This window comes from Triticum aestivum, chromosome 3D (genome assembly GCF_018294505.1).
Source record: "Triticum aestivum cultivar Chinese Spring chromosome 3D, IWGSC CS RefSeq v2.1, whole genome shotgun sequence".
Taxonomy (NCBI): Eukaryota; Viridiplantae; Streptophyta; class Magnoliopsida; order Poales; family Poaceae; genus Triticum; species Triticum aestivum.
The window spans coordinates 135,311,529-135,383,617 of NC_057802.1; the positions used below are offsets into that span (position 1 = coordinate 135,311,529).

The 72,089-nt window shown below is 46.8% G+C and overlaps 1 protein-coding gene across 1 annotated transcript; it reads left to right on the top strand.

Moving 5' to 3' along the window:
- The first annotated feature begins 29,522 nt into the window (after nucleotides 1-29,522).
- Nucleotides 29,523-31,563, top strand: LOC123074360 (probable aquaporin TIP4-2). Its single transcript, XM_044497226.1, has 3 exons — nucleotides 29,523-29,762; nucleotides 30,491-30,741; nucleotides 30,864-31,563. The coding sequence occupies exons 1-3, from the start codon at nucleotides 29,636-29,638 to the stop codon at nucleotides 31,230-31,232; spliced, it is 747 nt and encodes a 248-aa protein (XP_044353161.1). The 5' UTR covers nucleotides 29,523-29,635; the 3' UTR covers nucleotides 31,233-31,563.
- The last annotated feature ends 40,526 nt before the right edge of the window (nucleotides 31,564-72,089 follow it).

A 72,089-nucleotide genomic window follows, 5' to 3' on the forward strand; every position in this document is an offset into this window, starting at 1 on the left:
TCCGGCTAAAGTATATAGTCCGGCCATCCGAGGACCCCCTAATCCAGGACTCCCTCAGTAACCCCTAAACCAGGCTTCAATGACGATGAGTCCGGCGCGCAGATTGTCTTCGGCATTGCAAGGCGGGTTCCTCCTCCGAATTCTGAATACCTGTTGAGTAGTGTCCGGGTTCCCATAAATGTTGCACTCCTTGGCTCCGCGCCTAATAATTGATATCCTCCACGCGTCGAGCGAATGTGAGAAGTCGGGGCATTTTTACAATTGCCACCCTAGCCATGTGGGTAAATTGTCTATTAAAGAGACGGGGATTCTCATATCCAGATCACACCATCCTCCCACAGCGAGTATCCATCGGAGCGCCCCCAAAAAAAATCCATTCCAACATGGCCGGTCATCGCAGCTCCTCCTCTCGCTCCCGTAGCCCTAAGCCCGGCAATTGGAAGAAGTGTTTTGTCCCCCATTGCCAATTAGTAGAGTTACAGACCCAGGGGTTTCTCCCTCCAGCGTATATGGTCCCCGTTCGAGCCGGGCTCACCACCTATAACGGCGGGGAGCAAGCGGAGATCTTTCCCAGCCCATCCATGGGGGAGCGGGTATGCCTTATCCCTTACTTATTAAGAGGGCTTAGATTTCCAATTCATCCATTCCTCCACGGGCTCCTGGAGTTCTATGGCCTCCAGCTGCATAATTTCACTCCCGCCTCCATATTACACATTGCTGGCTATGTCGCCCTTTGTGAGCTGTTTCTGGGCTGCGAAGCTCATTTCGAGCTATGGAAGAGGCTATTCTGCCTCATACCCCGTACACAGGAGGGGTCACTCTACCAAGTGGGCGGAGCCGAAATATGGCGCATCGCCGGGACCGGATACCTGTCCGGTACTCCGAACAAGACATCCGAGGACTGTTCTTCGGAGTGGTTTTATATGGAGGACGTCCCCCTTCCGGACCCTATTCGGATGGGCCTCCCTGAGTTCGACAACGCTCCCCTGAAGAAACGCCGCAGCTGGCGCCCTCGGAGCCCTCAGGAGGAAGATAACAGAGAAGTCCTTTACCTGATGGGCCAGATAAAAATGCTGGGTCAATCAGGACTGACAATAATCGAGGTTATGTCAATATGTATAATGCGGGGGGTACAACCACTTCAATATCGAGGGCATCCCATGTGGCACTTTAACGGAGAAGATGATGCCACCCGCTGCGGTCGTAAGGGACCGAACTCAGTTGCTGCTCTAGCAAAAATCTTGTCCGATTTGTACAAGGGAGAGGAAGAGGAGTTCATCCGCATTAAGCCACGGGATGGATTCTCCATGTACAACCCTCCAAGCTGGGTGAGCTGTCACTTTTTACTCCCATCCTTCCCGCATTCTTCGTCATAAGTACTTACCCTGCCGTTTCATGGCAGGAACTGCGAAAAGCTGTAAGGGAGGTCCACAGCCCGCCTCCACAATTGGAGGACCCTGACCGGGCCCTCGATCCCGGACTCGAAGAGGATCCGGACATATTTGTGGAGCTGATCGACAGGACATTCTATCAATTGAGCTGCGATGATGCCATGGTGGCCATCATAGCCGACTATCCTGGGCTACTCCCTGCATCGCATGTAAGTAAAACCGGAGTCCCAACTTCCGAGAAGGATCCCCTTTTCTGCACTTCACCTACCGTACACATATGGTGTCTTACAGGGAGGCCCTCATGACGCCATGCCGAACCCGCAGTGACTCGCCAACAAGGGGCACCGAAGCCGGGTAGGCTAAAAAGGAAGGCAGTCAGGACTGAGACGCCGTCGCAGAGGTATGATACAGAACCTCGCTCCGTCGTTGTCGTCTTTTAAAATATAATAACGTCCATGTTTCCTAGTAGGAAAAACGCTCATCGGACTATATCCGGAGAGGTTGCCGATCACGCCTCCACCAGTCGGGCTCCAGGGCCGGACATAGAGACGGAAGCTAACACGGGGCGAACGCCGGATGTTCCTCCTACAGAGGATGCGGATAGGCTATCCGCTACAAATTCCGAAGTGGAGAGCGCTATGAATCACAGGCGTCTCCGGGCCGTACTCCGTGACGCTTGTTTCTCCCAAGAGGCGTTTGATGCCTTCAACTCAGGAGACGCGTACATCCATGCTGATCAAAATGGTCTTGCCAGAGCCACGGACCAGTATGTAAAGGATATACGGGTAAGAAAATCTGATAATTATATATATCAGTAGCCCCTGAGACTTGAAACAGTTGACACAACTGATTTAAGGATCATTATTTGTGCAGGTTCTGACGGAGAAGAATACCCAGTTGTCTCAAGAGCTGAAGGAGTGCAAAGCCCAACTTCAGGCCGCAATTTCCGCAATGAAAGAGTCCGAGAAGGCCCCCTCAGGTAACACTTTATTCCATTGCAAAGAATGTCATGTACCAGGTAGTGTGCGGCATGCGTGCAGATCTAACAATAGATGCTGCAGATGACTCCGGAGTGAATCCGGAGGCCGTGCCAGGGGATGCACAACGTGCTAATCGACAGCTAAATGCTGGCGAGCGCGTGCTTACGCGGGTTAGGCAGGAGAAAAATGATCTCCAAGACGCCAATATCCAGCTGGGCGTGGAACTGAAAGATGTTCGAGCCCAGCTTATGGACTCCGTAAAGGAGAATAAGCGGCTTCGACGCGGCATTTTCAGTAAGTGCTTGAACGAACTTTTAAAGAGTTCGGCGAAGAAGCCGGCTAACAGAGTTATATCTGTAGGTATGCTGACGGGTCGTCCCGCCGAGGAAATGCCCGGGTCTGCAGGTGATTTTCTGCCAGAGCTCTCACAACTGCACGAACAAGTTCAGCAGGTGATGCAGGGCATTGCCCAAGCCTTGTGGCCATCTGCCTCCTTGCCAGGAGGCATGGGGGAGCTCGTAGAGAAGCTCAAGGGAGCGCGGCGGCGCTTCCGATTATGGAAGATATCAGCCTGCGGACAAGGTGCAAGGGAAGCCTGGGCCATGGTGAAGACGCGATATACCAAGGCTGACCCAAACCACATGGCCGAGGTCGGACCTGTGGGGCCTGATGGGAAAGAGATCCCCGTCAGTTTGGTGTATGACCAAGTAGAATTAGCTGCAAAGTATACCCAACAGGATTGTAGGCTAGACAGCCTGTTGGATGGTATAGAAGAAGAATTTAGTCAGTCTAAGTGACTATGTACTTCAAGTGACATGTATTGTCCCTAGCCGGATTGTAAATCATTTGTCATGGCGGGCCTTTCCGCTTCAACCTCTGGACCCGACAGTCCGGAGTGTATCCGAAACCCGCTCAGTTATGTAAAAACCGGGGTATGCGTGGAAACCAGGCGTAGGGGTCATAAGTGCTTGAACAGACAAGTACCCAACTAGCTATGTTATATTACATGGATGGTAAGAAACATCTTCCAGGGAGAATAGTTCCGTTAAGGGTTCCTTTCCCTGGGTACGCATGCCCTAATGTGCATGTCCAAACTGCGAAAAGAGACGCAGGCTATAAACATCTGGGGGCATGTATTAAAATAAATAAAAGTCATCTTTTGTTCACCGACCGAGTATTCCCTTAAGAACGCTAGCTTTCGGCTTCACCCAGTCTGAGGTACACATCCGGCTGACCCGGCAGTAACAATCGCAGAGGTGCTCCTCTTATGCCCTAGCCGAATTAACGGGAACGTAGGGCATAAACACAAGAGCCAGGCAACCCAGCTTGGCCAAAACTTAAGTCATATCGATGCATATAATAGCGAAAAAAGGTACATGTGGAAGAATAACACATGTGTGGGGCATAGAGCCCGGAAAATAGTTATATTAAGCTTCTGTATACGAAGCCCCCAGGTATAATGAGTGCGGTTAGCGCATCAAGATTGTGTAGTCAAGACATAATTTAGCCTTTTAAGGCCTTGAAGAAAAGGAAAAAAGAAAGAGATAAAAGACAGATAACGGATATTTAAAAAATTGACGGAGGTAAGGAGACGAACATAGAGTCCGGCACTAGGCGTAGAACCTTCGGAGTCTGGCTGCATTCCATGGGTTTGGCTTGAGTCGATTATCCGATGCATCCCGCAGACGGTACGCTCCACCGGTCAGAACTTGGTCAAAATGAAGGGACCTTCCCATTTGGGCTTGAGCTTGTTCTTTTTATTCTCCGGTCGGCATAGAACGAGTTCGCCAAAGTTATAGGTTTTGGCCCGTACTTCTCTGCTTTGATACATTCGAGCCGGTTGCTGATAGAATGCAGAACGGGATTTTGCCACGTCACGCTCCTCCTCCAGGGCGTCCAAACTGTCCTGCCGATCAAGCTCGGCTTCTTTCTCTTCATACATGCGCACTCGAGGTGAGTCATGGATTATGTCGCAGGGAAGTACCGCCTCTGCGCCGTACACCATAAAAACGGTGTGTATCCGGTAGTGCGATTCGGCGTGGTCTGCAGCCCCCATAGTACGGAGTCGAGCTCCTCTACCCAGTGCGTGTTTGATTCCTTTAAGGACTGCACTAATCTGGGTTTAATGCCGCTCATGATAAGACCATTTGCTCGCTCGACTTGACCATTAGTTTGCGGGTGATAGACAGAAGCATAATCGAGCTTGATGCCCATGTTGATGCACCAAAGTTTTACCTCGTCGGCTGTAAAGTTCGAGCCGTTGTCGGTGGTGATGCTGTGGGGGACGCCATAACGGTGTACAACCCCAGATATCAAGTCTATCACTGGTCCGGATTCGGCCGTTTTAACTGGTTTGGCTTCTATCCATTTGGTGAATTTATCCACCATGACCAATAAGTATTTTTTCTTATGGCTTCCCCCTTTGAGGGGACCCACCATATCAAGCCCCCAGACCGCAAAGGGCCAAGTAATGGGGATTGTTTGGAGAGCGGTAGGCAGCATATGGCTTTGGTTTGCAAAGAGCTGGCAACCGATGCAACGTTGGACAAGGTCCCGTGCGTCTACTCGGGCCGTCGGCCAGTAGAAACATGTACGGAAGGCCTTGCTTACAAGGGCCCGAGCTGCGGCGTGGTGGCCGCCAAGTCCAGCATGAATTTCTGCCAAAAGTTTCCGCCCTTCCTCTTCGGAGATGCACCTTTGAAGGACTCCGGTGGCACTTTTCTTATAAAGCTCTCCCTCGTGGACCTTGTAGGCTTTAGACCGCTACACAATGCAACGTGCCTATTTTGGGTCCTCCGGTAGTTCCTGCCTAGTTAGGTAGGCCAGGAAGGGTTCTGTCCACGGGGCGATGACAGCCATAATCACGTGGGCGGAAGGTGTTATTTGGTGGCGGAGCCTCCGATTACGTCAGAGTGTTCGGTATCTAGTGTTGTGGCCAAGTCCGGACTGTTGTTGTCGGTCTCTCCTTCCCATACCATGGATGGCTTAAACAGCCTTTCCAAGAAGATATTGGGTGGGACAGGGTCGCGCTTACCGCCGATGCGGGAAAGGATGTCCGCCGCTTGATTGTTTTCTTGGACCACATGGTGGAATTCGAGCCCCTCGAACCGAGCTGACATTTTGAGGACGGCGTTGCGGTAAGCCGCCATTTTTGGATCCTTGGCGTCAAAGTCTCCATTTATCTGAGATATTGCGAGGTTCGAGTCCCCCCGCACCTCTAGGCGTTGAATGCCCATGGAGACTGCCATCCGGAGACCGTGTAACAGGGCCTCATATTCTGCCGCATTGTTGGAGTCTGTGTATAGTATTTGGAGTACGTACTGGACTGTATCTCCGGTGGGGGATGTCAGGACGACACCAGCCCCCAGACCCGCCAGCATTTTAGAGCCGTCGAAGTGCATGATCCAATTGGAGTACGCGCCGTATTCTTTAGGGAGTTCGGCTTCTGTCCACTCGGCGACAAAATCGGCCAGTACTTGCGACTTAATGGCTCGCCGTGGTTTATATGTTATGTCGAACGGGAGGAGCTCGACAGCCCGTTTAGCAATCCGGCCCGTGGCATCGCGGTTGTTTATTATGTCGTTGAGTGGTACTTCCGAGGCCACCGTAATTGAACACTCTTGAAAGTAGTGTTGTAATTTCTGGGATGCCATGAATACCGCGTATGCTATCTTTTGATAATGTGGGTACCGTGATTTGCATGGAGTGAGGACGGTGGATACATAGTATACCGGCTTTTGAAGTGGGAATTTATATCCGTCCGTCTCTCGTTCGACGACGAGCACTGCGCTTACAACTTGGTGAGTTGCTGCTATATATAACAGCATTGGTTCGCCGACATATGGCGCGGCCAGGATTGGGTTGGTGGCCAGGATGGCTTTTATTTCTTCCAATCCGGCCGTGGCCGCATCCGTCCACTCGAAGTGTTCGGTGCGCCGAAGAAGGCGATAAAGGGGTAGTGCTTTTTCTCCTAATCGGGAAATAAAGCGGCTTAAAGCAGCCACGCATCCAGTCAGTTTCTGGATTTGCTTGAGGTCCGTTGGGATGGCCAACTGTGACAGAGCTCAGATTTTAGCCGGATTTGCTTCGATTCCTCTGTTGGAGACGATGAAGCCTAAGAGCTTTCCGGCGAGCACGCCGAAGACGCATTTTTCCGGGTTGAGCTTAATGTCGTATGTTCAGAGATTATCGCGTGAGCCTCAAGTCGTCTATTAAGGATTCGACGTGTCTTGTTTTAATGACCACATCGTCTACGTATGCCTCCACTGTTTTGCCAATCTGTGTCTCCAAGCATGTCTGAATCATGCGTTGATAGGTTGCACCGGCGTTTTTGAGCCCGAAAGGCATGGTGTTAAAACAGAAGGGGCCGTATGGAGTGATAAATGCCGTTGCGGCTTGATCGGACTCCGCCATCTTAATTTGGTGGTATCCGGAGTATGCGTCGAGGAAGCACAATGAGTCGTGTCCTGCGGTAGCGTCGATAATTTGATCGATGCGAGGGAGGAGGAAGGGACCCTTTGGGCAAGCCTTATTAAGGTCCTTGAAGTCGACGCATATGCGCCAGGATTTGTCCTTCTTTGGTACCATCACCAGGTTTGCTAGCCAGTCCGGATGTTTTATTTCTCAGATGAATCCGGCCTCTAGTAACTTGGCTAGCTCCTCTCCCATGGCTTGTCGCTTAGGCTCAGAGAAGCGCGGAGAGTTTGCTTGACCGGCTTGAATCCCTTTAGGATGTTAAGGCTATGTTCGGCCAGCCTGCGTGGGATTCCTGGCATGTCTGAAGGATGCCAGGCGAAGATGTCCCAATTCTCGCGCAAGAACTCCCGTAGTGCGGCGTCTACTGTGGGGTTTAACTGTGCCCCGATGGATGTTGTTTTTGTAGGGTCCGTTGGATGGACTTGGAATTTGACTATTTCATCCGCTGGTTTAAAAGAGGTGGACTTGGATCTTTTATCGAGTATCACGTCGTCCCTGTCCACTGTGGAGCGCAGCACAGTTAATTCCTCGGCCGCGAGGGCTTCGGATAACGCCTCGAGGGCCAGTGCGGCTGTTTTATTTCGGCGCGGAGTGCTATGTCCGGATCACTAGCTAGAGTGATGATTCCATTGGGTCCGGGCATTTTAAGCTTCATGTACCCGTAATGGGGTATAGCTTGGAAGATCGTGAATGCCTCCCGCCTTAGAAGGGCGTGGTGTCCGCTATTGAACGGGGCCACTTGGAATGTGATTTCTTCGGACCTATAATTCTCCGGCGTGCCGAATACCACATCTAGTGTGATTTTGCCAGCACATCGTGCCTCATGACTAGGGATGATTCCTCTGAATGTCGTGCTGCTTTGCTCAATGCGGCTTCTGTCTATTTCCATTTTTCGAAGGGTCTCCTCATAGATGAGTTTTAGTCCGTTGCCGCCGTCCATGAGCACTTTAGTAAGCCGGAAGCCATCCACAATTGGACTAAGGACCAAGGTGGCTGGTGCTCGGGCTGTTCGGAATTTAGGTTCGTCACTGGCGTTGAAGGTGATAGCCGTGTCGCTCCATGGATTTATTGCTGCTACGTGGCAGACTTCGGCGAGGTTGCGGAGTGCTCGCTTATGCCTATTATTTGAGGCGAAGGTCTCGAAGACTGTCAATACTGTATTGTTGTTTTCCATGGGATGGTGCTCTGCGGCATTGTTGATGAGGATATCCTCACCGCTCTTGGCCACCTGCCGGATTACCCAACATGCTCTAAGGTTGTGTGTTGGTATGGTATCCGATGTACTGTGAATTTTGCATGGCCCATTAAGCCATCCCTCCAATATGGTTCCACGCCCTGTAATGGGCTTTTGCTTCTTTGTAATTGGGTCGGGCGACTTACGAGAGTGCACCCCTTTAGTTCGGACTGGGGGTTTTGTCAGAGCCGGAGGATCCCAAAATTTTGTTTGGGTTTTCCACGCGCTTTCCATCGCACAGTACTTCCGCACTATGTCCGCCAAGTCAGCGAAGTGTGCTATGTCACGGCGACTTATGGCGTTGAGGATTCCCTTGTCCGTGCAATTATTGCAAAAGAATGAAATTGCGTCCTCCTCGCAACAGTCCTTAACCTTGTTCATTACAAGGAGGAATCTGGCCCAATAGTGGTGTACTGTTTCCTGGGGCTCTTGTCTAATGTGGAAAAGATCGCTTATATCTGGGTGGGTGGGTGGATTTAAGTCTGAACCCTGACCCGATCTGAGACCCAGGGGCGGAGGAGTTTCCGATCTTGGAAGTTCGGGCTCCGGGATGTTGCCCAATAGGTCTGGCCCGCTGCCTGATTCTAGGTTCAGGGTTTGGGCGATGTCCTCCCATAGACGGGTATCCAGCTCGGGGAGCTCGGGAATCCGGACATAGTTTGTCCTCAAGATAGAGGAAGAATCGCCGCATTGCTCCTCCACCACCGCTATCTGATGGGTGACCGGCGGAGAGTTAATCTCCCTTTGGTCGGGTTTAAGCCCAATCCGAGCATAGTCCGTAGCGACTCCCAAAGCGGCAATGTGATCCAAGAGCTCGTTCAAAGAGGAGAGCTCCATTGGATCCATCTGCTCGGTGAACTCCGAGCCGACGTGGAGGCTGTTTTCGATGACCCGAGAAGTCATCGTCGGCGCAGCGGCCGAACGGGCGGTCATGACGAAACCGCCTAGTCGGAGAGTTTGGACTATAGCCAAGGCTCCCCCAGAGGTGATATTGTCCTTGACAACAAGACGAGCCATCCAGCTTTATGCTGACGGCACAGTGGAACTCTCAATGAAAGCACCAATGTCGGTGTCAAAACTGGCGGATCTCGGGTAGGGGGTCCCGAACTGTGCGTCTAAGGCGGATGGTAACAGGAGGCGGGGGACACAATGTTTACCCAGGTTCGGGCCCTCTCGATGGAGGTAATACCCTACTTCCTGCTTGATTGATCTTGATGATATGAGTATTACAAGAGTTGATCTACCACGAGATCGTAGAGGCTAAACCCTAGAAGCTAGCCTATGGTATGATTGTTGTTGTCCTACGGACCAAACCCTCTGGCTTATATAGACACCAGAGGGGGCTAGGGTTACACAGAGTCGGTTACAAGGGAGGAGATCTACATATCCGTATTGCCAAGCTTGCCTTCACGCCAAGGAGAGTCCCATCCGGACATGGGACGAAGTCTTCAATCTTGTATCTTCATAGTCCAATAGTCCGGCTAAAGTATATAGTCCGGCCGTCCGAGGACCCCCTAATCCAGGACTCCCTCACCTGGGGTCCGACATCTATAGAGTAGAAATAGAGAAGAATTAGAAATTAGTAGAGAAGAGTATCATCTGGCCTTTCCTAGTGGTCGCGTCCTACACTCAGTGTGTGCTCTGATACCATCCTGTAGCGACCCGATCCTAATGGACCGAAGTCTCTATGCTTAAGTGTCATCCCTGGATCGGTATTGCTGACACACACAGTACTCGAGGATTTATAACAGAGTTCAATCACACACTTATTACCTCAAGAGTCTCATAAAGAGTACTTATTACAATAATATGGCTGAGGGCCATCTAAATAAAATAACTGCGAAAGCTTCTAAGATAAATGAGTCCATCCAACTCCACGGCAAAACTGAGTGCATGACAACGACCTATCGCACCTTACTCTTCGTCTGAAAATTCTGCAAGATGAGACGTTGCAGCCGTGTAGGTCAGCACATGGAATATGCTGGCAAGATCACACTATAGAGCAATGATGAAATAATAGCTATCACTACATGCATATTTGGCTGGTGGAGGCTCTAAGTTTAACATTTGCATAAAGCTAATTTTTTCCTACAACAAAGGAATATATTTTATTCACTACAAGTTTTAAGCCATTATTGAGAAGGTTCCCCCAACTCAATACCAAAATTAACAAGTATAATTAATAATAACCCAACAAATTCATTAAGTAAAGTGATGAGATCAACCAATAATTCAAATACCAGATACTCAAAATGTCCATAACCGGGGACACGGCTAATCATGATTAGTTTGTACACTCTGCAGAGGTTTGCACACTTTTCCCCACAAGACTCGATCTCCTCCATTGAATTCCTCGCACTGTCTGATGTTTGAGAACCGGATGATCGAGACATAGCCTTTCCGAAGAGGTCCCCTTAATCGATAGATAGGCCGGTACACCTACAATCCCCTACATATGCTAGCCTATCATGGAAAGGTTTCCCACAACTTACTCAACTATGCCAGAGACCATAATGCCTTGTGGCTGCAAACGGATGTTTCTAGCATGAATAATCTTATGATCCCTTTGAGCCTGGGTGGCATTCCATAGGATGATCACACGGGTACCCCGGGATCTCCTAGGACAACACTGGATTCCCCAGGTGCCCGCAACCAATCCACCCAGATGTGTATTAAAGTAGCCACCTTAAGTTTCCCTTAATTATTATTACTCTCGTAACTTTCATCAATCTCGCATACCAATCCCGTCTACGAGCATGGCTAAGCAATATGAGCATAACGTATATTTCCCGGGGTGATCAAAGGTAATAGGTTCCTACCTGATCAACTACATAACAATAACCACATGTTCCCAATCCTACTCATGCAATATTTGAGGGTTGAAACTAATGCATAAAAACTGGGTAATAAAGGGATATGATCAAAGTGTAACTTGCCTTGCTGACGATCGGAAAACCCTAGAGATTCGTAGTAGCAAGCTTCGCACTCCGGATTCTCTATCGTAGATAAACAATAGCATACATAAGCACTCGAGCATAAGATGCAAAGGTAAAACCAAATAAAAAATCTAAACAGAAAGTTCAAGTGAAGAGCTTTGATTTGCAAAAAGAATCAATCAAATCGGAATTACGAAACTCAAGTTATGATCAAAAGAAACTCAAATTCAAATCTGTTTGAAACCAAATTTTAAACTTTCAAAAACATGTTTAAGTTGATTATTTGAACAGAGGGGATCATAACGAAGAATTTGGCGTTGGTTTCGTTGGATTTGGATAATCGAGCAAAAAAGTTGCGGTCGTTTGAAGAACATGGACTAATCTGCAAAGAAAATAATTACGGATGGGTCCCTGGCCGAAAATAAAACAGAAAAAGAAAAATCTGTCGGACGAACGTCCACTACAGAACCTAATCTAACGAATCTGTTCGCTACAGAACCCTAACGAACGAACGATCGCTAAATAGATTGAACCAAAAAAATAAACCCAACGAAAAAAACCGAAAACTAAAAGAAAACCAAAGCCTAAAGAAAAACCGGCGAACCGGGGCGGTTTTCTTACCGATTCACGGCGGTTCGACGTCGGCGGCGGCTCTCCGGCGACGGCGACGAGGCGGCGGCTCGGCGAACGGCGGCGGCGCGACAACCGCGGCTAGGCGGCGGCGCTGCTGCTGCTGCGAGGGGGCGGCGCGGGCTGGTGAGGGGGAAAAGGCGGTAGGGTGGCGGCTTATAAAGGCGGGGAGGGGTGCGGCGGCTTGGGCGAGGGGGGGCGGGGCGGAGTCCGGCTCGGCCATGGGTGGCTGGCGGCGACGCCGTGCGGCGGCGGGAGTCCGCCTCGCTGTCGGGGCGACGCGGGCGTGGAGCTGGGCCGGCCCAATTCGGTCCGAAACTTTTTTTTAAAACATTTTTTCTAGAGAGACGAAAAAAACGAAAAACATAACAAAAATATTTTCAAAAATTGCAGAAAAATTTACATAATTCCCTCCTAATATTTGGACTAATGTGAACATTTTTCTGGACATAAATGCCTAAAATAAAATAAACATTTTTAGTAATAAATAAATAAACACGCAAATAAAATCAAATAAAAATATATTTTTATTCAAAATTAAATTCCCAATATTTCTTTGTTGTTTTTTAAGAAGTCATATTATCTTCTCTCATTATTTTATTTATTTGAAACAATTGGAAAATAATTTCGAATAAAACACTATGATCCCCTTTGCCAATTTTGAAAATTCAAAAATGGATTTTTGTGAAAACCTCCAACTCTCTCAATTGGTCCTTGAGTTGCTTAAGGTTTCTAGGATCAAAATTGAAATAAAGCAAATTCAAAAATGCACAAATTATGGATGCATCTGATGATCTAATGAATAACATCCATATTGAAAATTGGGATGTTACAAAATCTAAGTGAAGCAAGAGAGCATTTCTTCAAAAATAACAAACACACCGTGCTCAAAAAAGATATAAGTGAAGCACTAGAGCAAGTCCATTGCTCGTAAAAGATTTAAGCGAAGCATAGAGAGCAATTCTAACAAGTCATGACATAATTTTGGCTCTCTCAAATAGGTGTGTCCAGCAAGGAGTGATGACTTAAAACACAAAATGAAACAAGCAAAGACTCATATCATACAAGACGCTCCAAGCAAAAGACATATCATGTGACGAATAAAAATATAGCTTCGAGTAAAATACCGATGGTCGTTAGAAGAAAGAGGGGATGCCACTCGGGGGCATCCCCAAGCTTAGTTGGTTGCTCATTTTTGGATAATAGCTTGGGATACCGGGGCATCCCCAAGCTTAGGCTCTTCTATCCTTCTTTCATCCATCGTAAGATAACCCAAAACTTGAAAACTTCAATCGCACAAAACTCAACAAAATCTTCGTAAGATCCGTTAGTATAAGAAAGCAAACCACTACTATAAGTACTGTATGAAACCAATTCATATTTTGTTTTGTATTATATCTACTGTATTCCAACTTTTCTATGGCAAAAACTCATCAAAGAAAATCATAGAGCCATCAAAATAAGCACACAACACAAAGAAAATAGAATCTGTCAAAACAGAACAGTCTGTAGCAATCTGATTTGTTCGAATACTTATGTAACTCTAAAAATTCTCAAAAACTAGGAATACCTGGGTAATTTGTATATTAATCTCATGCAAAAAAGAATTGGCATTTTATCACGTTATGGTGTTTTTTAACAATTATTTTCGTGAGCACAAAAGTTTCTGTTTTTCAGCAAGATCAAACAACTATCACTCAAGAAGATCCTATCGGTTCTACTTGGCGCACACTCTAATTAAAACACAAAAAACACAATCATAACAGTAGAATAATTGTGCAAACACTCAAGAACAGAAAGCAAAAAAGCAAAAATAAAATTTATTCATTGGGTTGCCTCCTAACAAGCGCTATAGTTTTACGCCCTTAGCTAGGCATAAAGCAAGGATCTAAGTTTTGTGATCTTTGGTTCGAGATCCATAAGATTCCCTCATGGTTGATTCATGAGGTGGCTTAATTCATTTTCTAGGAAAGTGTTTCATACCCTTCCTCAAAGGAAATTGGAACTTAATATTGCCTTCTTTCATATCAATCACGGCACCGATAGTGCGTAAAAATGGTCTACCAAAAATAATTGGACAAGACGGATTACAATCAATATCAAGAACAATAAAATCTATGCTCACATAATTCCTATTTGCAAGAATAAGACCATCATTAATTCTTCATAGGATTTTCAATAGTAGAATCCGCTAAGTGCAAATTCAAAGAACACTCTTCAATACCGGTAAGACCAAGCACATCACATAAAGATTTCGGAATTATAGAAACACTAGCACCCAAGTCACATAAAGCAAAACACTCACAATTTTTAATCTTGACTTCGATAGTAGGTTCCCATTCATCATGCAATTTTCTAGGAATTGATACTTCTAATTCCAATTTTTCTTCAAAAGCTTTTATCATAGCATCAACAATATGTTTAGTAAAAGCTTTATTTTGTTCATAGGCATGGGGTGAATTTCTCATGGATTGCAACAAAGAAATACAATCAATCAAAGAGAAACTATCATAATTAAAGTCTTTGTAATCCAAAAGAGTGGGCACATCACTAGTTAAAGTTTTGACCTCTCCAAACCCACTTTCATCAATTTTCTCAACCAGATTTTCACCCTCCGAAATATTGGGACACCTTCTACCTAAAGTTAACTCTTCTCCAGTCCCTTTTTCATCAATCTTAACTTTACTAAACAAGGAATCAATAGAAGAAACACAAACCATTTTAAGATCTTCATCACTTTTGCGAAAGAAATCACTAGAAAATGCTTTTTCTAAAATTCTCTTTTAGCTCTAAGCATAGCGGTTCTTTTCTTACTTTCATCCATAGAAACATAAAGAGATTTAATTGATTCATCCACTTTAGGCACAAAAATTTTCATCTTTAGATTTTCCACATCATGAGCAATTCTATCAACACTTCTAGACAAATCATCAATCTTACTCAACTTTTCTTCTATGGAAGTATTGAAAACTTTTTGTGTGCTAATAAATTCTTTAATATTATTCTCAAGATCCGAGGTGTTCCTATTATTATTATTATTATTATTATTATTATTATAAGATTGATTTTCATAGGAAGTACCATAATTATTAGAGGAATTACTAGGAAAAGGCCTACGATTAAATTACCTCTATTAGCATTTTTGTTGAAATTATTTCGAAAAATAAAATTCACATCTATGGCATCACTATTTTGCTCAATCAAAGTAGACAAAGGCATATCATTAAAATCAATAGGAGCACTTTTACTAGCAACCAATTTCATAAGAGCATCAACTTTTTCACTCAAAGAAGAAATTTCTTCAACCGAATTAACTTTTTTACTAGTAGGAGCTCTTTCGGTATGCCATTGTGAATAATTTGCCATGATATTATCAAGCAATTTGGTGGCTTCACCAAAAGTAATTTCCATAAAAGTACCACCCGCGACGGAATCTAAAAGATTACAAGAAACAAAATTCAACCCCGCATAATTTTTTTTAATGATCATCCAAAGATTTAACCCATGAGTTGGGCAATTCCTTAGCATCATTTTCATCCTTTCCCAAGATTGTGCAACATGCTCATGTTCAAGTTGCTTGAAGTTCACGATCTAGGTTCTAAAGGAAATAATTTTTGCGGGAGGAAAATACTTAGTGATAAAAGCATCTTTGCACTTACTCCAAGAATTGATACTATTGCAAGGCAAAGAAGAGAACCAAATTTTTGCAGAATCACGCAAAGAAAACGGAAATAATTTCATCTTCACCACATCATTGTCCACATCTTTTTTCTTTTGCATATCGCATAATTCCACGAAGGTACTAAGATGGGACGCGGCATCCTCATTAGGAGTACCGGAATAAAACGCAGCAAGGTATTTTTGGTTTAATAGATCTGGAAAAAATGCAAGAGGAAAGTAGATCGCAAAGGAAAATAGTATGAGAAAGAAGACCCGGGGGCCGTAGGTTTCACTAGTGGCTTCTCTCGAGAAAAATAGCAAACAGTGGGTGAACAAATTACTGTTGGGCAATTGATAGAACTTCAAATAATCATGACGATATCCAGGCAATGATCATTATATAGGCATCACGTCCAAGATTAGTAGACCGACTCCCGCATGCATCTACCACTATTACTCCACACATCGACCGCTATCCAGCATGCATCTAGTGTATTAAGTTCATGGAGAAACGGAGTAATGCAATAAGAACGATGGCATGATGTACACAAGATCTATCTATGTAGAGATAGACCCCATCGTTTTATCCTTAGTAGCAACGATACATACGTGTTTCCCCTTCTGTCACTGGGATCAAGTACCGTAAGATCGAACCCACTACAAAGCACCTCTTCCCATTGCAAAATAAATAGATCAAGATGGCCAAACAAAACCCAAATATCGGAGAAGAAATACGAGGTTATAAGCAATCATGCATATAAGAGATCAAAGAAACCCAAATAACTTTCATGGATATAAAAAGATAGATCTGATCATAAACTCAAAGTTCATCGATCCTAACAAACACACCGCAAAAGAGTTACATCATATGGATCTCCAAGAGACCATTGTATTGAGAATTCAGCGAGAGAGAGGAAGCCATCTAGCTACTAACTACGGACCCGAAGGTCTACAAAGAACTACTCACGCATCATCGGAGAGGCACCAATGGAGGTGGTGAACCCCATCTGAGATGGTGTCTAGATTGGATCTGGTGGTTCTGGACTCTGCGGCAACTGGATGAATATTTCGTTGCCTCCCCTAGGGTTTTGGGAATATTGGGGTATTTATAAAGCAAAGAGGCGGTCCGGGGGGCACCCGAGGTGGGCACAACCCACCAGGGCGCGCCTGGGCCTCCTGGCGCGCCCTGGTGGGTTGTGCCCCCCTCATGGCACCCCCCAGGCGCAGCCAGGGCCCATTACGTTCCTTCTGGTCCATAAAAAATCTCCGTGGAGTTTCGTTGCATTTGGACTCCGTCTGCTATTGATTTCCTGCGATGTAAAAAACATGCAGAAAACAGCAACTGGCACTTGGCACTATGTTAATAGGTTATTACCAAAAAATGATATAAATTACTATAAAATGATTATAAAACATCCAAGATTGATAATATAACAGCATGGAACAATAAAAAATTATAGATACGTTGGAGACATATCAGGGACCAGAACTGCATGGGCAGTTGTTCGACGATGATGCGCACGTGCAGGTTGAGCTTGAGAATCACCGCGTGCATGTCGATCTGGTGGAGGACTGGACCCCGCACTCGCCGCGATCGTCGCACTCCGGCCAGAGCGGGCTCCCCTCCTGCTCCTACGACGACGACTGCCCCATGCACGTGCAGGTTGACCTCTAAGTGGATAGGTTTGTAAACGATGTCACGCTTTTCCTTGAAAAGGCATTCCTCGCGGAGCATCACAAAGGTAAAACACCTAATTGTATTCCCAATAACTTTAGTATGGTTCTCAATCACACTAGTATTGCTTGTTACAACAAGTAATAAGTACATAGTAGATGATAATAAATGATACACTCCCTCTTATCCATATTAATTATCGTCAATTTGTACAAGTTTCTACTCTCTCCTTTTCAGTTTATAGAGCTCATCTCAAAAAATTAGTTTTTTTCATTTTATAAGTCTCAATTCTACTACTTACTATCACATGTTTGGATTTTTGAGGTGCATTAAATCACCCTATGCAAGTATCAAGAGAAAACTCACCAATGCATGTAGAAGTTCATGGACATTTAGGCTGGTCGTAATGTGAGTATCGTAAGCGGTATCATGCATGCCAACTAGACTTTTTGGATGATGCGTCACACAATTAAATGAGGAAAAATAGGATGTGGTATCATATCATGATACCGTGTCATATTAAATATTGTACTAGTTTGTGTCATGCATGACAATTAATATATAAGGCGACCTAAGATACTTACTTATGATACTATGCATTACGAAAGTAGTATCATACACTAGTATCATCTCCCTCTGTTTTTATTTACTCCGCATATTAGTTTTGGTCAAAGTCAAGCTTTACAAACTTTGACAAAGTTTATAGACAGAAATATTAACATATACAATAACAAATTAATACCATTAGATTCATTGTTGAATGTACTTCCACATCATATAGATTTGTTATGCTAAATATTTATATTCTTTTCTATAAATTTGGTCAAACTTTATAAAGTTTGACTTCAGTCAACTCTAATATGCGGAGTAAATAAAAACGAAGGGATCGAGTAGATGATACTCCTCATTACAACTAGCCTTAGTGGTCTTATAAACCGGAAAGGAGGGAGTACTAATAAAAACGAGCGTACAAACTAAGTACTTGTGCAAATTAAGAAATTTATTCCACCACTCATCATCTATCTTGGTTGGAGAGATTCTAAAATTGAGCCTTATAAATCAGAAAGGAGGGAGTACTAATCAACTACAATTAATATGAATCGGAGGGAATACTTATTATTTTTGAAATAAATAATAACAAGAAAGAAAAGTGCATGTAAATGAGTTGAAGGTTTTCTTATGGATAAAATTAGACTCATATTCATATCATAACAATAATTATCTGTTGGTTGGGAGCGAGGTCACAGCTGCTATCCACCTTTAATCGCGGGCCATAACAACGGGGGATTTTCGTAGCCAACGTTGATGACTACTAACTTTCCATAGCCAGCAATCACTCAGGGCATGAACTCTGGGGCAGCAGCATGGTCATGTTGTTGCTCCAACATCCGTTTAGGAGTAAAGTAGATGAAGCCTTAGCTTCATTCACTGCGCGCGCTCTCTCTCTCTCTCTCTCTTAATCTTTTTTTACTCTACTAGAACAATGCCCGTGCATTGCAACGGGATATAAATATTTTAATACGTTAATTTATGATTTATCTGTCAATACTAATGCAATTGCGTAAATAAATGTTCATCAAATTCTGGCCGTGAATTATCTTATATTTTGATTAGAAGTTTGGTATGTAAATTAAAGTGAAATTGATTTAGAAGGTAAGTAAATTAAGATGATTGATTATTTATATATGAAAAGTTGGACGAAGGGGTGGTGGAAAGAAAGATGAAATGAGAATCTTACATTTTTTTTAAGTTTTTTAAGTAGTATAGAGATATCCTTGGTTGTATATGTGTGGTGTAGTCCTCTAATACTCTCCCTATGATTTTGCCTCTTTTCTCTCTTTTCTTTTATTGAAGCACCAGCCTCCTCTCGAAGAAACCGCTCGGCTCTGCAAGCAACACTCCTTTTCTTTCTCTATTCTTTCATCTGACACGAAAAATGGGGCAACACTATCATGGAGGATTGGCCATGCTCTTATATGCAGTTCTACGGCAAAGACGAGCTACTTTTCGTTGCGTGTAGCAACGACGGGATTATAAATCTACAATTTTTCATTTCCTGGTTGTAGGTGTGGAATTTCTAATAGAGAAAACATTGTGAACCAACCTGTGGTTGGATGGTTAGAGGGACTATGATATCTCCTGCCCATCAGGGTTCAAATCCTGGTGCTCACATTTATTCCTGAATTTATTTCAGGATTTCCGGCGATGCACATTCAGAGGTACTCATAAGAATAGGGTGGCGTGTGTGTGTTCATAGGGGTAAGTGTATGCGCGTGTATATTAGCGCTTGCGTTTGTACTGTGTTAAAAAATAGAGAAAACATTTAAGAAAATCAATATGATCTATCCGCATATTAGCATCCAAGGAAGAAGTGGCAAACTAGACTGATGTGGACTTTTTTTTGTGATTAGGAAGAAGCGGTCCCCACCCTGAAATTCAGGGGTAGAGGGTGGAAGAGTTTAGTGAGAGGAGAAGGGTAAGTCTATTATTTCCGTAAACATCTCCTCGTAATTCTAGCATTTTTTAGGGAAAAAAGAGTTTAGTTACACCTACACGAGGATTACATAGTGAGGGGGTTGCACGGTGATTTGGTAACAAAAAATTATGAGAAAACTTTTGATCTATTCATCAACTATCAAGGTAGTACAAAGAACATCAGAAGTAAAAATTACATCCAGGTCCATAGACCACCTAGCGTCCTGGAGAGAGTCAAAGGCGCGCGGACATTATCGTCATTTCCTCATCAGAGCCGGGAAAAAAATGTATTAGTAGACAGTCGGGAAGTCGTCGTTCTAAGTCCCCATAGGACCAACACACCAGAACAGCAACCGTCGCCGATAAAGAGAAGCGTAGATCGGAAGGATCTAACTTGTAGACACATTGGCGCAAACTAACGAAGACCGGATCCAAGTGGATCCATCAAAGACAAATACCGACCGAATCCCGTGAGATCCATCGGAGACACACCTCCACATGCACTTCGATGATGCTAGAAGCACCATCGGGGCGGGAGCTATGCGAGGAGAACCTTATTCCAACTTCAGAAAGTCGCCGATGTCTCGTCTTCCCGAGCATGGCACACACCCTAACAATACTGAGAAAAGTACCTAAATGGATCCCTCTCGCCGGCAAGGGCCAGGATCCACCAATAGGAGACGAGGCGGACTAGCGCCAGCGAGACGCTGAGGAAACCCTAGTTTGCACAAACAAAGGGCTATGCACGTCCTCATTGCGGGGGTGTTTTGGTAAAATTTTCATTGGCCATTAGTTGGGGGCATAGTCCCACCGTAAAATTCAGGGGTGGTGATTTGATCAATGAGGAAGGGATTTATGTAGGTTATGTAGAAACATTTCGTAGGTCTAGCCATTTTTTAAGGAAAAAAGGGGTGTGGCAAAACGTTTGTATGCTTCTAGTAGTGATATGCGTTCGGTACAACATAAAATGCAATGCATCGAGACTGTTTAGAGCATCTCCAAAGCTGCCCCGCAAACCAGACACCGGATCTGTCCGTGGACAGAGGAGATCAGTCCATGAACATGGATGTAAGAGCCGACCATCCAACACTACCCACATACATTTCAAACACTCTTCAAATAAATCGGACGAATTATATGCAAACGGGATGATTTTCATACAAAACGGATGAAAACATTTACATTTCAGACATATTTTAACTAAACTATACCGTGCTACGATAAAACTAGACTACGGCCAGCCGCGATGGATTGCCACTCTCACGACATGTATTCCCCATGTCCGGCATCCCGCTCATCGGACTGCCGGATGCCCTGAAGGGATATGCTTCAGGGAGAGGGGAAGTATAGCCCCCCTCCCCCCCCCACCGCTTTCGTGAAGCACCGATTAGGGTTGGTTTTTGGGCGGGGCAAGATGGTCGCCGTGGTCTATGCCCCCGCTCACCGGGCAAGATACCGGTTGTGTAACCCGGCTACACGGTGGCGGTGGCCTTCATGGGACCCAAGCAGTGGCGGCCTTCCATGATCTACTTTTCCTTGCTGCCAGCGGTGGCCGCGGACATGATGGCCTTCGCCAGCATGGCTCCTTTTCCCACCTGCCTGACGCGTTACTGCCAGCTTGAACGGGCTGGCTCACCGGGCAACCCAGGCAACTGCAATGTCAAAGAACTCAATCTTCTGTTCGCCGGAGGCCATGGGGGATGTTGTGCAACGAGGACATGGAGAGGGTGGAGGTGAGGTGTTGTCCGACGCTGGACACGTTTATATAATGCGAGGAGCCAGCAGGAGAGGTGTTTAATGCTCACCGGCATAGGAACGGACGTGTGGCGCTCGGGGCACCGGAGTAGTTTCCTTGGCAGACGCGCCAGTTTAATGGAGGTAGGTGGTCAGACGGATCCCGTTTCAATGCGGAGAGTAGACGTGCGCAGCGAGCAGCGCTCTCGGCCGGCGAGCCGCTTCAATGCCGGCTCCAGTGAGCGATCACGTCCACTTTAGGCCGACATGAATGTGGGCAGTTAGCTTAGGGCGGGAACGCGAGCGGGCACGGGAAAGGGGCATGGACGCCCGCAAACACCCTCCCCCTCCCCCGTTTGTCTTTGGTTTGCGTGAAAAAATGCGTCCGGACCGATAAAGACCTGTGTTGCATGACAAAACATGTCCCACGTGGTTCACATGATTGCGGGTGATTTGAGAATCGGCGTTGGGATGTCCTTAGAACCTTTTCATGACAACGTGATGTCTAGCCGACGCATCATTGTAGCAGAAGATGTACTTCATCCGTTACTAAATATAAGTTTTTGTAAAAATTTCACTATAAACTAGATACGGAGCAAAATGAATAAATATATATTCTACAATGCATCTATATACATTTGTATATGGTCCATAATAAAATCTCTACAAATACTTATATTAGGAACGGAGAGAGTACACGAAAACGAAAACAAATATCGTTTGTTTGAAAAAAAAGGATGGTGCTCGTATATAAAAACATTTCCTTTCCACTACCTAAAGCGCCGTTCTTTATTGCTGCTCCCTTTTGTCTTTCAAGCAATTTAAGCCGTGCGCAAAAAGGGTTGACCTAGAGCCACAGACGAAGCTCTCACGTCCAGCAGTTGAGTGGCAGTTCACAGTCGAGCTATCAGAAGCTCACACAAAGTCCAAGCCCACGCAACGCAAGGATGACGAGTCACGTCACGCCGACACAGGAACCGGGGGGTACGACTCCAACGCCGGCCAGAATTCGTCACCAGCTAACCAAACCCGATCCCTCGGCGGCTGCAATATTTTCCTGGCGCCGATGGTCAAAATCGCCAGTTAATGGACCGCGTCCGTGCACGCCCGGCGGGAGACGCTTTCCTCCTCCCAACATTGTTCTTTTTAATCGTTCCAACGCTACTCAAGATATGCTAGTTTGCTGGTGATGATGCGGAGCAGCAGTTGGCTCCCGGCGACGCCATTGGCGACCCAGCGCGCCCTGATGTGGAGGCCATGCGAGGGAGCGACAACGCAGCCAAGCCGTGCGAGAGCAAGCAAGTGGCCAGTTTTTTTTTCCTATTATTTACCTTGGCCTTTTCAGCGAAAGCGATCGAGTGCGTCCACGGGCCTCGGGGAGCAGTTTGGAATCTAATTTGTTAACTGGTTGCTGATGAACTGAGGGCAAATGCAGAGAAAGTTATTACTACGTCCCGGAAAAGAATAAAAACGGAGTTGGACTGGAAGCGCTCCAACCCTGGTTCGACACATACGCCGGCGTGATTGTTTTTCTCGGGAGGCGGGCCACTCGGCGTCACGTCTGCCGGCTAGCCCTGGATTTGGCCAGCCAGCAAAGAACAGAGCTTGCTGAGCTTAACATGCTGCTGGAAAGGGGAAACTCGCGCTACATTCCAGGGGTAACTATCTAGCCGGGATCTTTTGCAATTTGGCACGACATGATGCCCTATGTTTTTGTTTTCGACGATGGACATGATACCTATGTTGTTCCCGCAAAAAAAGAATGATGCTACCCTTTCTTTCCGAAGAAAATGATATTCCCTTCCGTCCTTTTTACTCCCAGTGTAAAATTTGTCTAAAGTCATACTTCATAAAGTTTATATAAAAAAATATCAACATCTTCAATACTAAAGGTATGGAATATGAAAATTATATTCATGACGCATCTAATGACATAATTTCAAGTTGATGTTTTTTCTATACAATTGGTCAAACTTACAATGATGATCATGTCGCCGCCTTCGGCTCGCCTCCTAGCGATTCCGAGGCGTCCCCGCCGCCACCCTCCCGAGTCTTCTCCTCGCCAGATCCCCTCGACGCCGCCGTCGCTAGCCACCCCGACGGCGGCGGCCGGCCGCCCCTCTCACGTGCAACACCACCTCTCCTCCATCTCCGTCCAACTCAGATCGATTTGCCCTGCTTCAGGTCCGCCTCTAGGCTCCTTATAGTTTGGCTGCCCTGGCAGTGGATCATGGCCGCGTGAGCAGGGATTTGGACTTTGGTTGGACGACGTGGTTGGGATGGTGGCGGTAGGCACTGGTGCGTGACCCTAATAAAGCGGTGCTTTTTCTCCTTTTTTGGCCTATAGTGGTCCTCTTTCGTCCTTCTCGCCGATCTGCTGCTGTCGGTCGCCTCCGATCTGGCCGCCGACGAGTTCTGGATTACTCCACCGAAGGTCTTCACGGATTGGCAAAGTGCTCCTAGACCTTTGATTTGGAGGGGATCCGGTCGGCCGCGTCTACAATCATCAGCTTGTGGGACTTCAAGGGGCGTGTTGCGAAGCTCCGCTATCATTCGACATCATGGGACATGTCGAAGTTGCGATTCTCATGGTGTTGGCAGAGGCGGGGAATGTCAAGATGGCTAACATTGGAAGACCAGATAGAAACGGCGGATGTGGGATCCTCGACGCGATGAAGACATTGCTTCACGGATTGGCGTGTGGGTTTGGCCGTGAGACTCTTCCTGTCCAAACCGCATACACGTCGCCCGTGAGCCTGGTGATTGGTGATTTGCAACAGCGACATAGGCAAGTGGGGGCGGCAGCACCGGAGGACCTCAGTTTTGGTGGTGCTCCTCGAGTAACGAGTTGTGATTTTTCAGGTGAAAACTCAAGGTCTGGCCTTCACTGGTTGTACTTAGCAATGGTCTTGTTGAAGATATTGTTTTGGGAACTCGGACTTTTCAGGGTGAAAACCTAAGATCTTCGATCAGGTAACCACAATGTTTGTGCATTTTTTTTTTCTTGGAGGCGTTACTTATGGAGAACCTTTTTTGTAGTCCGGGTGCTGTCTTTGGTGGTGGTTAGAGTGTTGCTGCTACGAGTGATTGATCACCGTGGCGAGGTCTTTTTTCTCCTTTTTCATTTTCTTTTTTGGTTGTGTGGGTCCTTAATGTCTTCGGGCATGTTGTTAGTGCAGAGACTAAGTGTAATTGGTATACTTGCAATATTAATATATTCCATTTCTCAAAAAACTTTGCAATGTGTACTTTAGACAAATCTCATGCTGATTTGAGCTAAACTCAAATACGGACCAGCCCTATAACATCAAACGATGTTCCAATTGGCACGAACACAAGTACCTCCGATGTTGGAATCACGCTTTCAGAAATTCCTGCATCTCGCAAGTATACATGTCGTTTTAAGAAAAGGAAACATAGTTCTTCGACATGCAACTTTGACCACTTAGCAAAAATTATAAAATACATTTTTATGGAATATTCTCCATAACAAAACCAAGGGTATTATTTTCACCTATCTAATCTTCACATTCTCGCATACATATATTGTGAGTTTTTGTTAAATTTGACTTCACACGTTCTAAAAGGACAAATTTGCTAATGGAGCAAGCAACTTCTAAGACTAGCCACAATGGGTAGTAACATAGACTAGTAACATGCCCATGTTACTAGTCTATGTTACTATCTCTATAGTGGGGAGTAACATATGTGTAGTAACATGAAGCACTTCATTTATTAGGCTATAGTGGAGAGTAACATATGTGTGATGTTACTCATAGTAGTAGTAACTAGCTATGTTACCACTTTCATCTCTTTCTTCATTTATTGCATGCCACATCATCTATTTAACCTAGATATGTGTGATGTTACTACCTATGTTACTCCATTATGGGTAGTCTAAGGGAAAATCCCAATTTTTTTAACATCATATTGTTTCAAAAAGAAACAAGTACAACGCGCGTGCACGCGCGCGCGCACACACACGCACAAACTCGTACATCATCCACTAAATACGATAGTCGCGAAACTTCAAGATTGTCGAATCAGCACTAGAGACTTGCTATTGACGGGAACATGGCCTTCCATTGCGAGCTTCTTTGATCTTTAAAACGCAAAAATAATAAAGATGTAGGATTGGAATTACATTGCCTTTTGAGATCTATGGAGACTAAAAATGCGAGATTGTTCAATAGATATTGTTTAGTTGCACCAGAGGAAGAATGCATGACTTTTTTGTGAATGATTGGGTTGTACACTACTAGATCTCCAAATATAAAGTGATGCTCCCGTCAGTTATGACTATACTCCCTCCTTTCCGGTTTATAGGGCTTATCTCAAAATTTTAGTTTTTCCATTTTATAAGGCTCAATTTGGTTGTTCCTTATCACATGTTCAGATTCTAAGGTGCATTAAATCATTGCATGCAAGTATTAAGAGAAAAATGTCCAATGCATGTGCTTTATGCATGCATGCATGGCAATTAATGCATTGGTAAACATATTTTTTTAGGAAAACAAGAGCATTAATTGGGTGCTTTTGCAAACTACAAAAAGTATTTCACCACTCACCATCTACCTTGGTTTGGTGAGATTTTTGAATTGAGCCCTATATAGCGGAAAGGAGGGAGTACCTGACAGTGCACCATCAGTATCTCCCATCGGTGATGCTCGGTCGACCAATAGGCGACGGTACTGTCGGCTGTCATCTTTGCCCACGATGCCCAGCCAACGATGAGCCGTCGACTATTTCTTGGTCCATGGTCGCCTCACCATGTCGAGACGATGCATATAACTGACTGTGCCCCATCAATTATGTATTTTACGGCGGCAATTTCTCCCATTGGTACTGACAACAGTCGACGGTATATTTATCCCGTTGAGTTTAGTCATAGCCGAGAGGATGCCTAACATGATTGGTATCAATAATGGTTAACAGTGCACATAGAGACCCTCAAGGAAGGCTATAGCCAAGAGGTGTGACTCACTAGGTTACCTAATCTAGTCATGCATATTGTTATCATTTACTGCAAGAATTTCACGGGTGCAACAATTAATTATATTTAGCATAATCTCATAATGTATCGCAAGCACACCGAGAGTTGTATCCAAATCACATTAACCCTTAAATGATCCATGGAAAGAAAACATAAAATGGTAACTAGAACATAATGTTCTACACATTTTTTAAAGATAAATGGTCTTGAAACGTCAAACACCATCAACATTCCAACTTGAGAACTTCACTCAGATGATCTACTTCAACCACCAGTCTTGGTTAAGGTCACCTAGCTTCCATCATCAACTGATTTCAAGACCTCACCTTGCTACCTTAGTCGTCATTGAAGCTTCCTCAATCGACACGGACAATCATCTTCATCATCAGCTTCCTTTGGTTTAGTCCACCTTCATCGATGCAAACAAGGATGCATGTCAAACATTTTATTTTCATTTTTCCAATTTCTCACACCACAATGAAAAAACATGAATGCGCTTAATTAGATACTACAATTTCCCCTTTCATATCCCATGGATGGATTAAGACTTTTTTTGGAATTTAGCCTCTCCACCACTATACTAGTCAAGATTGCCTTTCATCATTAACGGGATGAATATCTCGCCTAGTTTGGTCGATGGGCGTACATGGTATAACGGCCGTCTTCTCTTATTTAGCCTGGACAAGACTATCTGCCATGAAGTACTCAAAAACGCTTGCACCGTTGGTCTAGACAACGCCATATATTAGTCTGAACCATATTTAGAAGTGATGGAACGCATGCATTAACCCATGGTTTAACATGTTGGCTATTTATAACCATGTTGCAACCAGCAATAGTTGTTTGTCGTCAGCAAATTATTTACAACAAGCCGACAATTATCTGGGACACATGCATGGGACGTTCCACATGTTTATCCTTGTCAACCAATGAAATATATCACCGGGGGAGTGAATGCCAACTACCAGTTGTTGTTATTCCCCACCGAATATTATATCTAATAATCGAGAGTCACATACAACTCGTTGGCCATTTTCACTCATAGATGAGAGTTTTAGTTGGACCTTTGCCTATTAGATTTCACCGCCGGTTATATCATGTAAAAATAAACACTACATTAAAAACCATTGTTATTAGTACGCACGGTTGGGCACTAGATTTGGTAGCCGAGAGTTGGATTTTTTAGGAAATTTATAATATTGTTGATTATCGGTAGTCATACTCGTGAGATTGATGATAGCCGTCCACCATTACTCGTACATTGGCTATTAGTGTATTATCCAATGGGTCATCGGCTATTAAGTTTCATCGCCGGAAATAAGTGGATTTGTAGTAGTGGTATGTCAAAGTTGTCACTAAAATACAAACATGTTCACGAGGTTAGACTCAATGTAAAATTTTCTTTGAAATTGCATCCAAATCAGACCACACAAAAAATGCATATGGTTTGCAATTCTACAAAACAAAACAAGCTTCGTAGAAAATATCCCAAAGGATGAGATCATCTAAATTACAATAAAATTTCTTTGAACCAAATGCCCTAACTGAATATTTGTTTTAACGAGGATCTTATCCAGTATACCCGTTACAACCATCCCTGTAGTCATCCAACAAGAAGTTGGTTCTCCACCTAATACATACACATTTTAGAGAGTACTTGCAACTACATCTTGTCAAAGTGGACAGGAACTTTTGGGACATGGTTCCACGGGCACCCATTAGAACAGTAAAATAAAGACACATATTAGAAACTTTTTTAAAAATATCTGAATTTTCTTGTAACATACGTAGTCCGCCGGTATACTCGCGTATGAAGTTTCACAAAGAAATGAAATCCCTGGTAATATGGGCGAAAATAAGAAAAAACGAAGTTGTATTAAGAAACATTGTTTGATGAATAGTAAGGTTCCAATTATATTTTCTTCACTAAGAGTACTATGGCTGTCAAAACTTCACACATGAGTAGAATGGTCGACCAAGTTTGATACCCCGAAATTTCACAAAAAATATATTAATTTTCCTAGTATTTTTTTAATTTACTATTCATGTGGGTGCACGTGAAACCATGTTCACCTTGATATTGTCGTTGTCAATATACCTTATATATAATCCTTAATTGTAAAACCAAACAACTTACCCTTGAATGCCAAAGTTGTACGGAGTTTGTTCCTGTGAGTACTACAAGGTGGGGGTACTCTATGGGGGTGGATCCATACACGTAGTGGATAACCAGTTTAAGTGGATTAGAAAATCAATAGTAATTGAAAGAATTAGTATAAGAAAAGCATAATAATTGAATCTTTCTGAATTATCATTCTATAAATTCTCAAAATTTGACTTGAAAATGAAAAAGAAAGAAAAATACTGTAAGATACTTCATGAAAGAACCAGGAATAACCCACAAACTTCACTGGATATCTTAAACTTTCAAAGTACAAGAGGGGAAATAAAATCATAATTATACTAGAAAACTACTTACTTCAGTCCATAAGATGTTCTATTTTTTTGTAAATCGGTTGTGCATACACACATTTTTAGTGTGTTTGTTCACTCATTTTAGTCCGTATATAGTCCAGAATATCTTATATTTTTGTGAACGGAGGGAGTAACTTTTAGAAAACAAATCATGTGTGTTTTCATGTTAAGTCGATTTTTTGAACACGGTAAAATCGCAAATGATACATACATGCACATGCACCCCCCCCCCCCCTCCCCCCATGAACATAAGCACGCACACCCTACCCCTATGAGCACCTTCGAGATACTGAGCCGACGCGACATCTTGAGATCGACGAAGTCACCACCGACACCTCGTAGCCATCTTGAGATCGACGAAGTCACCATAGATGCCTCGTAGTCGAATGAAACGTCTCGTCCCACTAAACAAACAACATCGAAAAGACTGAAATAAATCCAAAAAATTATGAGCACCAGTGAAGTCTAGGACTTTTTTTTTAAACAAGGCAAAAGATCAAACTTGTCTGGATTTGAAGTCAAAATATGTACATGTTTTGTACTACTAGTTATTTACAAATCAAACTTGTCTGGATTTGAAGTCAAAAACCTGAACTGGACTCGGGGTAGCGGGAGAGGAGGACGTAGGTGTTACAGCTTTTTTACCATTGTGATCTGCAACTGCAGCAGGGAAGACACCAGGCGTGACCTGTGTGCACCTGCATGCTCCAGCTGACGTCGTACGGTGCACAGCTCTTTTGCACCGCAAGGAAGAATATTTGAGGCGCGCCATTATAGCCTTTTGACTTGCCAAATTAAATCCCCCGTACGAAAATATATCCTGCCTATATATAGCCGGCCTCTCCCAGTGAACGAGCACACACACACAAACACAGAAACGTCCAGCGCGCTCGGCATCCATCGATCGGTTGCTCCTGTCTTGGCCATCCGCTGACAAGATCATCGACAGGCGCCTCCCCCCAGGGATCGATCGGAGATGCCGAAGATAGCGCTGGGCCACCGCCGCGAGGCGTCCGACCCCGGCTGCCTCCGGGCCGTGCTCGGCGAGCTCGTCCTCACCTTCCTCTTCGTCTTCGTCGGCGTCGGCTCCGCCATCGTCGGAGGTACGTGCGAGCACGGAGCAGTGCTCCTCCGCCACTTAATGCCGGCCACATCTGTTCGTTCCGTGCATGCAGTGCACACACCCTGAAGCAACCGTTCGATTTGTTTATTAGTTCATTATTTAGTTTTTGTTACAACTAGGTGGGGCACATACGCGCGCCAACTACGGGACGACACGTGTGTTTTGCCCGTAGAAAAATGGAAGCACCTGCGCCAAGTTTGGATATCGTAAAAAAATGACAAAAAGGCGTCTGAGGAATCGGTTGAGATAGAAAGTGACAGACTAGAACCAGTAGGTTGTGAGCGGTAGGTTCCTTGCCACGTCGAAGTCTCAAAATTTACAGCACCAATGCTTGCATATTATATTGGTTTATGAAGCTCGCACGTCACCATGCGGATGATTGAGTTGTCAAGTTTCTTCTCCCTCCTTTTTGCGGCAAAAAAGAGTACTGGCATGCATAATTTCATCAGTTAATAAAGTACTGGCATGCATATGTCATCTCGCGGCGGCACTGTATTGTATAGACTTTAATCGAGAGAAATGTCGCGACCACCTAGAGCTTCAGATTAGTCATGTCCAGTGCTCCCGTGAAGATACCCTTCCATTATGTTCCTTCCATATCACCCGCATTTGCGGTGTGATGGCACGATCGTCTTGAGAAAATGCAGTGTGGAACCAGCGTATCAGGATCCGCAGGCTGCTGATTTCTTTTGTGTATTCGTTAATCAGGACAAGCAGTCGCTGCCGGAGGCGACACGTCGGCGGCGTTGATCGCGGTGGCGCTGGGCCATGCGCTGGTGGTGGCGGTGTTCGCGACCGCAGGGTTCCACATCTCCGGCGCCCACATGAACCCGGCCGTCACGCTCAGCCTCGCCGTTGGCGGCCACATCACCCTCATCCGCGCCGCCTTCTTCGTGCTCGCCCAGATGCTCGGCTCCTCCCTCGCCTGCATCCTGCTCAGGGCCCTCACCGGCGGACTGGTACGTCGCGTCGATCCTCCTACCTGTCACATGCATGCCTGACCACCTCAAGGTACTACTGTACCACAATAGTAAGTGCCATTGTTGACGATCTGTGCACGCTCCGGCGTGTCACGCTGCAGGTCACTCCGGTGCACGCGCTGGCGGCGGGCGTGGGCCCGATCCAGGGCGTGGTGGCGGAGGTCGTCTTCACCTTCACGCTGCTCTTCACCATCTACGCCGCCATCCTCGACCCCAAGAGCTCCGCGCCAGGGTTCGGCCCGCTGCTCACCGGCCTCCTCGTCGGCGCCAACACCATCGCTGGCGGCGCGCTTACCGGCGCGTCCATGAACCCCGCGAGGTCCTTCGGGCCGGCGCTGGCCTCCGGAAACTGGGCCAACCACTGGGTCTACTGGGTCGGCCCGCTCGCCGGCGGGCCCCTCGCCGTGGCCGTCTACGAGTTCATCTTCACCGTCCCGGCGACGCACCAGCAGCTTCCAACGGTGGAGTGAAAGGAGCTCGTCCTACTGGGGAAGCTCTCGGTAAGTTGCGGGCCGTTGGATGATCAACCGCTCCGACCAAAGCTGTTATCTACGGTATATGATACATCGAGTGTTCAAGTGTGTTTGCCCCGCGTGTTTGAGGGCTGGCTTGATTTGTGCGTAATGGGTGGTCGTGTGAAGAATATGCGTGCGGTGCGTGCACGCATGTGCGTCTCAATGTTTCGTTCGGCCAATGAGCCGTGGAAGTAGCAACATTGTTTCTTTCACCGTAAGTTTGTAAGTGTATAAGGCCTCCCCGTGCATGGAAATATATGTGGAATATACATACATGTTATTACTACTATCTCGTTGTATCATCTTCTGTATTCCTTTCTCTTGACGGAAAAAAACTTACAATCCATTCATCTTCAATCATGACAGTTAGTCAACTACGCACAACTGGTTGCAGCCAAAAGGCTCTTTTTAACTAGAGGTGACACCCGAGATTGGCGTGGGTGCTCGCATTTTCTTGGATTTAATTCAGCCTTTTTGATGATGTTCGTTGATTACGGAGGCTCGTGTACTTGTCTATTTGAAGATGATGTGCCACGACAAATTATTTAACATACCATGGCAATTTATCTTAACATACCATGACAAATTATGTGACTATTTCACAAGTTTTCTTTATTCCTTTTGTCATTGTCTTTTGAAATCATTTTTTGTGGCAAATATGGCTAGGGCTGGGCATTCGGTTCCCCCGAACCGATCGGGTCGGTTTCTCGGTTGATTTGAAGTTTCGGTTCTGCCAAAATACTTTGCACCGAAATTTCGGTTCGGTCGTCGGTTCGACCGAACAACACCGAGATACTGCCTCTATTCTTAATCTATAATACCCGTACCAGTAGCAGGAGCTGCTATAGTTTATTCTGATGTACAGTGCCTCCTTGGCTACTGCATCTGATTGATTCTCGCGAGCAAAATTTTACTCTGTAAATTTAGTGGTGGGGCTCACAAGGTGAAGTACCTACCCGAGGGTGTACTACTTCTCTTTTACACAAAATTTATGACAACATTGGCTCAGTTGGTCAGGTTCACCACTTCCCAACGCGGCTGTGGGACTCGTGCAATTACAACGACGAAGTAGAAAATAGACTGTCCATATTCTTACGAAAGAGCACTTGAGTAGGAACAGGCGCGCAGCGGCGCAGGTTTTACCCCTATGTTTACTCGGTTTTCGGTCCATTCGGGTAACCAAGGGATACACCCGAATTCACCGGACTAATTTCGGTTTTCAACAAATGTAAACCGAACGTACTACCGAAGTTCTCGGTTTCGGTGAATTCGGCTTCGGTGCCGGTTAATTCGGTTCGGTACATCGGTTTTCGGGTTATATGCCCAGCCCTAAATATGGCTATGTGATGACTACAAACAATTTTTTTTAAATGATGCTTTTTGAGAAACATTTCCCCCTTAATTTTCCATGTGGCTATTACAACTTTTTTCAAATCTTGCTAGGAATTTTAGGAAACACACATTTTCCTGTAAAATTGCCATATGAGCATCAAATGCATTTCTAATTTTGCCATGTTTCCAGAAAGCATTTTTCCCTTCAATTTTACCATCCAAGCACTTTTACTCTAACATGCGGCATTTTTACGCTATATAACATGGCAATTTTGTTTGTGTTTTGAGATGGCAATTTTTTAATGTATGATTCTTGAAAATGGCAAGTCGTTTTTCAACATATATGTGAATTATTATCATGAACAAGACAAACTTCCTATTGTGTTTAAGATGACAAAATTTGGAACATTTTGTTTTCCCATACTACCTATGGCAAATTTAAGAATTCTCATTATGTTTTTTTGCGCGAGTCTCATTATGTTTTTTAACTAACATTCTGGAATTTTACTTTCTTGTACTCCCTTCGTCCAAAAATTCTTGTCTTAGATTTTTCTAAATATGAATGTATCAAGTCACGTTTTAGTATTAGATACATCCGTATCTAGAAAAATCTAAGACAAGAATTTTGGGACGGAGGGGGTATCATACAGTAGCATTTTGTGTGCTTTCCTCTTCCTCCTGACTTTTTTTAATGTAACCCTGTCTATTTTTTCCTACAGCATGAAAAATTCCTTTTTTGTACATTTTTTGTTCAAGGAACGTGATCATGCTGGGAGGCCTAGTAAAGGGCTTGTGCGGCATGGTTCTCGTAGCAAACTAAAACGTCCGCTTGTCCCCCTATCAAAAGATTAGGGGGGACGATTCGTTTACTGGATCCTGCTTTCACAGTTGATGTCCCCGTGATATTAAGGTTTTTTTAGGGGAAAGTTTGGAAACAGGTTTTTTTAGACAAGTTTGGAAACATTTTTTTTTTTTTTGAGAATCAGGTGTTTCTTTCTAGCCGTAGTTTGGAAACATGTGGCAGTATCTTCCGCACCGCGTCTTGTTGATTTGTTCGGCCCAAAGCCCAGTCAGCACTTTATCGTACAGACTTTCCTCCTAGGCCCAGTGAGCAGTCGAGACCTGTCTCCTAAAAAAAGCAGTTGGGACCTGGCGCAACCAGCAAATATGCCCTCTTCCCTCAAAAAAAAAGAGCAAATATGCCGTCCCCAATTCCCCACCCCTTCAGCGGCGGCGGGTATAGCTAGGGCTGGGCATATAACCCGAAAACCGATGTACCGAACTGAATTAACCGGCACCGAAGCCGAATTCACCGAAACCGAGAACTTCGGTAGTACGTTCGGTTTACATTTGTTGAAAACCGAAATTAGTCCGGTGAATTCGGGTGTATCCCTTGGTTACCCGAATGGACCGAAATCCGAGTAAACATAGGGGTAAAACCTGCGTCGCTGCGCGCCTGTTCCTACTCAAGTGCTCTTTCGTAAGAATATGGACAACCTATTTTCTACTTCGTCGCTGTAATTGCACGAGTCCCACAGCCGTGTTGGGAAGTGGTGAACCTGACCAACTGAGCCACCGTTGTCATAAATTTTGTGTAAAAGAGAAGTAGTACACCCTCGGGTAGGTACTTCACCTTGTGAGCCCCACCACTAAATTTACAGAGTAAAATTTTGCTCGGGAGAATCAATCAGATGGAGTAGCCAAGGAGGCACTGTACATCAGAATAAACTATAGCAGCTCCTGCTACTGGTACGGGTATTATAGATTAAGAATAGAGGCAGTATCTCGGTGTTGTTCGGTCGAACCGACGACCGAACCGAAAATTCGGTGCAAAAATCTTCGGTCAGCTAATCTTTCGTTGACCGATCGGTCAGTATTTTGGCAGAACCGAAACTTCAAATCAACCGAGAAACCGACCCGATCGGTTCGGGGAACCGAATGCCCAGCCCTAGGCCCACTGTTCTCGTGCTTGATACAAATCCGGAATCCTATTACGGCTGGAGCTCCATTACCAGGCGGATTATTGGTCCAGGTTCAGTTTCGCATATAATTAATCTGCAGCGGCACACACAAATCAATCCATCGATCTGTCCAACAACACCCACCTCAACTTTCTGAGGAATCGAAGATTTGTTGGTGCGCTTTGTTCATTCTGGGATTCCTAGTTCGTACGCCCATCGATCGATTAGCCATGGCCTTGCGATTCTTTCTCAAGAAAGCCTACCACCCGTTGGCCATATCAGGAGACCTCTTGCATGCGTCTGCTCCAGCAGCAGCAGCCGCCGCCGCTCCGGCGGCCGGACCTATCTCGGTACGTACTCTTAAGTTGTTCTTGTGCTGTTCATTCAATTGGTGAATACCCCCCTGGAATATATGTTGTTTCCGCACGTGGGTGATTGAATGTCTCATATGTCAGGTTGGTGCTAGAACACTCAGTAATGCTTATGGTGGAGTTCTCTGTCTCCACCCAAGCATGGATATGCCCAATAATATCGGGCTCCTTATTTGTTAGGATGTTATATTGTTCAGCTGATTTATGAGACATCACCGGAGTTTAATCCTAGGGCCAAATCAGTGCGCCTTGCCTCCTTGAGTGAATGCAAGACCTCCTATTCAAATTTTGCAAAATACAAAAGCATGCCTCAACTGATAAAATTAAGTACTCTAATTGCAGTCTTGGACCCTGGCATCTCACATGTATGTTTTTGACTTGTTTTTCTTGATTACTTGTCTAACTGGCCAAACCTTACCTGGCCCGGCTCACCTTCTTGAATGAATGCTAGGTCTCCTACCCTAATTTGAAAAAACATTGGTTCAACTGGTAACATAGTCTTTGTACTTGGCATTAATCTCAATTCTCAAATATGTGTTTAACTTGTTTTGTTCTTGGTTAGGCTCTAACTAGCCAAACCGACCTATTGTGTCTGGCCTTGTGAATGCTAGAGGTTCTATCCAAATTTTGATAAAAAAACGCATGCTTTGACTAATTTAAAAGGAGTAATGTGATATTGGACTTCCACATGAATCTCAATGTTCGTATTTATGTTTGGCTTGTGTTTCTCTTGATTGCTTCTCTATGTGGCCAAAATGAGTCCATCGCGCCTCACCTTCTCAAGTGAATGCTAGAACTCTTATCCAAATTTTAAAAGCTAAAAAAATTGGTCCTACTTATGAAAAGTGTATTCTTGGACATGGCAAAAATTTCTCAATTCTCAAATATATATTTTGACATAATTTTGTCTTGGTTATATCTCTAGATGGCCAAAACTTGTTGGAAAACGGCTCCTACGACCACGACTGCACCCTCCTGACCGAGTCCTGCGGCTGCACCAGATCGCTCCCACGACGCCTCTCTTCGTGCCTCTGTTATGCACGTCGCCCTTGAGTATAGCTCGGGCTGTTGTAATCTCAAGTATATATATTGTAACTCTGTATCAATGATAAACTGTGCGTGAAATATATCTTCCAACTTGGTATCAGAGCTCTCTTTCCTCAGGCCCATGGCGATGGACAACTCCTCCTCCTCCTCCTCCTCCGGCGACACCACGAGCCCTATCCCTCCTCCTCCTCCTCCGCTGCCCTCTTCTCTCGGGCTCACCTCACCCATCGGCACTGCCCCACCCGCCTCTTCCACCTCTGCCATGACCGTGGCTCCCATGCTCCCGGCTGCGGCGCCTTCCGCCGCCCTCCCCTCCATCCACAACCTCAACAACATCGGGAGTCTCGTCACCGTCAAGCTCGACGTCCAGGCTGGCAGCTACTCCAAGTGGCGCGAGCTCTGGCGCTGCATCCTCACCATGTACGCCGTCGAGAGCCACGTCGACCACTACTCCGACCCCTCCCAGCAGACTCCTTCCTGACGCCACACCGATCTCACGATCCTCCTGCTGATCTACTCCACCATCACCGACGCCCTGTACGAGGTCATCCGGGGCGACGGCAACACGGCGTACCGCGCCTGGCACATGCTGCAGGAATTCTTCCTCACCAATCAGCCCGCGCAGGCGGTCCACCTCAGCGCGGAATTCCGCACTCTCACCCAAGGCACCCTCCGCGTCGCCGACTACTGCGGCAAGCTCAAGGCTATGGCGGACGCCCTGTCTGACGTCGGCGAGCGCATCATTGACCGCACCCTCACCCTCCAGATGCTACGCGGCCTCTCCCGACGCTTTCAGGTGATCGCCACGGTTCTGCCGATGCAAAACCCCTTCCCCACCTTCAATCAGGCACGCTCGCAGCTGCTCCTCGAGGAGCTCACGCAGGACGCGCGCGACCGCGCTGACGGCTCCACCGCGCTCGCGATCGGGCTCGGCGGCAGTGGCGGCGACGGGGGCGGGGGGCCCTTGTCCGGTGCTGGTGGCTCCTCCTCCGGTGATCGCAGCAAAGCCCCGGCTGATGCGGGCACTCCGGCGCGTGGCGGCGGCTACTCTCGCGGGCGTGGCCAGGGGCGCGGCCGTGGTCGCGGCCAAGGTCGCGGCGGCTTCAACAACGGGCAGCCGGCCGGGCGCGGCCATGCTCATCTGATGCCGGGGGGCCAGACTCCCTAGATGGGCTACTTCGTGCCCTGGGGCGCGCCTTTTCCCCCGCAAGGCCGTGCGCCCTGGATCCCGCCCAACGCCGCCGGGGTGCTCGGACCGCGCCCTGGCAATCCTGCCCATGCCTACCGCATGGCCTACCACGGCGGCGCTTCGTCCTCGACTCCGCCTCCGCCGCATCAGTCGTCATGGGATCAGGCCGGTCTCCTCGCCGCTATGCACAACCTGTCCATGCAGCAGCAGCAGCCTGGCGCCCAGGACGAGTGGTACCTCGACACCAGCGCCGCCGCCCACGTGACCGGGAACCCAGGTAACCTCGACACGCTTTGTTCTCCATCAAAGTTTTCTTCTTCTAGCATCATTGTCGGTGACGGGTCTCATCTTCCCATTACTGCCACTGGTTCATCTACCCTCACCTCGCGCCCATTCTACCTCCGCAACATCCTCTACTCTCCACGCGTTGTTACGAATCTTATCTCTGTCCGTCGTTTTTGCATTGACAATTCCGTGACAATTGAATTTTTCCCTTTTGGCTTTGTTGTGAAGGATCTAGCCACTCGGACACCACTCATGAGCTCCAGTAGCTACGACCAGCTCTATCCGTTCTACGGCGACACCACGACTCGTCCAGCGGCGCTCTCCGTGAACGTTGACAGCCTCTGGCATCGGCGCCTCGGTCACCCCAGCGCGGCATCACTTTCCTGTTTGCAATCTTTTTTACCTTCGTGTAATAAGCTAGTGCACCCCGCAGTGCGTGTGGGGCGTGCCAACTAGGGCACCAGGCTCGCCTCCCCTTCCCTACTTCGGTCCACTTTACCACTTTTCCTTTTCAAATTGTCCACTGTGACCTATGGACCTCTCCTGTATCAAGTTTTTTCGGATATAAATACTATTTGCTTATTCTAGATGATTTTACACACTTTTCTTGGAGTTTTCCTCTCCGCAATAAATCTGATGCGCTGCCACTCTCGAACGCTTCTTCACCTACGTCCGCACACAATTTCATGTTGTGATCAAATGCCTGCAATGCGATAACGGAGGCGACTTCTTGGATGTACGCCTCTGCACTTTTCTCTCCGATCACGGCGTTGTGCTCCGTCTCTCCTGCCCCCATACGTCTCCACAGAACGGGAAAGCCGAACGTGCCATCCGCTCCACAAATGACATCCTTCGCACCCTCCTCCTCCAAGCCCACATGCCACCCGAGTTTTGGGTCGAATCTTTGCACTCCGCCACCTATCTCCTCAACATTCGTCCCTCGCGCGCTGTAGGAAACCTTACACCTTATCTCGTCCTCTTTGGCACCCACCCAAACTACGCCACCCTACGCACCTTTGGTTGCTTGTGTTTTCCTAACACCTACGCCACCATGCCCCACAAACTCGCGTCGTGCTCGGTTCGCTGTGTGCTACTTGGCATGCCATTAGAGCACAAAGGCTACCGTTGTCTCGACCTAGCCACCCATCGTGTTATCACCTCTCGGCACGTCGTTTTTGACGAGACAACTTTTCCTTTTAGCTCTCGCCACGCCACACAGACGACCGCCCCGCACCCACCACACCGGATCCCGCGCCAGCCTTCCAGCCTATCCACCTCGATCCCCACCCCTCACCAATCCCCGCACCTCGTACTGACCGATTCCCCCCAGGATCCCGCCCCACCAGCCCATCTTCTCCGGATCGCGAGCCCACCACACCTGCGTCGCCCTCGCCCGAGGACCCGGGGCCCAACGCATCCTCCTCGGATCACGCGCCCACCTCGCCCGCTCCCCGCTCGCAATCTCGCTCGCTGTCCCCTACCAACCCCACCGAATCTGCCCCGTCCTCTCCTGATACGCCACCTGCCCGCCCACTACCACCGCGCGCCATCCCAGTCGCGCCTCCCAAGAACCTTCACAATATGCGAACGCGGGCTAAATCTGGCTTCCTCCAACCACGTAAACTAATGACGATCACCACTACCCCATCCTCCATCTCCCCCATTCCCCCTAACTATAAAATCGCTCTCAAAGACCCCAGCTGGTATAATGCAATGCTTGAAGAATTTAACGCTTTGGTGCAAAACAAAACGTGGTCTTTGGTTGCTTGTCCCGCAGGTGTCAACTTGGTGTCCGGCAAATGGATTTTTCGCCACAAACTCCACCCCGACGGCTCCCTCGCTCTCTACAAGGCACGTTGGGTACTTCGAGGTTTCACTCAGCAGCCCGGCGTCGACTACGGCGAGACCTTCAGCCCGGTGGTCAAGCCGGCCACCATCCGCGTCATCTTGAGCGTCGCCGTCAACAACAACTGGGCCATCAACCAGCTCGACGTCAAGAACGCGTTCCTTCACGGGACGCTCGACGAGGTCGTCTACAGTCAGCAACCGGCCGGCTTCGTCGACAGTGCGCGGCCTTCTGCCGTGTGCAAGCTCCATAAGTCCTTGTATGGGCTCAAACAGGCTCCTGGGCCTGGTTCCACCGGTTCACCACGTTGCTGCTCACGCTGGGGTTCCAGGCCTCACGCAGCGACTCCTCGCTGTTCATTCTCCGGCGAGGCTCGTCCGTGGCCTACCTACTCCTATATGTCGATGACATAATCCTCACAGCCAGCACCGCCGCGGTCCTCGCCTCTCTCACCACCGCGCTCACCACCGAGTTCGCCATGACTAACCTCGGCGCCCTCCATCATTTTCTTGGCATCAACGTGCAGCGCAGCTCGCGCGACCTCTTTCTCTCGCAGCAGCAGTACACTCTCGAAATCCTCGACCGCGCCTCCATGCTCAACTACAAACCCATAGCCACTCCCGTCGACACCAACGCCAAACTCTCCGCCACCGACGGTGCTCTCACATCGGATCCCTCTCTCTTCCGCAGTCTCGCTGGGGCACTCCAATACCTCACGCTGACCCGCCCTGACATAGCCTATGCCGTCCAGCAGACCTGCCTGGTCATGCACTCCCCTCGCGCACCGCATGTCACCCTGCTCAAACGCATCCTCCGCTACCTCTGTGGCACAGTACATCTCGGGCTTCACCTCCACCCATCTCCCTCATCTCAGCTTGTGGCCTATACAGATGCTGATTGGGCGGGGTGCCCGGACACCCGCCGGTCCACCTCCAGATACTGCATGTACCTCGGGGACAACCTCATCTCCTGGTCCTCCAAACGACAGGCGACGGTGTCTCGCTCCAGCGCCGAGGCTGAATACCGAGCCGTCGCCAACACAGTTGCTGAATCATGTTGGCTGCGCCAACTCCTGCAGGAGATCGGCCGCCCCCCGGAACGAGCGACCATCGTCTACTGCGACAACATCTCTGCCACGTACCTCTCCTGCAACCCCGTCCAGCACCAACGCACGAAGCATGTGGAGATCGACCTCCACTTCGTTCGTGATCGCGTGGCTTTCGGCGACGTCCGCGTCCTTCATGTACCGTCATCCTCCCAGTTCGCCGACGTGTTCACGAAAGGGTTGCCGACGAGCGTCTTCCTCGAGTTCAGGTCCAGCCTCAACGTCATCGCCGATCCCGTTTCGACTGCGGGGGGCTGTTGGAAAACGGCTCCTACGACCACGACTGCACCCTCTTGACCGAGTCCTGCGGCTGCACCAGATCGCTCCCACGACGCCTCTCTTCGTGCGTCTGTTATGCACGTCGCCCTTGAGTATAGCTCGGGCTGTTGTAATCTCAAGTGTATTGTAACTCTGTATCAATGATAAACTGTGCGTGAAATATATCTTCCAACTGTCCCACTTTGTCTCTTCTCCTTGAGTCAATGCTCAAGAAGTAACCTGATGTTGGACTTCTGCATCGATCTTAGTACTCAAATTGAAATATCTGTTGTTTCACTGAACCGGGAAGGGGTGGGGATTAATCTCCATTCTGTGATGTATGTTTTGATCTGTTCTTATCTGTTCTTGTTCACTTCTCTAGATGGATTCATATGTGTATGTTTTGATTTCTTATCCTTAATGCAGGCAACGAGGTACTTAAGCACATCTCCATGTCGTCATGCTGCTGCTGCAAAAATAGGCTACCCCAAAACTGGCATGCCCTCAATAAATATCAATTACATGAGGTCCATGCAAACTTCTTCGACCAGGGCAACCATGATAAATGTCGAGTCATCTTCAGCATCCCAACTCGCAGCGTAAGTACCAGTTCAGTATCTCTTGTTACATTTAAATTGGATTTATTGAAAGAGTATGCTTGTGCTTGCTGTTTCCTGTATGGCATGTTAGAAGGAAGAGAGGGAGATTGGTGGAATATATCATTATATTGCTTGAGCCTCGTAGGCATATATATATATAGGAGTACATGATCTATTTGGAGTACAAGACAAGCCAGAATACTTCCTAGTTTATCCTATGTTTCCTAATACAATCACGTTACTCAACATCCCCCGCAGTCACAACGGTAGCGACGCAGACGGTGAGACTGGAGAAGAATCCGAAGGCAAGCCGGGGCGACGGCGGGAAGACCTCGGGGCGGCGGCTGGGACCGCGGGCCGTGGCGTTGCGGCCCGAAGGGGCGACGCAACGGCGGCGCGCGAGTCGGTGCAGCCACGGGGACGGCCTCGGGCGGCGGCAGAGACCGCGTATCGCGGCACTACGGCCCGTAGGGGCGACGCAGCGGCGACGCACGAGTCGCTGCAGCCACGAGGAGAACCACGGGGCGGCGGCGCTGCGGCCCGACGGGGCGACGCAGCGGCAGCCCGTTGCTCGATCGGTGGAGGGGCGCGCTGAACTCGGGGACGATCTTCACGGGACCTGCGGAGGCGCGCGTAACCAACGGGCCAGGTCGGTCACGCGGCGTAGATGAGGCGGATCGCGGCGGGGAGTGGGTGATCAAGCCGATCGCGCGCGAGGTCGGGGACGCCGCTCGGTGGAGGCGGGGTGGTGGTGGAGTCCGCGATGAGGCCGGCGACGGTGGGCGGCAGGGGCGGCTATGATTGGCCGCCGCATGGCGCGAGGCCGCCGGGTCGGGGTGATGCAGGTGTTCCGGTCGGAGCAGGGCGGTGACGGCCGACGCAGGGCGAAGGGCGGACCGACGCGCGGACGGCGGCTGGACCGGACAGGCCGCCGCGGCGCGCGTGGCCGCCGGGTCGAAGGAGAGGCCGGCTGGTCGCGCCGGGGTCGAAGTAGAGGCGCACGGGGGTCGACGGCGGCGGCGGGCGACGCAAACCGATCAAGATTAGATCGGAAAACCAAAAAGAAAAACGCCGATCAAAACGATCGGCGAGAGAGCGAAAAAAAACCGGAGCAAGGGCTCGGGAAAAAGACTCTCTAGGGCAGCCGGTCAACACGACCGGCGGACGAACCCTAGGTACGGGCTGCGCGGCCCCCGGCGGCGATCATGGAGACCGACCGCCCCGGGGGCGGCGCGGAGCGGAAGCGACGGCGCGGCTAGGGTTTGAATCGGTTAGGCTGATACCATGTTAGAAGGAAGAGAGGGAGATTGGTGGAATATATCATTATATTGCTTGAGCCTCATAGGCATATATATATATATATAGGAGTACATTATTTACTTGGAGTACAAGATAAGCCGAACTATTTCCTAGTTTATCCTATATTTCCTAATACAATCACGTTACGCAACATGGCATATATTCAAAACAAATGTGAGCCACACCCCATGGGGACACCTCAATGCAAAAGGCACCATATGAGGTAGGGGCAGAATGCAGCGTGAGGCGACCCTAGGCTTCCACTTGTGACGGCATTATTACATTTTCTATATTGGGCCATGTTTGTATGCGTTCCCGTCTAAAATAAGTCCCTATATAGGCCTGTGGCGCTGGCTCTGTTAGTTCATTTCTACAGTGTTTCTTGTTGCCCGAGTGGTCATGTTTGCAAGTAGTGAATTTCATGGTGTTATTAACACAATTTTCTGACTAAAGTTGGTTCATTGTCCATTCAATCATGGTAGAGTTGTGAAGTTGTCCAACGAATGCTACGCCCACAGCTGTGTTTTTTCTTTGTCTGAGGGATAGTTTTGCGCCTACATCATGTTAGAATAAATCCGAGGTATGCGAATGATTCACCGAGGAACAAGCAATCATAGACAATGACGACACCGAGATTTGTTAACGAGGTTCGGCGAACTCGCCTACTCCCCGGGGCAATGATTACGGGCGCTCCTCCCCGAGATACCGTAACACCGGCCACCCGGGCGCCGGCACAAGCCGCCAGCACCCCCTTGCGAGCCTGTCGCTATCTAATCGTCATGGGTTACAACGTGGGGTGCTTCCTCATATATAAGAGGCCAAGGGTACAACGTGTCCGGCTCCGACACTACAAGTATCCTACCCACACTACAACACCAAGTCCAAGCATAACCCAACTAGTACAAAATATTCGACACAAACACAACAAACTCCACCTTGGCGAATATTCTCCACCACCTTGAATTTGTCCATGCGTCAAACTTCCATGTACTCCGGACTTGTGTTGTCTTCTTCGTAGCTTACTGTGAGCTACTCGACGAGTCTGCCCCAGACCCGCCGCCGCCGTGAGACCCCGCTGCTACTCCTGCAACTCCAGTCTTCGTGACTCCACCTGCAATAGTGCTCCCTTGCAACTTGTAAAGATGCGAAGCCGTCCTCTCTCCAATCATCACGGTCACCTTATCTTCCATGATTCTCATGATCTTCCTATCCCGATCACAATGGAATACCATACCACCATCATGAAGAACACCAAGCGAAATTAGATTCCTCCTTAGCCCTGACACATGCCTGACTCCCCGAAGCATCCGCTCAACTCCGTCAAACATCTTGATTTTGATGTCACCCACTCCAGCAACATGATAACCTGTGTCATCGCCCACATAGGCAAAACCAAACTCATCAGACTTGTACGAAGAGAACCACTCCCTGTTGGGTGTCGCATGAAAAGAGCAAGCTGAATCCAACATCCACGCTTCACCTTTGGTTGACCGCCTGTCTGATAGTATGAGAACATCACTACTGCTGTCTGAGTCATCACCATAAGTTGCCTTATTAGCACTTGCCCCACTATTGAGTTCTGGACAGTCCTTTCTCATATGTCCCCACTGCTTACACTTGTGACACTGTATATTCTTTTTCTTTTTCTTGTTCTTCCCAGCCTCATATCCCTTCCGCCACTGCTCACCCTTGACTAGCAAACCTTCACCATGAGAGACTTCCACCGCGTTCTTCTTTCTCATATCATAAGATAGCAATGCCGCAGTAATATCCTCATTCTTGACGGTCTCCTTGCCGTGCGTCAAAGTAGTGATCAAATGGTCATAGGATGATGGCAACGAACAAAGAAGCAGAATTGCCCTATCCTCGTCGTCAACCGTTGCACCCAAGCGTGCTAGATCTGTCACAACTTGATTAAAGGCGTTCATATACTCCACAAGATCTGACCCCTCCTGCATCCTCATCCCATACAACTTTTGCTTCAGATACACCTTGGTCGTTGCAGTCTTGGACATAAACTGACTTTCCAGCTTCTCCCAGATCTTCTTCGGCGAATTCTCATCCATCACATGATAAATAACCTGGTCCGACAGACACAACCATATAGTCCCGACTGCTTTCAACTGTAACTCCTCCCAGTCATCCGCCTCCATCTTAGCTGGCTTGGCTTCCTGCAACAACGCCTTCAAGCATCCCTGTTGTGCCAACAAATCTTTCACCCTTGCCTGCCATAACCCAAAGCTTTCAGTTCCGTTGAACTTCTTCACCTCAAACCTGGTATCCGATGGCGCCATGGTTCTTTGTACAACTGACCTTGCGAAAAATTATCCGAGCTTTACACGCGATGCCCAAGTACACAAAGAGAACACTAGTAGCAATTCCAACCAAAAAATCCCTTCCGGTCTTCAGCGTGTAGCAGCTTTGATCTTGGCTCAACTCTTAATTGCTAGGCTAATTGCTTTGCCCCAGCCCTTGCTCTCGATGGATGCGTGTATCTCCTGATGGAATTTTCTATTCTACCGATCTATTGTTTTGTCTCGTTATCCAAGGACCTGCCCTGCCGCTGCTTTTATTACCGAGCTGCGCATCTAGCAGTCCGCCTCGGAGACGATTCCCTTCGGGACTCGGTCCCTTCTTTTCTCAAAACAAATCCAGTCTGATCCCGCCACGCGCTGCACCGCTATTTCGCTCCAGCCGCTCGCACACTTCGGAGTCCCTGTGCCGCACGCCCGCGCCCGACTCAGTCGGGTCGCCCAGCCCAGCTGGCCTCACGCGCGTCTAAGCCTTGGATTTCCATCGCTGCACGGCTGCACGCGCGTCGGGTCCCAGCCGCTCCTGCTGCCTCCGCGTGATGCTTTCCGATCTCATCGAGATCCCATCGAATAAGTCGCACCGCGGTATACGCAACGAGCTCAACAATGGCCTTCCTCTGGATCAATGCACAGCAACCTCTTCGTAACCTTGCTCACGATACCACTTGTTAGAATAAATCCGAGGTATGCGAACGATCCACCGAGAAACAAGCAATCATAGACAATGACGACACCAAGATTTGTTAACGAGGTTCGGCGAACTCGCCTACTCCCCGGGGCAATGACTACGGGCGCTCCTCCCCGAGATACCGCAACACCGGCCACCTGGGCGCCGGCACAAGCCGCCAGCACCCCCTTGCGAGCCTGTCGCTATCTAGTCGTCATGGGTTACAACGTGGGGTGCCTCCTCATATATAAGAGGCCAATGGTACAACGTGTCCGACTCCGACACTACAAGTATCCTACCCACACTACAACACCAAGTCCAAGCATAACCCAACTAGTACAAAATATTCGACACAAACACAACACATCATGTGTTCTAACGAGTTTTCTAGAAGTTCTTGTATATGAACTTAAACCCACCTAGCAATTTTCTGTGCCCGCAACTGAATTTACTTGAAGATAATCTGAATACATATACTCCTAGTTGAATTTTTAACAGGACAACTTAGTCAAAGAATGTGAACTCTGGGCTATATGCATGTTGAACTTTGTAGAGAAGTTTATTCTGTTCACCAGATTTGTTTTTGGTTTTTCAGGTCAGGAGCTAGTTATCGAAGATTTTTGAAGAATGTTAGGCTCGTCGCCTGTGGTTTGAGCTTGGTGTGGGCCTTTACGCTATACTCTGCATGGTCAAACCAGCATAGATGTTCTTGCAATGGTCGATGTGGCCATTCAAAATCCTCTAATATGAAAAGAGGAGGTCAAGTAGTTTGAGGCAGCGGTGGCCTATTTTGGTAGTTTTTCTATCCTCGTGAGTATCCCTCTTGACTTGCGTGTGCCCGACTTGAACAAAAATTCATGTTATCTCGTTACATTGTCTTTTTTACCGAGTCATCCACATATCTGTGATCATTGAAACAAGAAAAAAAAACTGCATGGACGTCGGAAATGATCTAACTGAGAGCTTGGGAGCTCTGGAAGTATATACCCATGTAAACTTTTTACAAGGGTATTTTACCGGCCACCAATAGAACTTTCGAATATTCCCTTGTAATTGTTTATGCTTGTAAAGTCCTGTTTGGCTGAAACAATACAGAAATGAATTTTGGTGACAGAAACGGCAACTGGAGATTTGAAACCAACCGGAGTAATTTTACATGCTCATACAAATAAACCGGTGGAATGCAGGTGTAAGATCATTCCGTTCCTATGAGCTACTCCCTTCGTTCCTAAATGTAAGTCTTTTTAAAGATTCCACTACAAACTACATACGGATGTATATAGACATATTTTAGAGTGTAGATTCACTCATTTTGCTCCGTATTTGGTTCATAGAGGAATCTCTAAAAAGACTTATATTTAGGGAGAAGTACTTCGGTACAACCCCCCCCCCCAATAAACGTAAAAGGGGTAGTATTGTCCGTACTAAATTATGTATTTGTGTACCCGCCGTCCGTCGTAGGGCCGGCCGCCCGTGTACGTCCCGGCCCGTACGCCCGCGTCGTACGCATACCGTGCGGTTCGGTAGTGCGATCGGGAAAGGAAAAAAAACGACGCCCCACCCCGACACCCCATCCCCGCGTACGAAACCCTAGCGGCATCAACGGCGCCGTGGTCCACCGCCGTCACGACGTCGGGCAGCGTCCGTAGTCACCACGCGCCGTATCATCGGTGTCGCGTGAAACCGACACCCCATCCCCCCTAGGAAACCCTAGCGGCATCAACGCCGCCGTGGTCCACCGCCGTCACGACGTCGACCCCGACGTGCCCGTCTAGTCGCGAGCACCGACGGCGTCCGTATTCACGCACACGCCGTGTCGCCGGTGAAACGCCCAGCGCTCCCGCGTCAACGTTCTGTCCTGGTACGCGCCCTCCACGACGTGGGTGTGGCAGCAGTGCATCGGCGTCGACCCCAGGCGAGGACCCCTCGACGGCGCACAGTAGGTTCTCTGGCTCTTTTTTTTTTCTTTTTAATTTGTCCATTGCATTTTTTAATGCAAAATGATTCCCTACTTAGCTAAATTAGAGAGGAGAGTAGTGACCTCTTAATGACCTCATAATGATTTTGTATGTTCAAATTTGTATGCATGCCACATAGTCATGTCACTGTTGACGAATTTACTGTATTCGCGATGATGTTGTGGAATGTTGGCATTGATCTCACACCTTATTTGTATGTGCATAGATGGAGCAAGTAACCGGATACGCCAGTGATGATTCCGGTAGCGATAATGGATCCTCGTCATTAAATGCGAACCAACCTCCCGGAGACAACTATATGAGTCAGGATGAATCGTACAGTGGTAATGTAAGTGCCTTCAATGTTGACCAAAACATATTGAATACAAACTAGTTATTTGACACTTACATGTCCTTTTAAATTTGTACAGCTACATGGCAATGATGACGATGAGGAATATGATATAGATGAACAATTTTATGCAGATAGTGTGAGCCAGGTATGTTGAAAAAATTGTAGGGCAATGATTGACATTAAAATTGTATGACCACTTATTTTACTTTACATGTGCACAGATAAATGCTAATGGTGACAATGAGCGTAATAATATAGATGATGACAATGCCGAGAGCGAGGTCGATGCATCTCGTAGTGGGAGCGGTTGCCAAGTAAGTTCTTTACATTATTTATGGTTAGTAACAATACAAGAACAGATTGACATGCAAGGTTATATGTCATATTTTGCAGGGAGGTGTTGATGGTCCTAGCGGGAACGGTGAGCACAGCGATGATGATCAGTTTGACCTTGACATGTCCTATGATGAATATCAGCAAGAGTCACTTGATAGGCATTGGGCAGTGATGGTAAAGACATTCAGGTCATTAGACGAGGCGTACACGTTCTACAACAAGCACGCGAGAGAACGTGGGTTCAGTATCAGGAAGGAATCGCTAAAACATTAAAAGGATCGCGCAAGGACTGTGTGCTTGAGGAGGTATCTCTGTTCCGCCGCAGGAAAACGACAGGCCAAGTTCTGTACCATGGAAGGCCGGACCCGCAGGCTTAGACCGGAGAGTCGATTCTTATGCGAAGCCCATTTGACAGTTAAGCTTGATAAAAAGCTCAATCTTTGGTATGTCAGCAGTTTCTCCGATGATCACAGCCACACTCTTGCACGACCGGACGAAGTCCCTTTCCTCCGATCTCATAATCAGATCAAAGCATTTGAGAGAGCTGAGATCTTAGCTATGGCTGGAGCTGGGATAAGAAAACATATCATTTTTGACAACGTCGTTAGCAGGTATGGGTCCTATGCAAAGTCACCGTTTCAGAGGACAAAGCTGTATAACATGTGCTATAGGGAGAAGATGAAATTGCTTGCACAAGGTGATGCTGATACTGCCATAGGAATCATGTTGACCAGAAAGGACAGAGATCCAGACTTCTTCTTTGAGCACACAGTTGACGTTGAAGGCAGGCTCCAAAACCTGTTCTGGTGTGATTCGCAGTCACGCCGGGATTATCTAGACTATGGTGATGTTGTCGTCTTCGACAGCACATACAAGATGAACAGGTATGGAATGCCGTTCATCCCTTTTGTGGGTCTGAACAACCACCGTTGCACTACGGTATTCGCCTGCGCCATTGTTTCAGACGAGATTGAGGCTACATATGTTTGGTTGCTTAACACGTTCTTGAAAGCTAACTGTCAGAAGAGGCCCAAATCTGTAATTACCGATGGAGATGCAGCGATGATAAGGGCTATCAGGAAGGTGTTTTCTGACGCGTGGCATCGTCTATGTTCATGGCATATTGAAAAGAATATGCAGAAACACCTCAACCACAAGTCATTGAAGGAGTTCAGGGCATTATTGTACTATGCCACTCGAAATAAGGTTTTTGAGGAGAGATGGGCTGCGTTTGTGCGCAAATGGCAGACAAAGAGAACGAAAACATGGCTCCATAGGATGTACAGGAAGAGGACGCTTTGGGCTGCATCATATTTGTCTGGTGGGTTTTTCCTTGATATGCGCAGTAATCAGAGGAGTGAGAGTCTGAACTCCAGCCTGCACCTTCATCTTGACTATGGTATGACGACCGTTGACATGATTGTACACTACGAGAATTTTATTGTTCGCCTCCGTGAGAATGAAGCTTATGATGACTACACGGCCTCACAGACTCTTCCAGTAATAGTGACTGAGTGTCAGGCCATTGAGTCGTATGCTGCGAAAGCATTCACGCAGGCAAACTTTTATATGTTGCAACAAGATATGAAGAAGGTACAGGAGCTTGAGGTAATTGATAGACTGACAGGGACCGATAGTCAGAGATTTGTGGTTGCGTGGAAGAATAACAGGGATCACAGATTTAATGTGGACTATACGCCAGGTAACTCGGCAGAAACTATAAAGTGTAGTTGCCGAAGTATGACTCGCAAAGGGCTTCCTTCCAAGCATATTCTTCATGTTTTGAATGCACTGAACTTACCTGTGATACCCAAGTGTTGTGTCCTGCGAAGATTCTCAAAAAAAGCACGAGCTGGACTGCCCGTGAAGCGCACCAGCGATCTGTTTGCGTGGGGTTGGTCGAGTGGTGAGGACAGAGCTAGATATAGTGAGTTGACCATCAAATCTTCAGAAGCATGTCATGTCGCATGCAGTAATCCTTTCTTATTCGACAAGTTGACGGCAGCTCTGGATGATATTATAGCGAATAAGGACATTCAAGGAAATGAAGATGATAGTCAGCGAAGCTTCGTGAACAATAATCCATTTGAGCCTAACCGAGATCATATTCTGGTTCGTGATCCAGTAAAGGTTTCGACGAAGGGCGCACCTAAGCAGAACAGTAGAGGTCGCGGTAAGGGTGGCCCAGATGTGACAAAAAATGAGAGGCCTAAAGCATTTGACGAGAAATCTGGACGAAAATGTAGCATATGCAGCGGCTCAGGTCATAACAGGAGCACATGCAGCAAAAATGAAGAGTATGTCTATTCTTTGTTTATGTTAGTTTTGTTGTTTCATTTACGGTACATTTACGGTACATTGATTCTCATAGTTTATCCTATGCAGCAACTGGGACAGAAGTGAGGACGGTGCATCTGTTTTACTGCATCCATTTATATGTAACTGTATGTCTTTTTACTTTGTTTATGTTAGTTTCGTTGATTCATCTACCGTACATTGGTTCTCACAATTTTTTTATTTATTCTATGCAGCAACTGGGCTTGAAGACTCAAGTGAAGACGATGCAAGTGTTTTACCTCTTCCATTTATATGAAAAACATATGTTAAATTTATGTTCGTGTTGAGTATTTTATATGTGTGAAACAAGATTATTGCCTACAGACCGTTGTTATTTGAGACTTGTTATTTTCTGTCCACTACAATAAAATTACTGTGGTAACAATTGTTATGTTGAGACATCATTATTGTTGGTATAAATATTCACTATTCATTATTTATATTATGAATTCTGCATGTATTTACTACAGTTCCGTCGGCTGTCAAATATATTAAAATAAGAGAAGTACTCTGCAAATTATTGTTGAAAAAGAAAAAAAAAGGAAAAAAATTTGCCCGCCCGTCTCCACAGAGCACGCCGTGGAAACCAGGCCCAACAGGGCAACATCGACGGGGTAGTAGACCAGAGGAGTTCAATGTGCCGACGGGAGCTGGGTATATAAACTGGTCGTTGTCGCCTTCGGCCGGCGAGGTGGGACTAAACTAGCGTTAGTTTCCCTGCCGCGTCGTCTCAGCGTGGGTTAACTGGGCCGGCCCACGGTGCGTCGAGCCGTCGAGAAGTCCGCGCCGTCCATGGCCTTTTTGGGCCGGCCCACGTCGCGTCTGGCTGTCTCCACGTCGCCCCGCGGCCGACGCAAGTTTAGTCCCACCTCGCCGGCCGAAGGGGACGACGACCAGCTTATATACTCAGCCCCCGTCGGCACATTGAACTCCTCTGGTTACTACCCCGTCGATGTACCCCGTCGATGCTGCCCTGTTGGGCCTAGTTTACACGGCGTGTTCTGAAACGCCTGTCGTAGTCGCCCGGTGGGCTTGATAACGACGGGCTTACTAAGACACGTTGTGGACGGGCGGGCAATTTTTTTACCTAAAATATTTTTTTAGCTTTTGTAAACTAAACTAACACCCAGTGTGCTGTAAACCAACTTTTTGCTGACAAAATAACACGCAGTGTGCTGCCATAGTTCGGAAACAAAAAATCATGTAAACAAAAAAAGACTGATTATATAATATTTATGAAACAAAATATCATGTGGAGATAAAAAACGTAATTAAGTGTATAATCTTTTCGGAACAAAATAGTGGAAAAATCAATAAATATGTCTATTACATAAAATTTATAAGCAAGTGCGCAAAGCGTTTGGAAAATATAGTCCTCCACTACCACCCAATCACATGCAAAACTCCTCTGTGGCGCATCTATTTCTTCTTCTTTGATATCCGAATTACTTTATTTTTCACTTCATCAAGCTTGTTTCTTTCCGAAAAGATAAGTTGCGCTATCATTACCTCTCTCGAATCATCAATTGACCTCTGAAAAAAAGTGGTGTTAGCACAGCTTTCATTGTACATCGTAGTATAAACATTACTTGCGTACCTGTGAAAATAAGCCTGTCCATTTGTCACCATCCTAATATTGAAAGCATCGAAGGAGAAATATTTCACACGAATTCCTAGTGCATACAATTTACGAAGATTAAATATGTACTGTACATACAGGACCGACATTCTGTCAAAGTAAGAACTCACCCATCATGTTGTTTTGGCATGTCATACGTTTGAATAGGCCAATTGGAAACATCCGGATAATTCACAATTCCGGTTGCATTTGCTTCTTGGATATCTTCTGCTAGTTGTTTTCTCTAAAGATATAATTAACATGGTGGAAAGAATGTCATTCAGTGTAGTAAAGAAAACGAATGTTACCAAATGCACATTTGAAAGTTAAACCTACCAGGTCCTCAACGAGTTCTCTAGTAACACTGTCAAGTTTTCCGGTCATCAACGAGTCAAGAACCCGAAACTCTCTCTTCCCGCTATGCATGACGACAGTAACCCAGTGAGTGTTTTCCTTGTTTAGAGGAATATAAGTCTGCATCACAAGGACCATAAAACACAATCAGCACATACTGTCGTATGTATGTACCGTGTAACCAATCAAACTTACCTTTGATTTTTTGAAATACTCGTCCTCACATCTATTCACGGGTCCATTACTATGTGACTCTGCTTCATAATCGTTACCGGCGGTCTTCTTTCCGGGTCTAATGTGAAGCAACCAATGAATCCTCCAAGTTGTCAACATGAAACGATCATCATTAACTTTGTCGACCAAATATGATGAGTATGCATTAATTACCTATAAATAATGTGTCAGATTTAACAATGGTATTTTTGAATCAATTGTATAACAATATATGAAATTAACTTACGTCGCCACTTAGCCACTCATGGTTAGTATCTGACAAGCTCTCTGCACACTGAGACCTTGTTCCATGCCATCATTGAAAATTTCTATTTTGGCATGTTTTTTTGAATACTCATGCGCGCGCACGTACTTGATGGACGCTTTCATCATATCATACTCATCACTAGATTTGTTAACACCACCATTTTGAAACAATTCTGTAACACACAACTCAAATATTTATAAACGCAAATATATAAATAATTACTACGCAAGAACAATTAGAAACACAAAAAACTTACTTCCTTTCGCAGAACGTTTTGCACGCTTGTTCGGTTTAGGGACCACATAAGGAGACTTGACATGTTGTGATCCTCTGCGCTTGCGCCTGCCAGTAACCTCCTCCACTTCCTCTTGTACTCCTTGAGAACCCAGCGATGCATGCGATGCGATCTCGTCCGTCCCTAAAGATGTGGCAGCTTTTTCATCTGATACTTCTGGTACTTGGATAGGATCATCCATATCACCCTTGAAACTACCCCAGTACTCAGGTGTGCAGTAAAAAGGTGTGTTTCCACGAGAAGTTACATCAACGCCGTCATCATCCTTTTGCAAATTCATTTTGGAAGGTGTGCGGAACCGGTCTGAATCATCTTTTTGATATACAAACTCTTTTTTCGGAAGTCCACCATCGTTTGAAGACTCATTAATGCCTCCGTACAGATTCTCTTCGTCTTCTTCCAGGTTACTGGGTTTGTAGAAGACACAGGTTTTGTTCAGTTTCTCAACCATCCTCTTCAAGAAAACATTTCATCTTAGTTCTTCAATTCAGTGATGGATATTAAAGTGACGTGCTCAAGTGTTACCTATGCGCATAACTCTGGCAAACGAATCATTTCCTTCCGAAGCTCATTCATCTCACTCAAAATCCGGTCCATAGTAGGCTTCTGGCTCGAAGCCTCCGAGGTACTGCCCTCTTTCCTCATTCCAGTAACGTTAGATTTTTTGCTACTAGCTTTCTTGGTTTTTTGAGCTTCTTCTTCTGCAATTTTTTTCAGCCTGTACTCCTCTGTAATGTTGTCATCGATCTACAAATGCAACAACAGAATTATACATACAAACCATATGCACACTTAATTTTATTTCATAAATGTAAAAAAAACATGATTACTCGGATTACCATCCCAACACCACGACCATATTCATAGTCGTATTTGTCTCTTCTCACAGCCATATCTTCCGTCCAGTTCCTCATGAGCGGGCTCAACAATGCCAACGGATCATATTTTGGACCGGTAATTGGTTGCACCTTCTCCCAATATAGGTACTGCAAAACACATAAACTAATTAAATTACATGTTCTTCCGTGACATTTTATAACAAAAGTGTTGAAATTAATAAATACAACGTACTTGCAAAAGGGCGAGGTTCCCCTGGGGCCACTGCCTAACATGGCCGTCCTGCAGAAGCTTACCAATCTCCGACAAACAGAATCGCGAAGTGAATGCATTCCAGTTGAACTTCCTTATCAACTTAATATTTTGCACTAAGGCATAGTATTTCTTCGGAACGTATTCATGAGACACTCGTGCAATTATAGTTCCTAAGAGAACTAGAAATGTCATCCGAATAAAGTCATCGTCAGTGCTCTTATTCTTCACAATCTTTTCTATGAGATCATCAATCATGATCTTACCATTTTTCTTGCTAACAAAACTAACTGGTATTTTTTCGTTGCTTTTTCTCCTTCAGTACTAAGAAACCCAAAAACATCCACTCCATTGTTTTTCCAACCAAATATGGAGTACACATCATCAGGCCTTAGTGAAATAAGGACTTTACTTCCAGCAGTACTTGTAGAACTCTCTTCGACCATGAATTTTTTGCTACTTGGGTTGTAACCTTGGAGTAAAAAGTGAAGCAAATAATCACGCATCTGTATCGATGGTATTCTAAACATGCCCTGCATATCCGTTTCATAAAACCGGAATTTTTGACTTGGTGACAGTTTATCAACTAGGCTAACCCACTTTTGAATAGACACATGGAATCACACCGTCGATATTCATACTGCATCAAATAGTTTTCTGTCACATACCATCATACTGCTATGAGCCTCGTCGTATAAAAAAACAGACAAAAAAAACTTACACGACGGCGACGGTGGGAGAGGCACCGGCGGCGTATAGTGGGCGACAGATCAGGGTACGCAGGCCGGCGCGGGCGCACCGACGGCGTTTGGACGGTGGGGCGACGGTGGGAGCGGCACCGGCAGCGTATAGAGGGCGACGGGTCAGGTCAGATCAGGCCGGCGCGGGCGCCGTTTGGAGTGTGGGGCGACGGGCGGCGTACGTCGGCAGCATGTGCAGATCGTGGCGGCGGCGAGACGGGCTAGACATACAAGGAAAATTTGCATGCGCGTCGGCTAACGACGTCGCCCGAGCGCTGATTGCGGCGTCGTTGTTAGTGAGACAGCCCCATGCACGCATGCGCGTCGGTTAGCGAGACGGCCGGCGTTTTTTTTCATAGAGGGCCTCATTTTTTTAACTAAATAAAATAGGCTCATTTTTTAAAACTATATCAAAAAAATTTACCTTCACCAATTTTTGTTAACTTAGCCAAAGTGCCCATTTTTTTACTTAATCAAGTAGGCTCATTTTTTTAACTTAGCCAAACGTGCCCAATTTTTTTCCACGTGCTACAGTGCCCTTGTAGGGCACGCACGCAAAAATTTGTCGCGTTTCGAGTCCGTATGGATTTTCTACGATTTTCCGGGCCGAAAACCCCTAAAATACTGCCCGGACGTGACGCAACGTGATTTCGTTGTCGGATTTCATTCATTTTGTCCGTGGGGTGCCCGGGTGGGGCCCCACACGTGCTGGCAAAAGTTGGGTGCATTCCGTGAAACCGCTCGGGTACTTGCTATGGAAGGGGGTGGTTTCGGTATGGGCGGAGGGGACCTCGGTCGCACGACTCCGCTTCACATCGGCCAAACGTGCCCAATTTTTTTCCATGTGCTACAGTGCCCTTGCAGGGCACGCACGCAAAACTTTGTCGCGTTTCGAGTCCGTATGGATTTTCTACGATTTTCCGGGCCGAAAACCCCTAAAATACTGCCCGGACGTGACGCAACGTGCGTTCGTTGTCGGATTTCGTTCATTTTGGCCGTGGGGTGCCCGGGTGGGGCCCCACACGCGCTGGCAAAAGTTGGGTGCATTCCGTGAAACCGCTCAGGTACTTGCTGTGGAAGGGGGTGGTTTCGGTATGGGCGGAGGGGACCCTCGGTCGCACGTCTCCGCTTCGCATCCGCCAAACGTGCCCATTTTTTTCCACGTGCTACAGTGCCCTTGCAGGGCACGCACGCAAAAATTTGTCGCGTTTCGAGTCCGTATGGATTTTCTACGATTTTCCGGGCCGAAAACCCCTAAAATACTGCCCGGACGTGACGCAACGTGCGTTCGTTGTCGGATTTCGTTCATTTTGGCCGTGGGGTGCCCGGGTGGGGCCCCACACGCGCTGGCAAAAGTTGGGTGCATTCCGTGAAACCGCTCAGGTACTTGCTGTGGAAGGGGGTGGTTTCGGTATGGGCGGAGGGGACCCTCGGTCGCACGTCTCCGCTTCGCATCCGCCAAACGTGCCCATTTTTTTCCACGTGCTACAGTGCCCTTGCAGGGCACGCACGCAAAAATTTGTCGCGTTTCGAGTCCGTATGGATTTTCTATGATTTTCCGGGCCGAAAACCCCTAAAATACTGCCCGGACGTGACGCAACGTGCGTTCGTTGTCGGATTTCGTTCATTTTGGCAGTGGGGTGCCCGGGTGGGGCCCCACACGCGCTGGCAAAAATTGGGTGCATTCCGTGAAACCGCTCAGGTACTTGCTGTGGAAGGGGGTGGTTTCGGTATGGGCGGAGGGGACCCTCGGTAGCACGTCTCCGCTTCGCATCCGTCAAACGTGCCCAATTTTTTTCCACGTGCTACAGTGCCCTTGCAGGGCACGCACGCAAAAATTTGTCGCGTTTCGAGTCCGTATGGATTTTCTACGATTTTTCAAAAAATATTTAAAAAGTTAAGGTTTACAAATATTTAAAAATATTCGAGAAAATTCATAAATGTTAATGAATTGAAAACTATTTCAGATAATTGCATACCTTATTCTGTGCTATGTATATTCGATGGAATTTTTTTTAATATATTGTGAACATTTTTATGCATGGGTCGGAAAATTTTCGAATTTTTTCAAAATAACCGTTCATTATTTTGCTAATTTTTTGAACAAACTTTGAAGACAAATTAAAACAAGATTCGAACAAACTAGATTGAACATAGAGATATTTTACATAGTCCATTCAACACTACCGAAACGAAACGAGTTTATCCGAACCTAAACGATACATAGTTCATACTTATAACATTCTTAAATAAACAACTACTCCTACTCCTCGTCGCTAGCTGCGAGATCGATGAACTCCCCCGCGCCGTCACCGCCGCCGTCGTCGTCGCTGACCTGGGCTAACCGCTCCCAGTCGATGACGTCTTCGTCCGACGACTCCGCCTCCGCCTGAGGGACCACCGGCGGAATCGCCGCCGCCGCCTGGATCGCTGCCGCCTGCTCGGCGGCCTCCCTCGCAGCCGCCGCCGCATCTGCAGCCGCCGCTACAGCCACCGACGCCTGCAGGGCGACGAGGTAACCCGGCGTATCGTCGGGATCGCCGTCCTCCCGAAGAACCACCTGCTCCGGCGGCAGTTCCACCTCTGGCGGGGCGGGGGGATCGGCGGGCGCCGGCGCAGGTGGTGGAGGGGCCCGACGGCCGCGCGCTTCTGGACGGGGGCGTGGGACAAGAAGGCGGCGGCGGTCGCCGATGAGGTCTGGCGTGACACCGGACTCCGCCAGCCGATACGCGCCGATGACGGCGGCGTACTCTTTGCCGTCCCAGAACGCGTGACGGCCGGCGATGTTGTTGCGGCCGCCGGTCCGCTTCTCCTCCGCGGTGGCGCCGGGCCCGCGCCTCGGGTAGTCGTCCTTGTCGAGTTTCCAGTTGTGCGGAAGACGGCAACCCGGCGGCACGAGGAGCCCAAACCGGTACAGCTCCTCTGTCTCCGGCGTGCTCAGGCTCGACGGCCACACGCTCGGTCCGTCGTCGCCGCCGGTGCCGGAGCTGCTGCCGCGGTGGAACGGCATGTCGCCGGCGGCCTTTTGGGAGGTGGAGTCGGGAGGAGTGGTGTTTGCGGCGACGGGCGGACGGGGGTGCGATTTATAGGGCAGACGGCGGGGCAGCGGGCGGACGGGTGGGCAGCTAATGCGACGGGCGGACAGGCCGCCTGTCGAGGGCGGCGGCGCGGCAGACGAGGGGAGGGGGCGGCAGACGAGGGGACGGACGGGACGGGACGGCGGGCCGCAGTTCACGCGCCACGACGCGCTTTCACCAGGCGACACGCGGATTGACTAACCGACGCGCGGATTGACCACCGACGCCACAGTAAACAAAAACGTACGTCACCATAGTAAAAAAAACGCCGTAGGACGCGCGTACACGTACGCACGTCGACGGGCCGCGCGGGTACGTCGCGGGGCCGGGGCTTGGGGAGGGGAAGGGGCAATGACCATCCTACCTTTTTTTAAGTTTTCAGATGAAGGGGTATAGGACGATCTAGACCGTTGATGTTTTCAGGAGTTGTACCGAAGAAGAAATGATATTTAGGAACGGAGAGAGTACTACTTAAAAATAATACCCCTGCAGTTTGTCGCCACCCTGAACTTGAGATTGGCGGCTACGACCAACTCGTGCCGTCAGCTTCCTGCTCCCCTTCGTCTACCGGTGAAAAACCGATGGGACGGGAGTGTTTCAGAACTGGAGCTGTGCTACTCTCGGTGCGGGTGGCTGAGTTTCTGCTGCCACGGGTCTTCTCATGTTTCAGCACTGTCTTTACGGTGAGGATTGGGTTAATGTTTATCTTTAATAAAGTCGGAGTCATTTGTTCGGAATTTAGGAAGGGCAATGACGCCTGTGTGCGATCTTGTCATTGAGTTGTGTTTGGGGTATTACATGAGTGCCACTCAGCAGTTTATGTCAGTTTTCCATCAATTTACTTGGTAATTTTCTTTTGCTTAATCAATGAATGAGGCAAACAATTTGCCTTCATTTTTTTAACTTAACACGCCCATCCTAGACTGAGACACCACTCGTCTTTGCGTGCGCCCAAACATGCAAAAGCTCAAGCGTACACTCTAGCATTTGGGATAATAAAATCTTAGTCTTGGGTTAGATGGAATACTTTGCACTGCCAATGACAAGAAACATTCTCAAATCAATAGTCGCTTTCCTAGCCATGTACATACCGTTTCTGACTCCGTAAACCTTGGCAGCAAGGAGAGCATTTCTAAGAACATCTTCAACAGGCCCCCTAGGCCCTTTTTTTACCGTCGGCTCGAAAAAATCGGCCCAATCGTACCTCCAGGAGCCCAAATTTCACCGGTTATGGCCGAAACTGGCGCCGGCGGACTCAGGCCGAGCCGGGGGCGCCGGCGGAAACGAATTTGGCGAAAACTGGTGGACCCGCCGAGTCAGCGATGCCGAGAACCTTCGTCCTCATCGCCTCGGTTTCCCGTGGGAATCAATGCGAAGACTGCCGCCGGTCAGCCTTACATTGATTCACGGGCGGCGCAGCGCGGCGCCGCGCGTCCCGCCCCTCCCGCCACGCATCCACATGCTGACGCCCGCTCGCCGCCCACTCGCCGCTATAAAAGCCACCCTCCCTCGCCGCTGGCCGCACACTCGCCTCCCCACAGCCTCTCTCTTGCCGCCGACTTCCTCTCTCTCTCCCCGTCTCGATGGCCGAGCGTTTCCCCGGCGACGGTGCGGCGGCCAACGGCTTTGGCCGCCGCCACCTGCACGAGTGGGAGGCGCGCCTCCTCCATGAGGCGAACTATCCGGCGCCGCCTGACATGCGTGTGTCGGGCTGGCGAAGGCTCAGCGCCGAAGGAGTCCCCGTGCCCCCGCCGCTGACCGCCCCGCCGAGATCGCGCGGATCCGGTCGGCGCTCCTGAAGAACAGTTTGGGCCAAATGAGCGAGATAGTGCTCAGATAGCAAGTTTCAGGGAGGCGGTTGACGTTTGCGAGCTTGCAGACCTGGGATATAAGGGCCTGGATTGGACCTTTCAGAAGAGAATTGTGGGTGGTGAGTTTTGTCGGGTCCGGCTGGATCGAGCTTTGGCTAGCCCAACTTGGTCAGCTATGTTTCCTTATGCCACCCTGGAGCATTTAACTACAGCAAATTCAGATAATTGTCCCATTCTTCTGAGCACTGAACTGGATACAGGTAATGTCCGCTTTAGGTCTGAAAAAGCCCTTCCGTTATGAATGTATGTGGGAGACTGAACAGAGCTTTAAAACTACTGTTGAGTGTTGAGCAAGCTTGGAATGCGCAGCAACCAGCTACGATGGCTAAACTCACTTTCGTAGCATCACAACTAAAAATCTGGGGATGCACGACCTTTGGATCGGTCCGCCGGGAGCTTAGAGAACTGCGACAGAAGTTGGCTGTTTTGAGAGCAGATCCTTTGTGTGTTGGGCCGGGTACAGAGGAGAAAAGGATCCAAGATCGGATGGTGGAGGTGGCCTATAGAGAGGAGATCATTATGAGGCAACGATCACGTATTAAATGGCTCTCAGAAGGGGATAGTAATACTCAATATTTTCAGAAAAAAGCGAGCGCGAGGAGGGCAAAGAACAGAATCACCCAGCTGCAACGTCCAGATGGGTCTGTTAGTTCAGACCCTAATGAGTTGGTGGGCATGGCAACTGATTTTTACACAAATCTTTATACTTCTGAGGGGACTATTGGCATAGAGGAACTATTATCTCACATTCCATCTAGAGTGGATGATGATATGAATGCCCGTTTAAATGCACCATATAGAAGAGAGGAGATCAAGGAGGCATTTTTTCATATGTTCCCAACCAAAGCTCCCGGTCCCGATGGTTTTCCAGCAAACTTCTTTCAAAGGCACTGGGAGTTGTGTGTCGTGACGAGATTACATGCATGACCACGAGGGTGCTGAATGGAGAAGACTCACCGGACTTTATACGTTCATCGTTCTAATTCCCAAGATAGCAAGTCCAAAAATCCTAGGACAGTTTCGGCCTATAAGCATTTGCAACGTGATCTACAAGATTGCATCTAAGGTCTTAGCTAACAGGCTGAAAGTAATCCTCCGCAAGGTAATCTCCGAAGAACAGTCTGCTTTCGTTCTTGGACGTCTTATCACAGACAATTTTATAACAGCGTATGAGTGTCTCCATTATATGAAATCAAGGAAGGTAAAATATAATCGGTTTTGTGCTCTCAAACTTGACATGATGGAGGCATATGATAGACTTGAATGGCCTTATCTAAGAGCTGTTATGCTCAAATTGGGTATTAGCCCCAGGTTTACATAGACTGTTATGAGGTGCGTATCTTCTTCAGTTTTGTTTAATGCTGGAAGTCTAGACGATTTCAGGCCCTCCCAAGGGGTGAGACAGGGGGACCCAATATCCCCATATTTGTTTTGCTGGTAGCAGAAGGGCTATCTGTCTCTTGAAGGCCCAGGGAGTTGGCGTAAGGGGCTTGTCAGTTCGGCATCTGCACCAGCTGTGAGTCATTTACTTTTCACCGATGACAGTCTGTTATTCTTTGAAGCAACAAGTGAATGCGCGAGTAGGGTGAAAGATCTCTTAAAGCAATACTGTGATGCTTTGGGACAACGCATGAACACGGATAAATCATCCATTTATTTCATCAAGGGAGTGTCTGGAGCTACCCGTTTGGAAGTTAAAAATGTTCAGGATGTTCATAATGAGGTGTTGTTAGAGAAATACTTGGGACTACCTAGTGATGTGGGGAGAGCCAAAGAAGGATGTTTCAAGTACTTGAAGGACGGGATTTGGAAACACATACTGGGCTGGATGGGGAAGTGCTTGTCGGCAGGGGGAAAGAAGTTCTGATTAAATCCGTTGCCCAAGCGATCCCCACTTACTCCATGGCCTGTTTCAAGCTACCGTGTGGACTTTGCGAGCATATCAATGGCCTACTAATAAAATTTTGGTGGGGTAGTAGGCAAGGGCAAAGGAAGCCGGCGTGGATGTCCTGGGAAACTATGTGCAAGCCTAAGTTCATGGGAGGGTTGGGGTTCCGCGACATCGAGCACTTTAATCTTGCTTTATGGGCACACCGGGTGTGGAGAATTTTACAAGAGCCTAATTCCCTGAGTGCATGAGTTTTGAAGGCGAGGTACTTTCCAGACAGGAGGACGTTATGAAGATGTCCTTGAGCATATGCTCTCAAGCAGGACGGAGGATGCACGGCTATGGATTTTTTTGGCTATTTGAGACTACAAACCAGCATGATCTCGCCAAGATCCTCGTCACAATGTGGGCGATATGGTGGGCTCGTAGAAGGGCTATTCATGATGACGAGTTCCAGAGCCTGCTTTCAACAATTTGCTTTGTGAATCGATATCTGGAAGACTTGGAAGTCGTTACTATTCGCACGGTCCCAACGAATGCACATGCTGTCCCGCAAGAGCCATGGAGATGGTTCGCACCTGATGATGATGCTGTTAAAATCAATATGGATGGCGCTATCTCTCGACAAGGAACTGTGGGAGCTGCAACAGTGGTGTGTAGGGACAGGCTTGGCAATTATCATGGCGCTTCTGCTATAATGTTTGATAGATTGGTTGATGCACCATGCCTTGAAGCCCATGCATGCAATGAAGCTCTTGCTCTTGCTACGGATCTGAATATTACACATGATGCCACGATAGCCTCTGATTGCATGCAGATCATCTCAGATATCAAGCGAGGCACCTTCTCTTCTTATGCTTTAGTCACTAGTAGAAAACATGGCTTTGGTTCGGGCATGACAAGCCCATTAGTCTCGGTTCAGTCACGAATCGGGACCCATTGGGGCATTCATCCTGGTTCGTGAGCCCAGGGGGCCGGCCGGGGCCTCGTGGGCATTGGTCCCGGTTCGTATGGACCCATTTGTCCCGGTTCCTGGCACGAACCGGGACCAATGGGCCTCGCTCCTGGCCCACATACATTGGTCCCGGTTCGTGGCTAGAACCGGGACAGAAGGTGGAGCTTTAGTCCCGGTTATAGCCATGAACTGGGACAAATGAGTTGCCTATATATACCCCATCGCCACGGCAGAGCACTCCACAGTGCTCTGTTTTTTCTGGCCGGCGAGGGGAGGGCATTTGGGTGCTCTAGCTCACCTCCTATGCACATGAGGTGTTCGATGAAATGTCTGAGCCACACTAGTTAATCTTTCCCCTCTCGAAACTCGACCTCCGAGCTCCATTTTCTCCGAGATTTGTCTAGGTTTAGCGGTCTGTCACGTCCCGTCCCCGTCTTCACCGCCGTCGATCGCCCACGCCGATCTCGTCGCCGGCACCACCGTGGTGAGCCACTTGTTCTTATCTTCTTTCTAAAAGAAAAAAAATTCTTACTTCAGATAGATACTTGTCTAATTTTCTTACTTTTATTATTCCTTGTTATTATATAGTGCGATGGTTTTGGTATCCGCCCCCGTCGGCCCTCGTCCTGTCTATGATTCAGATGTGGTATATATTATCTTTTTATAACTATTTGGTTCATTTATTGTTTATGACAATTATGCCGACCAACGTGACATAGATTTTATTTATCTAGGAGGTGGTTGAACCGGAAATTCCAACCGACCCTATTGTCAAGAGGTTAAATTTAGTTGAAGAAGAAAACAATTACTTGAAGGAAAAAATAAAAAAATTGAGAAGGAGAAGATGATATTGGAGTTGCATGTTGCGGATGTCGTCGATGATCACAAGATCAAGATGGATGCAATGCGGTTGAAGATTAGAAAGATTAGAAAATATGCCGTTCATACCGAGGCTTGGTATCATTATGCAGTTGGATCAATTGTTACCTTGGTTGCGATTATGATCGCATTTGTTGTTGCATTGAAATGTTTTGCATAATTTCAATTGAAAGTGCGTTATATCGACTAGAGGGGGGTGAATAGGCGATTTTTATGAATTCTTCACTGAGGAATTTGCGGGTGAGGAAATTTCTTAGCGAAGAACTACTTGCAGCGGAATAAGTACTCAAAAGTAAACATAGCAAAATACAAGCATGGTCATCATGATGAAATGAAGACGAGCACAGAGTACAGAAAGCGTAAACACAGGATAGCACAGGATGAAGACAAACAGACTGAAGAAATTGAACTGAGGAAATTGAGAAAGTCTTCAGTCAAAGTCTTCAAACACAGATATGAGCAAATGAAAGAGTTGAGGAAATAGAACCAGTAAGCTTGGTGAAGACAATGATTTGGTAGACCAGTTCCAATTGCTGTCTCAGTTGTACGTCTGGTTGGGGCGGCTAGGTATTTAAACCTGAGGACACACAGTCCTCATCGTATTCTCCTTGAGCTAAGGTCACACAGACCTCGCCCAATCACTCGTGGTAAGTCTTCAGGTGACTTCCAAACCTTCACAAACTCGGTCACTCGGCAATCCACAATTCCTCTTGGATGCTCTAGACCATGATGCCTAACCGTCTGGAAGAAGCACAATATTCAAAGGTAACAAGCGTCGGATCCACGCAGGATCAATCTCTTCAGTGATGCTCAATCACTTTGGGTTTGTAGGTGTTTGGGTTTGGGTTTTCCTCACTTGATGATTTTCGCTCAAAGTCCTCGGAGGATGGGATGCTCTCAAATGACAAGTGTCAGTTTCTCTCGGAGCAGCCAACCAGCTAGTGGTTATAGGGGGCGGCTATTTATAGCCTAGGGAGCAGCCCGACATGATAAGACATAAATACCCTTCAATAATATGACCGTTAGGTGGGTAGATATTTTGGGACAGCTGGCGCATAGCACAACAATGGTCGGATATTTGAGGCTCGAATTCCTCAGGGCTATCATGTTCCTCACTGTGTAGGCAATCCGCACTGGCGAATTCCTAACTCCTCAGTCAGAACAAATTCCTCAGAGACCAGAAGAACTTCGTCTGTGTCACTGAAGAATATGACTGAACTGTATGAGATTTCCAATGGCTTCACTCTAAGGGATTGGTAGGTGTAGGAATTTGAGTTGAGCATCACATGGAAATTTTTTCTTAGTATTACCTCGACCCCCTTTAACAATACAGTGTTTCCTATGACTCAAGAAAGAGAGAATGAAACTATGAAAACAAAAGTCTTCACGCTTCATGTTCCTCGAATGAATACCAAGTCTTGAAGGTCACACCAATTTCTTCACTTTCAAAGTCTTCAGAAATCCAAAGTCTTCAGTCGAAGAACTTCATTTTTAGGGGTCGACTTTCTCTGTAAATATCAAATTCCTCATAGACTTATAGACCTATGTACACTCATAAACACATTAGTCCCTTAACCTATAAGTCTTCAATACACCAAAATCACTAATGGGCACTAGATGCACTTACAATCTCCCCTTTTTTGATGATTGATGACAATATAGGTTAAGTTTTCAACGGGGATAATCATATGAAGTGTAAATACTGATATTGAGGAATTTGATTGCAAGATATAGAAGAACTCCCCCTGAAAATGTGCATAGTGAGAAATTTGCTTTTGAAGCAATGCACACTTGAAGAGTAGAATCATGGAGATCTCCCCCTATATCTTGTAATTCATACACGCATTTGATATATAATATGAAGAATTTGAAATGCATGATGAAATATGGTGACTGATTAATTCAGCATGCGTGCATTAACATATATGAGGAATAAGCATGCAGAAAACACAGCAAAAGTATCAGACCACCATAGAGTTTAAGTTTACAACTCGATCCAGCAAAGTCATCAGAAGAATGAGAGTTGTAACTTAGCAAAAAAATGCCCATATAGGTAGACCCACTTGAAGACTAACTCAAATTTCTCCCCCTTTGCCATCGAATGACCAAAAGGATCGAAAATGAGGACTAACGCCCCTGAAGAATATCAAGTTGATGGAGGAGCGCCAACGTTGTTGGGGTCGTTTGTCATAGTAGGGCCTGCCGCAGTGTCGTCCAAGTCTTCATGCTTGTCGGTGTCGCGTGATGAAGAATATGAGCTGGCCACCAAGGAAGGAACCTTGACCTTCTTGTATTTCTTCGGTGGAGGTGCAGACCAGTCAAAGTCCTCCTTGAGACCCATTTGCTTCAAATCTTCTTCACCATATACGTGTGACAGAATAGCCCAGGTGCGACCGAAGACTTCATGGAGGTAGTAATGGTTTTTCTTCACTGCATTATGTGTAGCAGTCATGTTGTGAAGAATAGAACCAAACTGACGCTTGACCCATTTATGGTTTCGATCCACCTTCTGGTGAAGACTAAGAAGCAGCTCACGGTCAGTCATCACTCGAGGAGCAGTAGCTTGAGGATTTGGCTTGGAAGCATTAGCAGCAGAATCATGAGTGGCAGAGTCATCATTGGTGGAATAAGATGCAGCTTTGCGAAACTGACCATCCAATGGACGAATGCCTTCATCTATAATAGCAGCGGCCTTGCCCTTTTCATCAGCTTAGGAAATGTCCTTTTGAGGACTTCAATGGGGGGCAAGTAGCTGCAATGGTTGAGAGTGTCAGCCTTGTAGTTGAGTGAAGACCTTGTTCTGATGAATCTCATAATCCATGGTGCGTAAGGCTTCAACTCAAACGAAGAGAGTGCAACATTTGCCAGAGTCCTCATGAAGAAATCATGATAGTTGACAGGAATGCCATGAATGATATTGAATAGCAGATTCTTCATGATGGCAACGACTTCTTCATCAGACGAGTCGTGGCCCTTGATAGGACTCATAGTCTTCGTCAGAATGCGATAGACAGTTCTGGGCACATAGAGCAATTCCTTCACGAGGAATTTGGACCTTGGGGCTTGACCGGGCTTCAGAGGCTTCATTAGCACTTGCATATAGTGAGCAGTGAGTTCTGGCTCCTGGTACAGGCAGCGAGCTTCTTCAATGGGTGGACTGATGGGCAGGGCATGAAGTAATTCAGAGGCCGATGCCTTATAGTGAGTGTTTTCAGTCATCCAGTCCAACACCCAAGAGTTGATATCATCAGCATCACCTGTGATGTGCAAGGTTGCATAGAATTGAAGAATGAGTTCTTCATTCCAATCGCAAATATCCGTGCAAAAGTTGAGGAGGCTTGCGTCATGAAGCACACTGAGGACTAGAGTAAAACAAGGCATAGATTCCATGTCAGCGTGAGGAATATGCTCGTGGTCGAAGACTTTATCCTTGTTGAAGAGCAGTGAAGAATAGAAATTTGCCTGGCTGGCAGTCTAGAAGCGTTTCCTTCTAAGACGAGCAGAATCATAGGGATTATAGTCAGTGAAGAACACGTGCTTGCCGAAGAAGTCATCAGCCTTGAATTTCTGCTTCTTCGAGAATGGATCCTTTGGCTTGGGCTGAGGAGTATCAGTCAATTGCATAATTACCTCAGGAATTGCAATCTCAGGATCCACAGGCTGAGGAATTTCAGCTTCTTCTTCAGTGGCAGCCTGGGTCTTCAATTCTTCATTTACAATTTCTTCAGCACTAGTGGCTGGAATCTCTTCATGGACAGACGGTGTGGCATGTGGTTCATCAGATCCCATTTGAACTGTAGTTACTGGGGACCGAGGAATTTGTTGCAACGGTGTGAACAGTGGAGAGTTGGTGTGCTGACTTTCCCAAAAGTCATCATTCAGTACGGGTGTGGTACAGCCAATGTCCACATCTTGTTCTTCCATTTCTTCAATGCCGGCCTCTTCAGCAGTGAACTGAGGCATAGGCGAGGAGACAATTGGTGTTGAAGGGATTGCATCCGCTTCAATTTCTTCATCCAACTGCTCTGACGAAGCAGCAGAAGGATTCTCTTCATCGGATTCACTTGGAACCACATATTCTTCATCAAAAGGAACAAGGTCCTTTGATGGCATGGATGAAACTGGAATAGCATCAATAGGATTTTCAAAAGAGCTGGTCAATGGCTTCATCTTCTTCGGAGCTAAAGAATCTGATGAAGTTGATGCCTTCCTTTTCTTCACTGTTGCACGCTCTGCAGCCTTGGTCTTCTTCACATCTGATGCAGATGGAAGGATTGGAGCTGGTGTAGGCGCAGGAGGAGCAGAGGAATTTGGTTGAATTTCTTCAGGCACAACTGATGCAGTTGCCCTGAATTCTTCATTTTCTTCAGGTGCACCACTAGTGGATGCCATCGCAATTTCATCAGCGGCTGGAATGCAGTCATCAGCCCTGGTACTTTGAGTTTCTTCAGCAGCCTGAATGTCATCAGCGGTGCTGGCATTTTCTTCAGTCGGTTGAGCAGATGCTTCAGCCTGAGGATTTTCTGGTTGCGTTGGGACTGCAACCTTTGAAGTGAACTTTTCAGTCAATTTCACAAAACTGACTTTGGCTCCAAGCCAGTCAGCACGGTATACGTCAAATTCATCATTGAGTTTCTTGATCTCTGATTGAATAGTGACAAGTTCTTCAGTTGTCATAGAGACAACGTTTTTCTTCAGGAAGCGCTCCTTCTTGTACTGCGCTTTCTTGATCTGCCTGGCCTTTTCAAACTTCCATTTTTCTTCTTCTATGAAGGCAGTCAAAACATGACTTTGACCAGGAGTGAGGTTCATCTCCGGCAAAGGTGTGTTGGGATCCTTGTGCCATAGATCGATGTAATCAAGGATCAACTTAGGATCCAAAGCAGTGGCACATTTGTGCCCTTGGCTCTAGCGGCCCTGAGCTGCCTGTCTCTGATGATTTCGGCAAGTTCCTCATCATCAGCTTTGTCTTCATCAGACGGCAATTGGAAGGCGACCTGCTTCTTGTGAGGACTTGGGTGAGAGCCACGTCCAGCAGTGGCCTTTGTCTTCAGCAGAGAGGGTCCCGTTGAAGAATTTGGTGCAGCTGAGGAACTTGCAGAAGCTCCTGAGGCAATAGAGATGCCTGTTGTCCTTTGGCATGTGGCGAGATGCACAGGTGCTGAGGATTTGGACGGAGCAGCTGAGGACTTTGGCGGAGGAGCTAAGGACTTTGGAGGAGCAGGAGCAGTCTGAGGAGTTGGCCTTGAGGGCTTTGAAGAATCTGGCCATGAGGGCATTGCTGAGGAACTTGGCCGTGAGGGCATTGAGGGTGAAGCACTTGGCTTATGAGTAGGCTTCTTTGCCATGGCCTTCTTCGGCTTGCTTGCAGAGGCCTCAGCAGTGGCAGCAGCAGCAGCAGAGTCTTCGTTGAATTTCCTCACTGCTTCTCTTGCTTGTCTGGCCAATTTGGCCTGGCGCTTGGCCCATTCGTCAGGATAGTCCTCACCGCGCTTGAGCTGGTGGGATCTGCTTCTTGGCCAGGTGCCAATGGAGGTCTTGGGCATGGAGGATTTAGAGCGAATTTCTTCATGTACTTGGGAGTAACATACCTGTACTCCCTCCATTCCCGTGCCCATCTCATCTCTATCCTTTGGATGCGCACCTTGCGCTGATTTTTTTCCTCTTTGTCAAACTTGGCCTCATCAGGAGTGCAATAATCCTTGTATATGTCATCAGGGATCTCAAAGGCAGTATTGACCTCAGGCCTCTTTCCTCCTTTCTGCGGCTTCTTTCCATCAGCCATTTTCTTCAGCTGAGGAATTTGGACAATTGAATTCTCTGAAGATGTATGCAACTTTTGTTCGAGGAACGCTGCAAATGAGTTAAGTTGATGAGAACCTAGTGATTCAGCAGCGGACATGTGTACCTGTGAACAGAGTATAGTTGCGAGGAATTTGGAGAGGTCATATGCGTTCTCAGAAGGTTTTTCAAAAAGAACAAGTTTGAGGAATTTGACCAGATGAGTCCTGAAGAATTTCACTAAGCGTTCTTTGTCTTAGGTTCCAGAGTTGTACAGATAAAAAATCCACACAATTGAGAAATCATGAAGAAAAATATTGCTTATAGAAATGAATCAAGAACAGATGACATGTGAGGTGTTTAGTGTGTGAGGATTTGAAGAAAAACACCTTTGAAGATTTTGTAGAAATCATTTGAATCAACGAGGGTAGTAAAAGTAACTTTTAATTACCCTAGACGAAGAACACGACGAACTAGGAAGTGTAGATGTGAAGTTCGTCAGTTCAGATCTTCCACGCCCTAACTCGGCTGAGGAAGACAGCTACGGCGGCGGCGGAGAGAAGAAATCCGCAGCCGGCGCGAGTATGACGGCGACGAGGTCGAGGCAGTGAAGCTCTTCCTCACCGGCGACGATGAAGTAACGGCGGCGCTAGGGTTTGAGAAGCTCGAGCTGGAGTGAGGTCGAGCGGAGTAAAAGAGAAGTGAGGAAGGGGAGGGGTATTTATAGCCACGGTGAAAAACTGTTCGCCCGAAGAAATTGGACGAACGTGCCCCTGACCCTTCTCATTCGCTTGACATGTGTCACCCACGTACTGAGAAGTGGAGATCATGTGAGATCGTGGGTGAATAGATAAGTGTTTTCGTGGGATGCGGAACGGTTTGAGCGGCAAAGCCGAAAATTTAGATAAGATAAGTTAAAAGTTCCGTTCGCAAATTCTTCAGCTGACAAGGACACAGTGAAGATTTTGAACGAGTTTCAAGTAGAACGCACATGAAGAATTTGTGAATAGATTAGGTTGAGTATAGCATAGAGGGGAAGGGTCCGATCACATTCACTTAGCAAAAATAGCAACTTGAAGAATTAGCAATAAGTGAATGCTGTAGAGGACATAAACTCATATATATATATATATATATATATATATATATATATATATATATATATATATATATGTATATATATATATATATGTATGTATATATATATATATATGTATGTATATATAATGTTTGGGACACCTAGGTGCCTGGGCACCTAGCTGGTTTTTCATTAATGCCTCGCGGATTCAAACTCATTAAATTTTGCATGCAAGATTTTCCATATGTGATACTAGCACGCATGCATTTGTTTCCAAACAATACATCCATCCATAACTTCCCTTGCATGCATGATCGTCCTTTGATTCTGTCCAAAATAAAAATATATACCTTAATAGAGACGACATGCTTGATATAACCAAGGTACGGTAGATGGAAATGATATACCAAAGAAATATAAAAAATCAAAGGGCATACGTATGGAGAACTGATGGAGATACATGGTACATTGGGCTCAAAGGATATACGTAGGTGTGACATACTCTCCACTATCTATGAATAACTGATGGAGATATACATGATGTTGGGCTCGATGAAAAAAAAATACCTACATACGTCTGGTCTCATACTGTGGGTATATAATACCTGTAATTTTCTTAAATGTCTTAAACATCTGTGGGTATATGATACCTTCAATTCTTAAAATATTTACATTGAGTCGCAAGTTTTTGTATGGACGTTATATTCTATTCCCGCAAAAAAATGAACGTTATATCCTAATTACTAGATAGCCATTTTTGTATGATATTCATCGTACGTATCACATACTCTCTACTGTGTATAAAGAACTGATGGTCATATCATTTTTTATTTATTGTGTTGTTTAATAATTTCTAGGCATGTCGATAGTTTTGCTAGTTTTCTTGTTATATCATTTTTTATATTTTTTAAATATGGCAACTGTTCTTTATATATTTTAAATATGTCACACTTATTTACTTTTATAATGTAAAATGCATTGGATATGACATAACCACAATATTTTAAAATATTTGTGGGTATTCGATTCCTTGGAATGCTTTTCTAAAGTGACAAAAAAACGCATTGCATTTTTATACGATAGTTTTCTAATAGATATCTGATAATAAAAGCGGAAATGTTTCAGCCACGAGACAACTGTGGGTATGTGAAATTTATGGATATGCATGAGATATTTGGTCTAATATGTCAACTATGAATTATTCTCCTTAAACACATCACTACCATTTTGTTTAAATTAGATAGTATTGAAAAAATACGTCCCACATAACGGTACCATATACCTCCTATTAATACACGCACGAAAAAAAAATTCCATATACCTAAGAACATGAATGTATACAAATCATCAGGCATTTATTTCTGATTTCTCTCTCCTATTTCTATTAATGACTCCAAATATGCAACGTCGCCATGCATGTTATTCTCTTTCCTTTTTCAATTGTTCCAT

What these genes read in the sequence shown, in the direction of transcription:
- LOC123074360 (XM_044497226.1), top strand. Translation starts at nt 29,636, where the DNA reads ATGCCGAAGATAGCGCTGGGCCACCGCCGCGAGGCGTCCGACCCCGGC. An exon ending in CGGCTCCGCCATCGTCGGAG is followed by an intron (nt 29,763 to 30,490) that starts GTACGTGCGAGC and finishes TTCGTTAATCAG; the next exon opens with GACAAGCAGTCGCTGCCGGA. An exon ending in GGGCCCTCACCGGCGGACTG is followed by an intron (nt 30,742 to 30,863) that starts GTACGTCGCGTC and finishes GTCACGCTGCAG; the next exon opens with GTCACTCCGGTGCACGCGCT.